Here is a 70,453-nt window from a genome sequence, read left to right as displayed (position 1 = left end):
GCGCAGGGTTTGTCGGCTCCAATCCGACGACTACTCCACCAATATCGTTCCGAGGCATAGGAGTTGCAGTAGACTGCGTGATACTGCGAAGCAGATACCAAAATCATGACGTCCAACGTGAAGAATCATCGTCCAGAAGCCTGTATCGACAGCAGACTGCTCTTGAGCTCTTGCTTGCACTATATCACCAGCCTTTACAGTCTGCGTTGGAAGCGTGCCTGCTGGCTAACCCTCCCTTTTTGGCCTTTGTGATTGCTGTGCCAATTATGTCACTCCTTGCCAGTCTGTTAGGCAATATTTCCAGTCAAGGCCGGAAGCTGGAGGAGTTCCTTGGGAATGACTCGCCTTCCCTATTTGAGACTGCCGGATGGAAGTACGACGACCAATTGCTCCCCCGCGACGCCTGGGAGGCTTGTCAGGAAATGATTCTAGACTGCCAGCAACTCATTGCCCTGCTCATGCCCAGAAAGCTGAAATTGATGTACGAAAGTATCTCAAACAACGCGGCAGTGGCTTTGGAGGTTGCTTGTGATCTCAAGATCGCAGATCAGATCGCGGACAATGGCGGAGAAATTACGCTGTCTCAATTGGCGAAGGTTTGTCAAACAGATGAGCACAAACTTGGTAATCCCAGCTTCGCCAGAAACATTTTGCTTGGTATTGACGCGGCACCTGCCAGGTTGTACTATGCGGGTACTGACTCATCGTCACATCTTCTCTGAAGTTGCACCCGACATGTTCCGCAACAATCGACACAGCATGGAATTGAGGTCTGGAAATGGGGCCAGAGAATGCTGCCTGCTCGAGTAAGTGGCTCTCACACGTCTAGGTGGCAGAACAGGCTAAAGCGATCTGAACAGAGTACAAGACGCGTACAAGGCAGGGCCCGCCTGGCTTACGGTCATGAAAGACCCGAAGAGAATGCACAGTATTGATGCAAAAGATGGCGCATTCGCCGAGGTTTTCGGCAAAGGCGTTCTCGAATACATCTTCACTCCAGAAGGGTCAAACTGCATGACAAACATGACCGTTGGGGTTCCGTGGATGTCAACAATCACTGTTGCAGCCACACGCTCTGACTTGCCATGGGACAGCTACGGGACTACCGTTTGTGATGTCGGGGCCGGGCTCGGTAGTGTGATGCTGGAGGTAAAGAAGAAATTTCCATCTTTGAACGTCATATGCCAGGAGTTGGAGCATATGATTCCAGTCATGAAAAAGGCATGTCATCCGTACCTCCGCCCTTACGCCACTGACCGCCTCGCGCAGACGTTTGAGGGTTACGAGAAGGAGATGGAAAGAGGGGAAGTTATACTTGAGGCCCACGACTATTTCACTCCCCAAAAAACAGTGGCAGATGTCTACTGGTTACGTGGCGTGATGTAAGCGATCACCCTGCTCCTTCAAGGTAGAGGACTAACACCATGCCCACAGACGAGAATATGAGGATGACGTTGCTGCCAAAGTTCTCGCTATGCTGAAGCCGGCTCTGAAGAAGAACCGCAAGGCAAGGGTCATCGTGAATGAACTATTCATCCCAAGGCTGGTCGCCTCAAAAGAAACCGCGAATCAGCCAGCATCACGAAACAACTCCAGACAGCAATCAGGCTGGCCAATGGTTACACAAATGCAACAGCTTGGAGGTCAGCAGCTATTCAGCGGAAAAGAAAGAACCTTTGAAGATATCAGAAAAATTGGTGAGATGGCAGGTCTGCGATTTGTCAAGTATCACAGGTTCAGGATGTTTACCGGAGCTGCCGAGTTTGAGTTGCCCTCGAGCCCCAGTTTATGATAGGTCTGCAGCAAAGTCGCAAGGGTAAAGCGGACAAGAGGTAGACAAAAGACCTTTGAACTGAGATAATATCACTATATCACAAAAGACCATAGCCGCATAGCTGCATTTGAGCTTCTCTTCAGTCGTAGACTACAAATTTACGGCCTGAACGATTCAACATGTCCTCCATGGTCCACGGCTTGTGTCGATATCCCTCAGGGACATTCTTTGGTACGAATTCCTGGTTTGTGTTCAGGCACTCCACCACCTCGTCGAATGCCTCGTACGCATATGCTTCAGGATCGCCTCCGAAGAGCCAGTACGGCTGCCGGAACTCCAAGATTTTGGGGTTCTTCTGGACAGCCTCCCAATCTGTTTCATGCCAGAGGTGCCGCAACTCCCAGCCCATGCGTTGTGTCAGGTTGACCCGAGTAAATCTGCAAGGCGCCAAGTCAGGATTAAAATGGAGAGCAAGAGGAAAATCAACTCACCGAAGCTTCTCGTATACGCGCAGGCCAAGAGGAATATTGGTCTTGCCCGCACGGTCGAGCACAGCACCTATCGTCGCCCCATCCTCGATGGCTTGAGCCGCACCTTGACCCGAACTTGGAAGATGGGGGTGGGCGGAATCACCAACAAGGGCAATCCGCCCTCCTCTCGAGACCCATGACGATACAGGATCCCTCCATAGCAATTTCCAGTCAATCAGCTTCTCTGGCGGTATAGATTCAAAGATAGTCCTCAATTTCTCATCCCATCCTTCAACTACCTTCAACAAGTCCTCTTTCCTTCCGGGAAAGCTCCATGACTCTTCGGCTGTGTAGTCGTCCTACCCATTAAAGGTGATCAGTATAGATGGCGCGTCTGGGAAACTCTACACCTACCCTGTGCGTGCAGAAACATGCCAACCACTGCATCTTGACATTTGTCATAACCAGAGCATGCACATCTGGCCCGATCCAAGTCCAATAGCGGTCTTCCTTTGCGTTTATAATGTCGTCCAGTAATGGAATGTCCGGCAGTGCCTTCACTGGAAACCAGCAACGATATGCCGCAAACCCACTCGACCGAGAACTCTCTGGGTTGTCGGTGATGATGGCTCTGGCCTTGCTGTGGACTCCGTCTGCTGCGATTACCGCATCAGCCGTGAATTGCTCGTCTCCGACAAAAACTCCAGCCTCGTGTTCATTTTCAAAGTATCGGGAGATCCGGGTCCCGAATTGGACCTCGACACCAATTGATTTCGCGTACTCGAACATGATCTTGTGGGCTCGACCACGGCTCGGGTACAAAATGGGATATCCGTCGTACTGCCCAGGCAAAACTTGCTTGACCAGCAGAGTCCCCTGGGAGTTTTGACATTCCAAAAACTTCGGCTGGGCTGAATCTTTTGCGATTTCTCCGAGCACGTCTCCCCATTTGCTCAAGGTCTTGGTAGCATTCGAAGGGATTTGAACGGTGTCACCTATATTAGGTCGGTTCAGTGTGCAGCGACATGTGCTCGGGCCATAGAATGATCAGACCTTGTTCAGTGAGTTCCTTGGTGGCCTCAAAAACCTTGACCGACGCGCCTTTGCGTCTCAGTTCTATGGCTGCAGTGAGACCTCCAAAGCCAGCACCCGCAACTATCACACTGACGTTGTCGAGGTTTCCCATACTTGAATCCCGTACGAGTACGTTCTCGGAAACCCTGCTACCACATGAAGCTTTTTGATATTTTCTGATTGTGTTTCATTGTGTTTGGTTTGATCCTGCGTCTTTAGGGAAGCTTATGTGGCGGATTGGTTCGATTGAGCGGATGTGGCATGTGGGATCTGTGGTGCATCGATTTGGTGGTGGGATGCCGCCTTTGTTCTCTCGAGTAAAGAGTGGACTGGTCGAATGTTTTCTACAGAGTTTTTCATCTTAGAATCTAGACGTAAGATCAATGCAAGGCAATACTTTAGGACATCAGTACAACCATTTTGAGCACCAATTTGCAGTCCTGCCATCATGACAGTGACAAACAAGATCTTCGTAATTGTTGGAGCGACCGGGACGCAGGGGGGCTCGATTGTGGACACATTTCTTGGTCAGCCAGGTTGGAGAATACGAGGAATAACAAGGTCTTTGGGATCACCATCTTCGAAGAGACTTTCTGCTTGTGGCGTTGAGATGGTGGAAGCGGACCTTAACGATTTGGAGTCGTTGTCCCGTGCTTTCCAAGGAGCTCATGTCATTTTCGGAGTCACCGACTTTTGGAAACCATTGAGCGACCCAAATCTGACCAGAACACGGAAAACGGGTCAGAAACTCAGTCAATGGGCTTACGAGTACGAGCTTCAGCAGGGCAAGAACATATTCGATGCAGCAGCTACTGTCCCGGTCCTAGAGCGGCTGGTCTTTTCCACCATTGCAGATGTGGCCGAACACAGTGAAGGGAAATACACAGGTGCCTACCACGCGGATACAAAGGCGCATGCAGAGAAGTACGGGAAAGAAAGACATCCTGAGCTCTGGAAGAAGACGAGTACAATTCAAGTCGGCGTTTACCTGTCAAATTTTGCTCAACTGGCGACAGAAATGCCTAAGAAGGTATATGCACCTCCACTATGCTGACAGGCAAGTAGGCTGAAGGATACACAGGAAGCAGACGGGTCTTTCACCTTTGTCAATCAGTTCACTGCCGATACCCCACTTCCTTTGATCGCCGCCGAGGAAGATACTGGCCCGCTTGTTCAGGCATTGCTCCAAGAGCCCCCGGGGATAAAGCTCATGGGCTATCGAGCATGGATGAAATTTGGTGACTTCGTTGAAGCGTGGAGTAAGACCCTCAACGTCAAGGCCAGAATCACCACGCTCCCAATCCACGTTATCATAGACGGTATGCCCGGTGATTTGGAGCCCGACGTGAGAGAAATGCTGGCAGAGGGCATGGCAAATATGACCGAGTTTGGATTCAAGCTGCGGGAAGATCCCGCCTTAACTCAACCTCACGCGGTAAGTTCGTCTCATTCCGCCGTCGACGACGTCGTTGCTCATTTTTACTAGCTGCGACATCCGTGTAAACTCGGCACTGTAGAAGAATGGATCCGGAAGCAAGACTGGTCGTCGTTTTTGAATGGCGATTCCCCTAGATGATTTCCCAAGATAGGTTACAGGATCATTTCCAGTGTTGCTGACAGCCAACTACACAAAACGTCCTTGAAACCTCAGGAGCGTTAGTAAGAGAATACCTTGTAGCTCGCTTAAGAAGTTGGGGCCAATAGCATCTATGTGGCTCATACGGGGTATCTTTGTGGAGAACGGCGGGATGCCGTCGTGCCCCTGCAAGCCGTAGAGTGGGGTGAACTACACATGTGGTATTAATGACAAGGTCAATCTTAATATGCATTTAGTCACAGAACAGCTGTTGACGGTGACAACGATTTCCAAGCACTCCGAAGATTTGCGAAGGCCCTCCTATTTTGTCAGTAACGATCACGATGGGTAGTTCAGAGAAGTCGCAATGGATGGACGAAGTGACAGCCTCATGGCCTTTTCTCACCGCTTACTAGCTAATTCAATCGGCAGTCAAACCTGACCACCATCAAAGCGGTACAAGAGAAGCTTGGAATGCCACCCAGCAAGGTACGTGGAGACCTCTGTCGTCCAAACACAAGACAATAGAGAGTTGATACTCACTCGGGTTTTTCTCCAGTATCACCGTCCTGAACTGGCAAACGAAGAACAAGAAATATTGGAGCACTACAGAGAATGGATCCATTTCAACCACACCGACTTTGGGAATAAGGAAAGGGCAAAATCATTCTACGACCTCCCTGAGACCATGTACTTTGATCTCATGAAAGTGATTCCTCGTGGAGGTTTCGCTCAGCACTACGACAGCATTGACGTGTACTACGACGACTCGCACCTCGCGTGCAAAGATTTGGAAATTGTGGCGACCTCCAAGGACTCGGGCTACGGCACCATGATTCAGAGATATTGGGGTACAGGGACAGATGGAAAACAGTTCTCCTTCACCTTTCGAATGACTAGTCTGTTAAGGAAGATCGACGGGAAATGGAAATGGATCCACGAGCACGTTTCTTTCCCAGTTGATCTCGTCACTGGTCAGGGTGATTTGACTTGTGGTACTGGCACTTCTGGTAAGCCAGAAAACTAAGTACAAGGAGAAGGATGTGACATTTCCACACTCTGTGAAGAAGTTTGACGAAAATGTTTCCTCCTGTTTTCTCGGACCAGAAAACTTCAGTGGAGGAATCCTCGGGTCGTACGATTCTACTAGACTTGCCTACACGATACGTTTCCGTAGTAAAGACGGTGTTGAAGTCTGCGGAGGCCGGGGATCAGGGAGAATAGGAAGATCCCACATTATTCCACTTCAAGAAATTCATGTCATAGCTTGCTCGACAATCCCCACAACATGTGTATGTGCTGGTAATGTGGGAGTATGCCTCCTGTAGTAACAGCCATTGGTTGTGGAAGAGGAAGGAAATGGAGTATATCTTTGTGGACGCGGTAAAATCCCAGACTTTAGCATCCATGACTCTGATAGCCTCGCAACTTTGGCAATGTGGTACTCTGAAATATGATAATAGACCGGGCTGCCTTCTGCAAGACACTTCTCTGTCTGTCACGACTTCTCTGCGACATTGGCACAGGACAAAGCATACCGATCCTTCGTTGTTATCGCCACGACAACCCATGGCTCTCGTACCGTCATCCCTGACGCTCGCCTTGGGCTTTTCGAACAGAATCTTGATATGGATTATGGTAATAACACTATTGCCCGTGGTCTCGGCATTGGCTCTTTACCTCTATAACACGCCTTCGAGTCTGAAGGTATGTATGCCGAGAACACCCATTTTTGTGCAGAACTAAAGCATTTGCTGGACAGGACTCCAGAAGACGCCACCTTCCGCCCGGCCCTCGTGGTCTTCCATTCGTCGGCAACCTCCTCGATCTCGCGGATACCGAGAAAGTGCGAGAAAAGGCCATCGAGTGGCACCGGAGATACGGCGAGATTTTCTACACCAAGATCGGGGGTGCCGACTACGTCTGGCTCTCGTCTCCCCGTGCGGTCCGAGAACTGATGGACAGAAAATCCGCCATCTACTCCTCCAGGGCACCGTCCCCCATGGCCGCCGACACCGTCAGCGGCGGCCAAAGACAGCTGTTCATGCCATACGGCCCGCAATGGCGACAGCTCCGCAAATACAGCCACGCGCTTCTCAACGCCGCGTCGGCCATCAAGTACCAGCCCATCCAGGATTTCGAGTCCAAGCAACTCATGACGGAGCTCCTCGACACGCCCGAGAATTTCTACATGCACAATCGAAGGTACAGCGCGTCGGTGATCGTGAAGCTGACGTACGGCTATCGGCTGCCCAGCTGGGATCACCCCCTGGTGAAGCGCATCTATCAGGTCCTCGACAACTTCACCCACGTTTCCGCCCCCGGTGCATATCTCGTGGACAGTTTCCCGTCTCTGACGAAGTTACCACAGTGCCTCTTTGGGAATTGGCGTTCCGTCGGGCGGAAAATGTTCGAGCATGACAGCCAAGTTTATCTCGATCTCTGGAACAATCTCAAACAACAGGTCGCTGACGGAACCGCCGAAGAGTGTTTCTGCAAGGATTTCCTGGTCAACGATCCACGGAAAAGTGGCATCGACGATCTACAGGCCGCGTACACCTGCGGCGGCCTCATTGAGGCGGGTTCCGAGACCACAGGCACCACACTCAACAACTTCCTCCTTTGTATGGTGCTCCATCCCGAGGTAGTCAAGCGGGCTCAGGAAGAGATTGACAAAGTGATTGGAAAGGACAGACTTCCCGCGTGGCAAGACGAAGAGAAGCTTCCCTATGTCCGGGCCCTGGTCAAAGAAGTGCTTCGCTGGCGACCCGTCAACAAATTCGGCATGCCTCACGCCACGAGCGAGGACGATTGGTATCGAGGCTACTTCATCCCCAGCGGGTCCGTCATTATGCTTAATTGGTGGTAAGTTTGGGAATGTGTGGCACGTTCAAAGATATGCACCCCAGCTAACCGGCCAGGGCAATCCACATGGACGAAAGTCTGCACAAGGATCCACGAGCCTTTGAACCGGCCAGGTATCTGGACAAGCCTCTTCCCGCAGCCGATTACATCAATATCAGTGATCCATACCAACGAGATCACTTCACCTACGGCGCCGGGCGCCGGGTGTGTCCAGGTGTCCACGTCGCCGAACGGTCCCTCTACATCAACATTGTCCGCACACTATGGGGATTCGACATACGGAAGGCCGAAGATGAACACGGTGGCGTCATCGAACCCGAGACGGAAATGGTGCCGGGATTCCTCAGCGTCCCAAAGCCATTTGCGGCCAGTATCACGCCAAGGAGCCCACAGCACGAGAAGGTCATCCGCGAGGCTTTTAGACAGGCACAGGAACATGGTATCAAGTTCGAGACATAGCTTCACAGAGAGAGTGCGCTTCATGGGTGTTGTGGGTAGGTAGATTTGACTCGACTATCATTGCCTAGTTATAGTTATCGGCAGAGTCGACATCCATCAAGTCATCAGTCAGGAGGTGTAAAATCTGAGACAACGTCCGTGATCTCCACTTCCCCATAGTCTGCATCAGATCGGCGGCGTGGAGCAGGACCCTTCTGCACGACGAGAATCCCGGGGCGTGGAAGATACCAGTAATGCTGACACCGCCGCCAGTTTCAATAAATTGGCCAACAGGGTCGTCCTTTGCGGCAGCAGCATCAACCGGTCCAGACAAAGCGCCGGGGTGGTTCGACACCCCAAGTGAGCCGACGACAGACCAGTCGACGTCGTCAAACAGCTCCAAGGTCCCGTGATTCGCGGAATGAACCGTCTCTGGCGCATTGAGGAGGTAGAAACTCAGCACCAGGGCGGATTTGAACAGCGCCGCCACCGTGTGGACGCTGACCATGTCCGATACTCGACGGTAGAAGAGCAGCTTGAAGATTTGTGCGGCATGGACAACGGCCCGTCTGGCCGTGGGCGTGCAGGCCCAGGTGGCAATGTCGCGCAGAGAAGGTGCCACCATGGCAGTCCCGCTGCACCCGGCCGCATCTTCGAAATGCCGCATGTTGGCCGTCATCAAGATACAAGAAGTGTGCCACGAGACGACACCATTGATGTCGGCGCGGCTCAGCGGTATTGCAGAAGGGAGTCCGACAATCTTATCAACGAGAACAGCGTCGCTAGGTGTTGTCTTGTACAGTCGCCACGGTTCCAGGCACCGGTGATCCTCGTTGGAGCACGTCAGTCGGTGCTTTGTCTCGTAGACTCGATGCTGGAGCAATGTCAAGAGCGCCGATATTTCCGGGGTTCGTGAGCTCAGTAGGGGAACATAGAATTCAACAATATAGGGGCCCTGATCGGCTTCGTATTTCGGCCTCAATTGGGACCAGAGCGCCGCCGTGTCGGCATGGAAGAGTTTCATGTCGGATGGTGGGAGAAGTCTGATGGTTTCGGGACGGATCATGGGACATGTCGCGAAATGGCTGGCAAACCAGATGTCGCTCTCGACGATGCCGATAATCAGCCTGTTTCCAGTGAGCGTGAGGCGCGAAGAAGGTGTGGCTGATGTTTACCTTTTGACACACTCGATCTTGGCCCAGGAATGCCATCTTCGTTCTTCGTCGTCGATGGCGTCCAACGTCGAATTCACAGTGAGATCGTCCTGGACAAAGAAAAGTCCGTGCCACTGTGCCAGCTAAGTGGAAGAGTTAGTTTGAGGCCGATCTCAAAGGCCCCATGTACGTACTGCCATTAGGTTGACATAGAGCATCTCCACCTGAGCCATGCATCGCGAGGTTTGCTGATGTCTGATCAGTTTCGCCATTCATCCCAGGGTGAGGTCACTTACGCCAGTAATGGCGGCAAGATTCAGCACTAGCAAGGCAGTGGTGAGCACCCCTAACTGTTCCATGGTGGACCCCCTTCTGGCCATATCGGATTGCAACTCGGTCTCTACCAGTTCCAGGATCATCTAGATATCCTCCAAATTAGCTCCGTAGATCGTGGGGAGGGTTGGAGAACGCACGGTGAAAGAGCTGGACACCAATTTTATGGCGCTGGGAGAGCCTAGAATGCTGGATCCGAGTAGACACAGGACAAACAGCAGAGGAAACGGTGCGTCTTTGGCCGAAAATGTCGGGGGATGAATAACTGGTAGGGTTGGGTGGAATTGATGGAAATATATCTCCAGGGCGACCTCGCATGTCTCGGTGGACGGGAGCGTAAGCCTTTCGGTCCCAGTGCTTGATGGATATCTGTCAGATTCCAGTGAACATGGAGATTCTGGTAACCAAGAGCTGCGAGCGCACGTCAAGCTGTCGAGTGTGAGTTGCATTTGTTGACGACACTCTTCGTCAAAGCCCCATCTCGAGATACGCTTCTCAGACGATTGGGAAGTGCATGTTTGTGGGATTTCGACGTTGTAGAGATTTGCTTGCTTGCTTTCCGCCAGATTGCGCCACAGGTCGGGCATGAGTCGAATTGGTCTGCTTGAGTGCGAATGCCAACGGCGTTGAATCTTCCCAAAGCGCTCTGTTGAGACCAGACTCGTAAAGCATTTGCGAGGATCGGAGTTTTCTTGTAGTCCTCGCAGAGGCGCCGACTCAGGGCTGAATATGTTCAGACGAGAAGCTTGTTGCAAGGTAGGAAGAAGTGAACTGCTCAATGGAAGGACATCGGTCGAAATATCGTGAAACAATAACAACTCTTGGAGGTCGACAGCGCCTCCTCTTGGCGGCTCTTGAACCTCTGCCGATGCCGAGGGTTGGCACTCGGTCATTTGCGGTTGCAAAGTCGTTTCAATCTGGGAAATGGAGTGGTCGGCGTCGTGTAAGGCTTCGTCTTGCCAACTTGGTGATGGAACAGGCTCAAGTCCCAGGCTTTGGGCTGGAATCGCAATATAAGAACTGGCATTTGAAGCAGCACACTGGACCATAGTTGAGTCCCACGTCAGTTCCAGTGGTTCTTCGGCAATGTAACTGTCCGCATCTGGGAGAACAGAACTATCTTGATAGGGGTCTTGTCGCTCCGACACATGGGAATTTGCTCGACGTTGTTGACTCGTGGCAGACAAGTGTACTTGTCTTGTAGAAAATGTAGGCGAAGAAGCCTCAACATCTCCCTCTGGCTCATGAGCAGCATCCTCATTTTGGGAGAAGACAACAATCGTATCCACAAGCTCTGGTAACGGCTCATTCGGCGGTGTTCGCCTGGTTGATCTGCCATCACGGCGAGTGGGGTGATTTTTCTGATGCCGGCGCAAAACGTCACTGAACTGCAGATTAGCTTGATGGTTCTTTATCTTGGAATGAGGAGCTCGGACCTCCTTGAAAAGGACTTGTCACATATGTTGCACTGGAAAGGCCGCTCCTGTGTGTCTATAATTGTCAGCAGCTTGCTATGAGGAGGGTGGCGTACAGGACTTACGAGATCGTTGATGCCGTTTCAGATGCTCGGCTTTGGAGTATTGTTTGCCACATGACAAGCACTTGAATCGAGGCATTGTAATCTTGTGTGCTGAGTGTTCTGGCAAAGAGTCTTTGGATTCCATTATGTACAGAACAAGGATTGGGGGAGCCGAATACAAGGCATCGACTCAACGCACACTCTGAGTCTAGATGTGAAGGCGGACACTGCGCTGGCCCTCTTAACCCATGGCACACACTTCTTGATAGGTTCCATTTTTTTAGCCTTGTATGTATTGTCACACGAAATTGGGGACAGCCAAATCTAGTCGTCGTCGGAGGCTCTCCGGAATAGATGAGCGCCGTTAATGCGGAGGCATGGGAGTCTGGGCACAGGAATTAAGAGAAATGACGGGTTGCGGGGCTATTTTGACTTCTGGAATTCTGTGGTTGAGTGGCTTTTCCTTGCATCCAGCATCATATTTGCTTGGTTACTGTGGTCTCTTCTGCACTATTGACAAGGATGTCTGATAATTCGCTCTCCCTCTAGCACCTAGGTTACAGCGAAGCCCTCAGCGTTGAGGGAACATCTGTGTCCTCTAAGAAACAGTCTATCATCCGGTGGTACATTGTAGGATTCTGGATGAAGGTCAGATGTCCAGCGCTCGGCATCTTGAGATAGCTCGAGTTTGGGATGAATCTGGCCATGCGATCGTGCGTCTCTGGGGGAATCCATTCGTCGTGATCGCCAGTCACGATCCACACGATCGGAGCGCCCTTGTCTTGACCCCTGATAGGCAAATGCCTGAACGACTCGACCGTCCAGATGGGCTCTCTCGTCCACATGGTCATCCAGGCACCCAAGAACTCATCCCATTTCTCCCCGGGATGTGTTTCTTCCCACTCCCGTTGCGTCCGGCTGAAGTACTCGCCCACCATCCATATTTGCATGACTTTCTCTGCATCGGCTTTGCGGTAGTCATCGAGGGCCGAGTAGCAGAACGCTCGGTCGACGCGATGGTGCTGTTGGTAAGCGAGCATCGACCAAGCCATCATCGTCCCTTCGGACCACGAGATGATGGCCACTTTGGGGACTTTGAGAACGTCGAGTACACCGGCAATATCTGCGGCCACCTTCTCGTACGAGAGCTCTCGGTCATCGAATGGAGATCTGCCGTGTCCTGGGAGATCCAGGACAATGACCGTGTAATTCGGGGACAAGTATTCGACCTGTAGCGCATTCCAATCCGAACTGCTCACCCCTCCGTGCATCAATAGAATTGGTACTCGTCCCGCTCGCAGAGTTGCTTCGAGAGGAATTCCAAAGATCGCGTGCCATAGCCTGATACCCCGTGCGGTCTTTACCAGTCCTTGCTGTCGTGCTTTGGACAGGTCCAATTTTGGTGTAGGGGGGAAAATATCCCAGGGGACCGTGGTTTCAGGCATTGTGCATGGGTAAACTGGAAACGTTGTGTTGGATCGCCACTCTCAAAACTGAGCAGATAGATCAAGAGAATTGAAACGCGTATCAAAGAGGGCACCAGGGTATCGGACATGCACCCTTACCCCGTCCACAATTGAGTTCCCTGGGGAACGTGTGTATCGGACCATCCACAGAGAGTGTAGATGGGGTTTTCGGGTGGAGGCCGACGCCGGAGTGAGCCTACAGAATCCGGGGAGGGAATCCGCCCGAGCGGAGAAATGGAGTTTACAGGCAGTCCAGCGTTGGGGATTTGGAGCCCAGTCACCTCGGCCAGACGTACATACAAAAAAGGCCGCTGGAAAGTAAAGGGGGAGAGTAAATGGCCGTCGTCGGGCGTAATTCTGGTAGAGGGTTCCTGAGCTTGTGATGCTCGACCAGGATGCTTGTGGAGTTGGGGATATGGACTATACCTGGTCTCCAAACCCTGTGACTATAGTGATGTGTCGTAACGCTAGCGGTGCTCTGAAGCCACAATTGGCTGTTTACCGTGTATGCATGTCTGAAGGCGTAAATATTCAATTGGGCAGGGTCTGTGATCTATGGAAGCGCTACGTTCCAAACCCGGTCGCAAGTTACGCACAGATGTTCCTGCATAACGACAAAGTCGCAACGTTGATCTAAATAGATACAGGGAAATGTTCCCAAAAATGGTCGTGGATACAAAATGTTCGTTGTTCAGAGTTTTGCCTGCAAAGTGGCCGTGCCGTTGAGCAACTTCCTGCCTTCTTCCTCCTTGTAATCGCTGATTCGGTGGTTCACTTCCGGCGGTGGGACATTCGTAGGCAAATAGGCTGATCCAGTTTCCATCGCGTGCGCAGCAATATCAAACTCCTCGTAAGCATAATCCTGCGGGTTGTGCGCAAACAGCCAAGCGGGATTGGGCATCGATACAGTCTCTGGGTTGGTCTTGAGCAATTCCCAGTTCGTTCGATGCCATACCTCGCGAGTTTCGACTCCCATTTTCTGGGCCAAAGATGCCCTGGAATGCCTTTGAAGAAAAGATTGTTAGACAGACTCGACCTCCAGAACAATTTAGAATCACTTACCTGAGCTTTTCGCACACCTGCAAGGCGAGTGGCACTCTGGTTTTGCCAGCCAGTTCCAAGCAAATAGCAATGGTCGCACAATCTTCAATGGCCTGACCGGCGCCTTGACCAGAAGTGGGTAGGAAAGGATGTGCTGCATCCCCTAGCACCATCATACGACTGTGTTTGGAAGTCCAGCGTGGTAATGGGTCTCGCCAGGCGAGTTTGTGGTCAAAGATCTGGCCAGGAGGCGTGTGTTTGATAACTTCGTGGATCCGGTCATCCCAATCTCTCACATAATCCAGAGCGTCTTCGATCTTCCCCGGTTGCGTCCAGGACTCATTGACATCGGTATTGTCAGTGTGGGTGATGGTCCACGTAACGAGCTTCTGCTGTGAGCAAGTCCCAATAATGGCGTGCATTTTCGGCCCGATGAAGACTTCCATCTTGTCAGCGTTGCCTTTGAACAAGAATTGGAGCTTTGGATTATCGCGTATCAGCTTCGAGTCATACCATGCACGGTATGCCGCGTAACCTGTGGGATAAGCACGGTCCTGTAAGCCTGTGATAGTACCACGAGCTCGAGAATGGACGCCGTCGCATGCAAGCACACAGTCTGCTGTCACCCTTTTGTTCGTATCAAGAATGATTCCCGCTTCGTCTTCATTGTCGAAAACGTCAATCACTCTGTGCCCAAAGAAGATGGGAATTCCTAGTCTGCGGCAATACTCCGCGAACAATTTCATCAGTAGAGGTCGAGGGGCTAGGTAACCTTCGAAGCTTGAGTAACCGGACATTGGTTGACTGTATAGGACTTCTCCCGTGTCATGCTTGTGGATATTGTTCTCAATGTATTGCCCGGCGTGTGGTATGATTTGTTCTTTGATCTTGCCCTTGTCCCATTTCGAAATGATCCTCGCCGCATTTGGTGACAGTCCGATCACATCACCTACGAAGATTAGCAAGACACCCAAAGCGTTGCAGTCGATGCACTCACCGAGAGTCGATACACCTGGGGTTTGCTCATATATGGCCACTTTATGACCTTTCCTATGGCATTCAATTGCCGCAGTGACTCCAGCATACCCAAGCCCAATGACGATGACATTGATGTTGCTGGAGCCTGGGTAGGCAATGCCATCAGGACCGCTTCCTTTTCCAATGTACTTCATTTTCAGCAATTATGAATGTTGATAGCTAGAGGTAACCAGTGAGGAAGGGCAGCTGTTTCACCCGGGGGCAGATTCAAACCACACTTGTGTAGCGTTTCGTACGATCCGAGAGTGATGAGTGTGGATGATGGGAGAGGACCAAAACTCTGTTGAAGAAGTCTGTTATCTTCGAACAGCAAAACAGTCCCAGCAACAATGGTATATGTAGATTGTGGAATACTCTAAGCTTCTGGGTCGGTGTCCACTTCCAGAAACTAAGACTATGAATTCATGGGGGCATTCCAGCCTCGAACACGTCTCCGCCGAACACAATGTAGGTAGTTGCGGGGAGCCATCCAAGTCCTCAAGCCAATGTTACGAGCACTCCTTTCGGAGAATGTGGAAAATGGTGTGGACGCCCCGAGCTTGATTCTAAATCATTTAGCGAGGGGCACGACTCGAGAGCGTTTAGGCATCAGCTGAGTCTAACCCTCCTCTTGCTGTTCGCGTACTATCCATGATGTGGCGAAAACCAGTAATGAAGGACGAAATCCTCATATCCTTCCAGTGAGGCTGGGTGTCCCGTCCAAGTGACTCGAGACAAACCATTACTGAATACCAACTGAGCTGTTCCAGCTACATATTTCCTCCACCGAACACTCCTTTCCCGTCCCAGATTCCCTGGTGTCGAGCTGTCAAAGTCGCAGCTGTTCTCAAATCGACTCGACATGATTGCTTGCCTCTAGTTGCTTGTCCTCAGCCACCTGCACCTCGATTATTTGGGCAGCCCGAGTACGTGTGCACTTGTAACTTTTGAATTTGTGTGCACTGAGCTTCTCTTCAAACATCTCGTCTATCTCTTCGAGAGAACGATCCTTGGTCTCTGGTACCAAGAAATAGACAAAAATCAGAATGATGATGTTGGAGGCAAACCAAATATAGCCGTATTTGCCGCTCTGTATCGATGTTAGCCTTGTCCAATCGCGAGTCCGAAGGGTCTCGACTCACCCAGTTCAGTTCCTCCGGATTCAGGAAATACGGCGCAGTAAATGTCGCAACCCAGTTCCACGCGAACGAAACGCCGATAGACAACCCCAAGGTGTATCCACGTAGTCGCTGGGTTGGAATCTCGCCGGCGCAGAGGTATAGGTACGGCGCAATACACATGTTGTAGAAGAAAAGGTAGATGATCGTAAACGCGACTAGCACCTTGCCACCAGTGGTACTGGTCGACAGATGCTGGAACACTGCGGCCACAATGATCATGCATATAGCTTGAGCTGCAAAACCGATCAACAAAATGGTGCGTCGTCCAATGCGAGTGATCAGCCACATTGAGAAGATGGTTGCAATGAGGCCAGCAGCTGTCATACCGACGCTCTCGGCGAAAGCATTAGTCTGGCCCGCAATAGCGAAGAAGTAGGTGCCGTAGACCAAGACGAATACAGCGCCAGAACCGGTGAGGCAGGACATCAGGGCCACCGAAAGTAGCGTTCGGCGCAGGTTCGTTTTGCGGAAGCAGTCGAATACGGCAACTTTGCCACCGAGCGACGACTGCTCAGCCTCGAAAGATAGCACCATCTCCTGCATTTCCGCTTCGAGTGACTGAGGGCTGGTGTTCTTATGGCGCAGCCGGGCTAAGGCCTTTTTGGCCTGATCCCGGCGGTTGTGCTCGACGAGCCACCTCGGAGTTTCCGGCATGAATGGTAATGCAGCCAACAAGACGCATGGCATGATGAAAAAGATGCATAACGGGATGATATACGCCCTCCTGCTCATGATCGTGGAAGTGTAATTGTCGACAATGGATCCGATGAGCAGTCCGATACTGACGAGGACATTGAAGCCGCCCAAGAGTGATCCTCGCTGCGTTGCCGGGGCACACTCATGAATGTAGAGCTGCGGAATGACGTCCAGGATTCCCACCGAGAGGCCGATAACGATTCGACCAGCATAGAGCGTGCCGACGTTTTTCGCAACTATCATCAGAATGACACCGACGTGGTTGATGCAACAACCGATGAAGAGGATCCATCTTCTGCCGAGATAGGTTCCCATCGGACCAACAAGCAGGCAGGAGACAAAACAGCCGATCAGCATCAGCGAACTTATGAGTTGCTGAACAGTGGGGTCGATGTTCCATCCGAGAGCTGAGGTGTCTGACCGATATCCGAATATCATGAGAAATCCTGGCATAGCCTGGAAGCCGGCAATGGCTCCAAGGTCGAGACCTGTCGTCGTTAGGCCAATTCTAGTGTCCACCATGGCAAACACTTACCAAGTTGAAACCCTCCAATGCAGACAAGCCCGCAGTAGAGGAAGGCACGATAATGACGGAAGAATCCGTCCTTAGGAGTGCTCGACTCAGCATTATTTCCTTCGTCAGCCATGTCGATAACAGTAAGTGTTTCGCTCTTGGACATTTTGTTGCAGAGGTAGAAGGTGATTGATGTCCGAAAACAAGACGACAAGGGTGGCGGCTATATCACTTTTCTCTTTGGAGATCTCAGGAAGTATTCCCAGCAACAAGTTTGAGTCTGGAACCCCCGTGTGAAAGCCACGCAAGCACAGAATGCTTTGGATCTCACTGAAAGAGCACTGCTCCAAGGGATCTTAGTCGCTCCACGCCTAGGCCACCCCGCTATACCCACCCCCATGGGGATCTAGACTAGCATCTCCGTAGGGACCCAATGAATTCCACCAAAAGTCCGGCAGCAAGCCGAAGATGTCCTTCGGTGACAAATATTTGACCTTATCGCCAAAGGTGCGAGCTGTGGTTGTTGAGGAAGAGGAAAATTGCAGGGAAAATTGGAGCAATCCCAAGCCAGCCGGGTGGGAAAAGAAAAACTGATGTGCACATTCGACGGGTGGAAGCCGACGTCGTCGGAGTGGGTCCCGATGGAAAGAGTTCACGTAGCGGCATGAGCAAATCGTGTGGAAGCCATCCCGAACTTGACCCAGGTCACTGGATATCGGAGCGAGGCAGGCGAGAAACACGCCTTGGACAAGCGCTAACGTATTACGAACACGCCTTGAAGAGTTTGGACAGGGAGAGGAAGAGCAAGGTCATGCAAGGCCCTTGGTCGACTGTCGGTGGTATAGGCACGTGACAAGGACTATAGGGATTAGAAGGATGGAAGGCTAGGCAGAGCAATATAGACCCGAATATAGTTATTAGTTAGCCCTTGTTATAGTCGCGTGGATGTGCAGGGCATTTTACTGCGGCATGGCTGGCAGTGGTTTTGATTCAGCGGCAGGTTAGTTCAGCTTTTGCTCCAAGCAGAGAATAGAGTGCTAGTTGTGTCCAAGGTCTCTATTTCTCCTTGGTCAATGTTCTTGAACGCTCCGGCAGACCCTCATGCTATCTATTCACACCTGTAGACGACACGCCTAGTGTTACGGGCTCGGTTGATGTGTTATTGGCTGTGTTATAGACAGTGTCACATCCAAAAATTTGTGAAGAATCGACCCAGAGGATAGGTGGATTGAGAGATAGGAGAAGATAAGGGAAGAAGTGTCAGGTATCCCTTGACAGCCAGCCGCTAAAAAAACTCGAAGCATGAGAGGGGGTTGCGTCTGTCATAGGGGCGACGTGCGTTTATCCATCTATGGGCAGGTAGTGACCATTGCAAAATCCAAAAATACCCGAGAACCTACTTCTAAGGTATGATGGTGCCGCACCCTCTTCGTGATGGTTTGAACGTGAGTTTCCGGTGGTTCTTAGACGTCAGAAAGGTGAATCCGTGGAGACCAAAGGCCTTGCCAGCATAGTATGCGTCGACATTTACTAGGAGGCAAGGCAATACAGTGCTTGTACAGTTGAAGTTGTACTACAATGAAGGGTGATATGTTTCGGACAACGACAAGGACGAACGGTTGCAGGCGGGCTCTTCAGTAAGAGTTGTAGAAGTAGACAGTTTCCAGGATAGACGACACGGGAAGAGTGCTTCTCGTCAACTCTCCACTCCTACAAGATCATCTCCAGCTGCTGGCGACCCACGCATAACCTTCCTTCTAGCTCGGGATAGTATCCTATCACCTCGCCTATCCCTGTGTATACCCTAAACGTGACAATAGAACCAACAAGTACCGCCGCTCAGCGCCCCAAAATCCAGGCTTTTAGCATCATTTAAAGGCGCACAAAAACTCTCCCAAGTATTTGGAATTAGTGAAGATGCCGCAACCAATCTCCTTCGGTGCATCAATGCAGCCACCTATAAGAGTGTCAGACTGCCAGATCTCCCTGGCATCCGTCACGTTAGCACTTATACTGTATTCGGCAGATAATTGAACTCACAGAGGCCCACCGCATCCCTCAAAATGTAGGTCGTGGAATTGGTGGAGACTGAATCTTATCCCGCACGGGTTGTCATCATTGGGCGCGATATGAACCGCTTCTGAGCAGGGGTCTTCGCCGGAGATCCAGGCCACTTGGAAAGGTGTGAAATGGTCGATTGAACTGGGCGCATGGCCGAGGACGATGTTTGCAGCGATGGTTCGGGTGGCCAGGGTGGAAAGCGCAGCAATGAGTATTGAAGATCTCATGTTGAATGTAGTTCGAAGTGGTCTTTAGCTTTCAGAGCACTAGAAAGCGATGGAATGGATCGAAGTAGTAGGACTTGTAAATGATGGGTGTACGACTTGAAGATCGAAGGGGATGATCCCTTGACTTTATAGAGATCCCGAGTAAAGTATCTCAGTACTTACCAATGCTGAAAAATGAGAGAAAGCGCTCTACAGCGTGGCGCAGCGCCAACTAGAATCTACGGTAACCAAACGACACATAAGCTACTAGACTCAGTATCAAGATCATACCCATTTCGGACGATTGAGTCACTCACTGTTGCGTTTGTGTAGCCATCGGATGACTGCGACATGAATCTGTATAAAAGTACCCATTCACCAGCGAGCCGGCCCTCTGCTAGGCACTTGGCAGGCACCTAAGATTAGTCAGTGGCCCCCCAAAACGGAAGGACCTCCTTTCCGCTCTGAGAGCGTCTCTCGATTAGTCAGTCAAGCCACATGGTACACAAATAGTCCCCAAGTATTTGTGTCCAGCTGGGTGCTGGAGGAATAAACAGTGGATCAGGCTCGAAAGGGGGCGCGGTAATTAATATGCGGCGCCCAGCGTTCAAGTGGGTTTGACTCGAGGGGGGGCGCTCTTGCAAGGCTACACAGTTTGGAGCATGAAGTAAGTGCCGGCCCGGCTGGTGGGAAGTTCTAACGGTACGGGTTACTTCGCTTCGGCATGGTGGCCAGTCAGCCGACGATCTAGCACAACGTCAACGTGGGACGTATTGGTCGTATTTGCTCGAAGTCAGAAAGGTCCTTGGACATATTAATCTGCATGACCGAGTGTGGACGAGATATTGTTAGACATCACATTTGCCCATTGACCACACAAGAACTATGGGGAAATTGAAATGTCCTGACTTTGTGATTATATACATAGCGAGATGAGAAGAAAGACTTCCGCATTATTAGTTACCACCCCCGCAGCCGAGACTCGGCTTTGTACCCGTAAGAAGGGTGGGGGTGTGGGCAGTGTCAGCCCAGCTCCAAGTACGAGGCTGCAGAACTGGTCTACGACTTCATCAGTTCTCCCCTTCCGTGGCATTGAGATTACGGCCACATACATAACCATCCAGTATACATGAATCTAGGTAATTCACCTGCGCTTGGCGATGGCGGCGCTTTCGAGCCATGCCCGGAAATTTCTCCTCCTTCCGCCAGACAAGAATCGGGTCAGCATGAGGTATTATCGCAGCCGCCAAAACGTCGCAAGGTCTTCCTGGCCTGTGACCCCTGCCGAAAAAGGAAGAAGCGATGTGATGGTATTTGGCCGTCCTGTACGCCGTGCAGAAAGAGAACTGGTGCCTGGAAGTGCCAGTACCCCGAAAAAACAGCGACAGGAAAACCGTACGAAAACGCTCTCGATCACTATGTGGAACTAACACCTTGAAGGATCAGCTCTACGGGCCTCCTCCAATTCCCTCGACCTGACTTTGAAGCTGCTGCTCGAACACATCCCGAGCCTATACCAGCCGAGCCATTTACGACAAAGGTTAGCCCTAGTGAACTATTCGACAGGATATCATGCCACTCAGTCTCCAAAGCTTCATGTCACACTGATCACAGTTGCAGAAACCCTCGAAGCGTCTTAGGCTAGAAGTTGAGCCCATTCAATTAGACGGACCTGGACCTGTGCCAATTGACTTGACAGCTCAGTCGAAGGGTAGGTATAACCGTCTATCGCTTCTGGTTCCGAGACGGAACCGTCTCGGAACACAGTCTCACTAACCATATCCAGGCCTCTCAGCATCGAACATGCCTGTGAGCCGTCCGTTGGCCGAAGGCAGACCCCAAATCTCTCGTGGGCCCCTACTCCGCCTTTCATGTGTCCGGTCTCCCTCTACAGGATCCCTCTCAGACATGGGGAGCGTTTACAGCACAGATGCTATGGCGGTAATTTCCACGGCAAGGTTGGATGGCAGTGGGTTCTATGGCAGTTCCTCAACGGTCGCATTCGTTGACAGCGTCATTCAAACAGCGGAGCAAAGCGATCAGAACGGCGTCGAAGTGAACTTGATCCAGCAACCCGATTCGCTTTCCAATTGTAGACCAACCAAGGTTTTCCGCACCACTAATGATGGTACCATAGGACTCAATGAAGGAGGACTCGTCCTACCCGGGAAGAGACTAGCCAACAGTCTCATAGAGTGCTTTTGGGACGTGGTTCATCCACTTTTCCCTGTCCTGCACAAAAGCTCCTTCCTCGAAGCCTATGACGCGCTCTGGGTAAGACACACTACACCGGCGAACAGCGAAGGCGGCCAAGAAGATGAAGACTCAAATTCGTATTGCATGGTGAACATCGTCATGGCCCTAGGAGCGCAATTCAACAAGGATTTTTCTCCTGTCCAGAGAGCGCGGGCATCTGATGATTTCTTTCAAAGAGCCAGACGCCTACTGGCACTGGATGCCCTGGATGCGAGTTCCTTTGCCGCCGTCCAGACACTTGTGTTGACCGGTATCTACCTGCAATCCACAAATCATGCCGCTCAATGCTGGAATGTCGTCGGCTTGGCTATTCGGGCTGCTCAGGGCCTGGGATTACATTTGAATGAGGGACCATCTTCGACGCCAACCCAAGACTGGGCCGGAGCTGACGTGGGCCGCCAGATGAGATTGCGAGTTTGGGGCTGCTGCCTGACTTTAGATCGGTATGGGACGAAAATGCCATCTGCGTGATCGAGAATGACTTTTTTGAAATTTACAGGCTCGTGTCAATGACCTTAGGTCGGCCTTTCATGATTCCAAGCCACTCGCCCATCACCATGCCGGCTCTGTCGGACGAAGAAGATGATGTGGAATATGGTCGAGACCTCGGTATCGATTGCGTCCCTCCCTACGGCTGTTTTGTATACTCGTTACATCTTTTCAGAATCCTCGAGGATATCCTATCGGGCCTATACGCAGGAGTCACCGCGCCAGTGCGTGTACGGGAACACAATGGCACTCCAACGAATGTACCTGATCTCACCAAGGTGGTTGAACTGGATGTGCGTCTCAGCGATTTCCAACGAGATCTGCCCTTATTTTTGAACCCGAGCCAGCGGTTTCCTCTCACTACCGACTCGGCTACATTGCAAGCCAACGTGCTCCATGTTCGGTACGTCCGTTCAGTCAAGCTTTTGGTCTCTCACGAACATCTCTCTGGAGTGGACTTCTAACCACATCAGATTCTTACATGCACGAATTCTCCTACTACGTCCAGTTCTGCTGTGTCTTATGCGGACGGAGTTCGGTCGAGTGGAGGATGGTCAGACCATTTTCCGTACGGCTTTATTGCAAGATATGGGCGTACAGATGTCCAAGGCATGCGTAGCCACGGCTCACGAGATGATTGAATTTCTCCACCAGAGATTAAACACGGTTTATCGATCTGCTTGCTGGTATATGGTCTACTGTATGATGTGTCCCCATGGCATTTGCTTCTGTCCACCCCTCATTTCATTATTCGAGGTTGCTGAGACGGAAAACCAGTCACATTAACATCGACAACCGTCTTGATTGCCGCAAAGCTGTGTACCTCTTTGCACGGGGCAAGCAACTCGTCCAGGTTTGAGGAATCATGGACCAAAAGCCAGGCCATTCTGGAGTACCATAGATCTCAGAGTCAATCTGCTACAAGAGGACAACAACTTCTCCGTACTTTAGACGACAGGGTCTCGTCTCTGCTGACGCGAAGTAAGTTATTCTGATCTCGTGCTTTACAGTGTTCGCCGTTCACAGTACTAACCAACCACTCACAGCGACCATGGCGCCTGTGGCAGCCAACCCATATAGCGTTGATGTTGAACTTCTCAATCAGTCCGGGTCGGTAGCCGGGAGCTTCTCCGAAGGTATCGCGCAGGACAAGTCTCGCGGGAACTCCTTTTCTGCAGACTGGTTGTTGAACGACTTCGCGACTAACTTGGATTTTCTTGACCTTTGAAAGTATATATATTCCGTTTCCAGTGCAACATGTTTACGGCTGTTCTGGACGAGCGATTACTCGCTGATTTGCACAGATCACTGGTTTTCGACGCATCAAGCTCGCCCAGTGCGGTCAGTTCGCATTTCACCGTCGACGAGTGAGTACGAGTCCCAGCCGTTTATGTTCCGGCATCATTGGCTCTGAGATGTTCCGGTTACAGGAGTTTGAGATGCGGAATTCGAACACCGTAGTGGTCTTGGGACAGCCCAAGGAGTGACGAAATTCTGTCGTGGGCGGTTTCTTTGAGGAATGGGATCCTGCGTGTGCACGATGCCTGCGGCGAAGCCGTATAGTAATCGTCTGATGGGTATATTTGAGGCAGACCACCCGTGTCCCTCACACCCAAGAGTGCTCTATGCATGGTAGAAGTGCGGAAGAGAGAACCGCAACTTAGCACGCTATCCATCCAGCCGCCAACCTGGTCTCGACCGCTAGTGCGGCTAACCCTTGATGCTGGTATTCGGCGAACATATTGAACAGTTGGTATCGGCCATTGCACCATACATTTCCCCTCATTCCCTATCCAATCACCTCAACGCCCGATGGTACCGACCTATTGAATAGACTCGCACGATCATCAGCCTTGCCCGCTTCCGCTTCCGCCTTTGCTCCCGCCTCCGCCACAGTCAGCCTCTTCCGAACCCCCGCATTTTGGGAGCCATCCTAGATCCCGACAGGACAATCCCGACTGGATTGATGCATAATCCAAGTTCAAGAAAACCTGGACTGTGCAGAGTATATTTGCAAGTGTCTGCGAGTTGCCAATAAATTAAGAGGGAATGAATGGTACTACCATGCGCAAAACCCTCTGATCACGACCGTCACCATGGCACTAGGCGATGCGCCAACCATATCCCAACCAGGGTCCTCGAGACGGCTGTGGCTGCTGTTTCTTGGCCTCTCTGCGTGTTCTGCACTCTACGTCCTTGCGACTATTACCTACAACCTGTTTTTCCATCCTCTTCGTCGATATCCCGGCCCTTTTCTTGCTCGCATTTCCCGGGTATGGAGTCGGATTGGCAATTTCCACGGATGCAAGTCTGAGCGTATTCATGCCGCTCACGAACGATACGGTAGTACCGGCCCCTCGTCTTGCGGACTGATTCCTGCCGGGTAAGGAATATCCAGAGGGCTGACCATGGACGGCAGGACCTATCGTGCGAGTTGGACCAAATGAACTCTCCTTTGCAAATCCAGCGGCTGTCCGAGACATCTACACCTCGAAGAGTTTTGTGAAAGAGGAGACTTTCTACGTGAGCACACCCACATCACCGGCCTGCGACCACCACCAGAGGATCTGAATTGTCAAGTACTGATCATCTGGTCACCATAGCGAGCCAAGAGAATTTTTCATGAGAATCATCTATTCAGCTTCCGGTAATGCCTTTGCCCTCCCATCTCTCACTCCCTCTTTTATCATATGTGTGACGATACACGATGGTCCAGCGTTGACTCTCAAAGGAATGCTGAGGCCCATAATCAACGTCGGAAGCTATTGGCCCGTGGCTTCTCCCAGGCCGCGATCAATCAATTCGAGCCCAACCTCGCCTCCAAGATCCAAACGCTCTTGGATCAGTGGGAACGGCTGAGTCGCACAACTGACAAACCCATAAATGTGTACCCATGGACGCATTGGCTGGGTTTCGACACTGTGTGTGAGTGCTCCCAAGCAAGGATCGGAACCCGGCAAGGAGATCTCAGGCTCACCAGAAGACATCTCCCGCAGACCATCTGATGTTCGACGAAGATCCCGCCTCAGTCAAAAAGGGCAAAGCCGATCCTATCATGAAGTACATACGCGCATGGCGTCCGACATTTATCTACGTAAGTCATTTTCCCAGATGCCTGGAGGAGAGCAAACGAGATATAGAGAAGAGAGTAACGAGTCCGTCTGCTGATGGTTCGCCAGAAAGAATTTATGCCCCAGCTAGAACTGTGGGGACCATATGTGCCGGGGCGAGTAGGCGGATATTTTCGAGATGTGCAGACGTGGAAAGAGGTTCGTCATTTCCCTCCAGCCCTCGCAAAGCTACTCTGCTCGTACATATCTACCTTCTCCGCGGACGGCGTGTGACCAACATCATCCGATTACAGATTGCTATGAATGTCGTTGGCCAAGTTCGCGTCAACGGTACGAAGACCACGTTTCTCAGCAACGTCCTCAGCAACGAGGACGCCTACTTAGGACGACCCTTGAACGACTCGGAACTGGCGGAGGAGTGTATGGGCGGCATGTGAGAAAGATTCTTCTAATTCCAGGCATCATGAGAGAAAGTCTGCTCAGTGCTGATTGATACGACCCAATGGCAGGTTTGGAGGCAGCGGCACCACGGCCAACACCTTTGTCTACCTTCTTTGGGGCAGTCTCCGCGACCCAGACGTCGTCCACAAGCTGAAACAGGAATTGAGGGATGCATTCCCTGATCGATCTGCAGTCCCTGACAATGTGGTATGTACTGGTGATTCCCGGTTCAAGTCGTACAATACATTGGATGCACTAATCGCTGCTTTACCATCGCTTCAAACAACAGACATGCAGCAATCTTCCCTACCTCCAGGCCGTGATCAAGGAAACACTCCGCCGTTACCCGACTATCATCGCTACGCTTCCGCGCACAGCGGTCGAGGACGTCGTAATAGCAGGCCATGCTCTACCAAAAGGGGTAGGTTCTCTTGGCGCGTCTTTTCTCCCGTGACTGGTTTCCCCGTTTGACAAGCACTGACTATTCTACCAGACAATTGTTGGCACTCAGAACTACACCATCCACCGCTGGGCCTCGGCATTTCCGGACGCCGAAAAGTTCGATCCAGACCGATGGCTGTCCAAAGAAGATGACGAGGAACGCAGGCTGGCGTTCACCCCCTTCTCTGTTGGACCGAGGCGGTGTATCGGAATGAAGTGAGTCCGTGTCTCTCCCCACGACGACACAATTAGAATGATTGGATCTTCGCTAACTAAATTGTGTTTTATATCACTAGTCTGGCGGAGATGGAGCTGAACTTGCTGACGGCTTCCTTTTTCCTGCGTTTTGATGCCACGATCGATCCTTCCATGACGGACGAGGATATGCGGCTGTACGATACTTTCAATGCTGGCCCGGCCGGGGCGAAACTGCTGCTGCATTTGGAGGCCGTCGGCCCTGCGGATGGTTGAAGCTGAGACGGATCCAGAGAAGGACAAACGGACAAACCCTGTCGAACTGAGTATGGGATTAGAATACATATTATACACTGAGGAGAACTGTTCAACAAATGGTTCGGAAATCAAATATATGGTATGGAATGCAGTATCATAACTACCAGTCACATTTCGAAGTGTACTTAGGTCAGGACCGTCAAACATCGACACCCGTGGCGCACCTTTTTGACTTTCCGGGGGATCTGGAGAACTTGAAGCTAGCCGGAAGCTTGCCAGCACACCTATCCCGGCACGACACAGTTCCACTTTGCAGAACTGGACAATGCCGAGGCAAATCTTGTGCTTCTCAGAAGAGTTACTGCACGGGCGGTATCCCTCAGTTCGGTCATTTCGCTGGTTGGCTTGCGTCCATCAGTGATCTATGTATCAACTACTAGCAACCGAGCCTCCGCTATGGTCGACATGCGAGAGTGCCGCATACAAGGGAGGATTCTGGACGGATTTCTTTGGACTAATTTGAATTGCTGCGGCCTGTGGCGAAGGCTACGGCATGCTAAGCGAACATGCTCAGTTTCATCATCAGACAGGGCGTCTTCTCTACAAGCGCTTGGTTCGAAGATCATAGTTTTGCCTGACCTTTTGACCGGGCTGTCTTGTGTCAGCTTGATATCACATGGAACGTGGGGCCGAGATGCAAGAACTTACAACTCAGTTGAGCATTCTTCTGCTCGAATCTCTTCACCGATGCGCCATCCAGGGTTTTCTCCGCCAAAGCATCAACCGAGTCATAGACAGCCAGCATTCTTTCCCTCCGCAGCGGCAAATTCTGCAGTCTTTTGGTCTCCATCATGCTCTTTCCATCGTTTTCCTCCAATTGCTTCTCCAGGTACGCGAGGACAGAGCCGTGGAAGTTTTCTTTTGGGAACACCCGGTTGACCAGCCCCCAGGTTTCAAGCTCTTCGACCGTGGCCCGCCGACCGAACATGAGGAATTCATTGGCTCGACGGACGCCAATGTGGTGACTGAAGAGAGTGGTCGACCCGTTTTCCGGGACGAGTCCCAGTGAGTTGAACGGGACTTGCAACCAGCTGCCTTCGGCGGCAAGGAACAAATCGGCGGCTCCTTCGAACCATGCGGCACCCCCACCCACAGCCGGACCGTTGAGGGCCAGCACAAGGACCTTCTGGTGATCGATCAAAGAGCGAAGCATTTCCAACGCTGTAGCAAGATGGCCGATTAGCTTCGTGCCCCGCACGCCGCGGCCTTTGCGCCTCAAAAATGAGCAACAGCTTACCCGGGACGAGGCCTGTCATGGAGGCAATCTTCCTCTCGGCAAGGCTGGAAGACTTGACCGGAGGCCTTGAGGCAACCGCTACACATCGCAAGAATTAGCGCGAAATAGTTCGTTGAGATGCGAAATCCTCGTCCAAATTCATCGCGACGGGAATGACCGAGAGCGGCTCATCGCTTCGACTTACCTTTGACGTCGACCCCGGAGGAGAAAAATCGGCCCTCGCCGGTGAGCACCGTGAAGACGGTCGCAGGGTGTTCGTTGAGCTCTCTCAGAGCCGTGATCACATCCAGCATCATCGTGGTGCTAAAAGCATTGAGAGCTTTTGGCCTGTTCAGCTTGACCGCCAACTGTCAGCCCAACTGTCGCTCTTGACGACGGTGAGGAATAGCGTTACTTTGATTATGCCGATGCGGCCCTTGACCTCCACAAGGGCGTCCGTATACTTGTAGTCGGACGCAGACATGCTGGTGAATATCGTGAATGTCCAGAAAACCGACCGACTGATCGAATCTGCAACTAACTTGAGACTTTCCAGATACTAGTAGTAGTTTCAAAGGGGTTGGGAGGAATAAATAATGAATGTATGCTACAGGGTTACTACTAAGTACATATAAGGGCCAGTGTGGTTTACAGCCTAGACAACCAAAAACGAAATAGGCCATGGGCAAAATCTCTACCCCGCATCGTTGACCCTCGGCGCGGTAATCCAAGCTTCACGTGACTCCCTTTTGACAGTCCTGGGAGCGTGCCTCGGGTCTACTCTTCTGCGGATTTTCCGTAGCTACATAGTATGTATCCTATGTAAACAAACGTACCTCCACATCACCGTCTGGGTATAGTTTCCCAGTCACGATTTCCATGATGGCGATACATATGCTCCGCCTCTCATATGTATAACTACCTAGTACCTAGTACATATGGCTTCCCGCTTAGCCCTGAACAAATTGGTCCTGATCTCAGAAGTACACGCCGTAGGATTTCTCTGCAATGAAGGAGATCATCCTTGTGACCGGGGCTTACTCAGGCTTCGGCGAACTCATCAGATGGTACAACGATTTGCTGCCAAGGCTAAGGTTGTCATCGTAGACATTCAAGTTCCTTTTCTCCCAAAGGAACTTGGAACGGGTGAAGAGCGCAATTTGGCCGAGGACATAGTACTCTTTGTATTTATGTACTTACTTGAAACATCTGTGGACACGGTGGAAAGGATGCTTCCCGTCAATTTACTCTGCCACTGGCAGACGGTACAAGAGTTTGTACCCGGCATGCTTGCCAATATGGAGGAAGGGCCACGTTGTTACGACTACTACTAGCATGGCAAGTTTCATTTCCATGGCAGGGTTTATCGACTATTGGCTCTAGCAAGGCTGGTGTGCTCGCTTTTCACGAGGTTATGCCATAAAATAGTACGTACTATCGGTAGTTTCATTGCCGTGTGCTTGCTGGAACTCATGTTAATTGTGTAATCCCCAGGTCAGTCCTATGAGTGCCGCTACCTGTATGAAAAAATAGTAATTGATTATTGTAAACCACATTCGTTGTTGCGGATGCGGTCGTAAACCAGGTGCCGTGTGTCCAAAGGGCGATCTGCCATACACATTCTTCTACTAAGAGTTCAGTGCCGTGTCCTTTAGAGGATACTTCTCGTTGGAAGGGAAGAGCATACTGGTCTTTCGCAGTAAGATGTGGCGTGCATGCTGTTGGGAAACGCGACACGAAAATATACAAATCAGGTTTAGCTGGTTTCTGCTTTCCTAATCTAGAAATATAACATGAATGAATCACGCTTAATTAATTACATAGATACCTGACTCGAGACCCATGTCATTCCGTCCATGTCGACTCTTCCTGGTGCCAACAAAGTAGTAGCTAACCTGGACGGACATTATCCCTAACCGCCTTGCCGATACGGTGTTCTGAACACTCGGTATCGATTCTGGAAACACCGCATCACATTACATTACTAAGTACTCATTATCGTATGACCGAACACCCTTTGAAAACTCCATGACGTATGACTCCATCCAGCCGTCCCCAAAGCCGAGACATAGGCTGGAAATCCTCGGAAAAGGATCTTTACCCCAGAACAAGGTTCCTCACGTTACCAGTTTCATCAAATACCTTCCGGTGAGGCCAGGGAAAGGATTTCCAGCGTCGAAACTCTGATTCAAATTGATCATTTTGCTCCACTATCACTCGCTTAAGAACGATCACGGTGAGAAAACGGTGGGCTGATAAGCAGTCACTGAATACGTATCTCGACATGCTAGTATTGTCAGACATCCCCACGCTCTGCAGTCTCGCCCCCCAGTAGAGCTGCGGATCAGACTCTCCGGTACAGAGTACTTATTCTTCGTAAGTGACCCTCTAGAACAGTTGAGGATTTTGGGTCTACATGGCACACATTGGTTCGGTTCCTGGCTACATTTTGTCTCATTATCCTATTAGTTCGTCGTTCGTCCCATTGACTTGGCGGCTTCTTCCTTGACCCTCCCAAAACCAAAACATTCTTGGGCCTGTTTGCACACACTCTCACTCACTATGGCTGCCATTACAACCTCTCGGGCCTTTATCAAGGTGGTGCCTAAGAGTGCTGCTTCACCAACTTGTTCCCTTCGTGCGGTCACTCGTCCCGCAAGCAGGAGCCTTGCGAGGCCGGTCTTCCAAAGATGCTCCCGACGCCATTTTTCATCGCAGCCTCCGCGCCGATCCAGCAATAGTGCCACCATAGGACTGGTTGCCGCGATCGCTCTTCTTGCGTGTGGTGGTTACTACTTCAATACTCGGGTTGCTGATACACACACCAAACCAAAAGCTGGAGTCCAGACCACCAGTAACTTCAAGCCGTCTGCCAAAGACTACCAGAATGTGTACAATGCCATCGCAAAAGCGATCTGGGACAACGACGAGTATGATGACGGGTCGTACGGGCCAGTTCTTCTTCGGCTATCGTGGCACACATCTGGATCTTACGATTCCGCCACTGGCACTGGAGGCAGCAATGGTGCAACTATGCGATTTGCTCCAGAAAGCCAATACGTGCCCAACAGAGGCCTGGAAAATGCGCGCAATTTCCTGGAACCCATCAAGGCGCAGTTTCCGTGGATCACCTACTCAGACCTCTGGACTCTTGCTGGTGTCTGCGCCGTGCAGGAAATGCAAGGTCCTACTGTCCCGTGGCGACCTGGTCGACAAGACCGAGATGTCTCTTATTGTTCACCTGAAGGCCGTCTCCCAGACGGGGACAAGGACCAGCATCACGTCCGCGCTGTATTTAGCAGAATGGGCTTCAACGACCAGGAGACGGTGGCTCTCATCGGCGCCCACGCCGTCGGACGCTGCCACCCTGACAGATCCGGCTTCGACGGGCCCTGGACTTTCTCCCCGACTGTATTTACTAACGAGTACTTCCGGCTCCTTATGGAGGAGAAATGGGGCTGGCGCAAGTGGAACGGACCCAACCAGTACCAGGACCAGACCAGCAAGAGCCTCATGATGCTGCCCACCGACATGTCGCTTAAACACGACCCCAAGTTCAGGAAATACGTTGAGATCTACGCCAAAGACAGCGCCAGGTTCTTTAATGACTTCTCAGCCGCCTATTGCAAGTTACTCGAGTTGGGCGTGCCATTCAACAGCCGGCCCGAGGACAGAATCAACTTCAAACCGACTATCGAATGATAACCATCCTCTGGTATGTAGTAAGATAATATAATGAGATGGCGTCTGACGATAGATTTACAATGGAATGCGGCGAGCTTGCAAGGTCCTTATGAGATGAGTCGGATATCGGGCCAGTCTTAGGCGTTTTGAGTGTCACTACGATTGGGAATCTCGGGCAAGCGGAAGGCGCGGAATAGGGGCTAAACCATAATGGCAAAATCCATGTCTGAATTTCGTATCATGCCACCCAATCTGCGTCCGGTACAGCTCCGGACTCCAGTCGACTGGGAGAATAGATTGCTCAGATTCTGTTGTGTCACACCATAATAAAGGCTCAGGAAAATCCGATATCTCATCATGATCTTCCTTCGAAGGCCAGTCACTTCCCAGTAACATTGTTATATTTGAACAGCCCGTCAACAAGTTTTGGACATTGGCCGAAATAACTTTGCAGCCTGTAGAGAGGTAAGATGGCACAAACAACTTTCAGAGGCACGGGATTTATTGTAACTTCGTGTTCGCAGTTTGGCGACATGGCAGACCAACAGACGCAAGCTTCGCACCACCACGGGAAGTGTGCGCATGAGAACGACCCTGTGCATGCAGAGCACCACAAAACCTGCCAGGGACATGGCGAGCACGCAAAAGAGGGACATGTGCACGAGGGCCACAGTCATGAGGGCCACAGTCATGAGGGCCACAGTCATGAGGGCCACACCGAACACAGCCAAGGTGGCCACGGCCAGCATGGCCACGAGGGACACCCCCAGCACAAACATCATTAAAATGCCCATTGAGGATTTGGCGACGAACAAATACAGTGGCTTGACGCACGTAATCTAGGCTGAGGTGCAATCCAGCATTCTTGCCATTTTTGTTCGAGAGGGTCCAGGAACCCCGTCGGTCGTAGAGAAGCTTTTGATGCACAAGCCCAAGGAAAGTGAGGGCAGGGTTTTTTTTTTCGCCTTGGTTTTGGCGAACCATGCCTCTGCCCGGTGTTTATGAGTCGATGAAATTCCTAGTCGGCGGTGATGACTATGTGCTTGTTGACACAAGGCAGACAGGTATAGTACTAGTACTAATAGTATCTTAGCACTCGACTATTGAAATAGTACTAGTACAACCGGCACCGTTTACACACTTCGTACATTGACAACAGTACTCGCCAAATAGCGTGCCACCAGTATCAGCCAAGCAAGCCCAGTCTCATCCCCACGAATCACTGTGCGGCCTGCTACCGGGGACTCTAGGAATTACGGTAGGTATTGTTGTGATCGATAGCCTTACCAGGCTAGCGACCCTGTAGCCGGGCACATGCTGGGCTATTTGCTAGTAATGCCGACTAAACAGCCCTAGGAAGGCTAGTGGATGGCGTCGACTGCGTTAACTCTAAGCCCTCGTATGTATAAAGCACGTTCAAACACAGCTGGTGGTCGAACTGCGTATGCACACGAGACGGCAATGAAGCGGCGTCAATCCGAAAGAGGAAAGTGTAGGCAAAGATTGTACTAGCGCGGTGCTAGTGCGGAGAAGGTCGCGCGGGGCTCCAGACTTTTCTCTTTTCTACTTCTCCGTCCCACTTCATCTCTTGCGGTACCGATTTCTCCATTCGTTCGTTCATGTCGCCATTCCTGTGCACGTCCTCGCGGGCATGGTGGAGGACTCTGGAGAATCAGCACCACGTCGAAGAGTGCGGACTGGCTGCTTGACCTGTCGAGGAAGAAGGCGCAAGTGTAGGTAAAACCCGGGTTTGGGACAAATACTCTCTCCGGGCTCAGATGCTAACACGGCTTAGGTGATGAAGGGAAGCCGCAGTGTCAGAATTGTCGCACCAAGAACCTTCACTGTCGGTATGGGCTCAACATCACTTTCGTCGGCTCCAAAAAGAAAGCAGGCGATGAAACAGAAAAGCACGGCGGCTTTCCGAACACTCGCATCCATTCGAGTGACACACCCACCGACGACCTGCAGGTTACACAGGCTGCAGCAAGCTCGCTGGAATTGAATCCTCGAGGCGAGCGATCCTTTTTAGATGAGAGCGTTGTCGAAGAGCCTTCCCAGAATGCATCTCAAAGCCAGCTCCTCTCGACGAGCCTTGGTGATGCGAGCAACCTCGTCCAGGATCACCGCGTCCCAAAAAACCCCTCTGTACAACTGTTTTCCGGCAGCACCTTCGAGCCTTTCCGTCAGGATATTGATTCTTCCCTCGCCTCACCTCCCAGTGCCGCTGTGTCTCGATCGTGGGACAACTTTGCGCGTCCAGAACCTGGCTCGGCAGATGCGCTCGTCCTCCCATCAAGGCCCAGTGTCCTGGACATCTTGACTTACTATCGATACAACACCGCTGTCCAGATAGACCTTGGCGTCGGGGAAGAGTACTTTGGCGTCCGGGTTCTACGTCGAGCAGCTCATTGCCTGAGAATCCAAAGAAGCATCCTTGCCCTTGCAAGTTATCAGCGGGCGTTAAGTGGCTCTTTTCGCCGTCCAGACGACGAAATCGCCAGCTTTGAATATGCTACAGCAGCAGAGGCGATCTGTGAAGATGCAGACGAGCAGGAAGATATCCTGGTTTCTCAGACTCTCCTGACATTACGTAGCATGATCATGAATGCGCCTCATCAGTGGGAGAATGATGCTCAGGGTATTTGCGGTTCTCTTGCTTCCCTTCCGACTGGCGAGCTCGAGGAACTCTGGCACCTTATCGCACGTCTTTGCCTCGCGGCCAGGCTGATGGCAAAGCACCCGTCGCCAATAGCTGGCTTGTCCTTTCTGTCTCGGAGCACTGTCCCGATCTTTGCCGGGCAGCAGCTATCAAAGAAGCAGCAACTCGGACAGATTCTGTCCGTCCTCGAACGCACTCTGCTTCTGTCCTCGTCCCAGAACCGGCCCCAACTGGCGAGAAATATTCCTGTGGCTGCAGAGTGGCAGTCCTGCTGGAGCAATTCCCAACTGTGGTGCGCAGCACGGAGCGATGACATGCAACAAATTCTTGCGCTCGAAAGCTCTCCTGGATCCCACGACGATGTTGGCTGGTCAATTCTGGGGTTTCCGACCCTGATATTCAGCAACGCCTGTGCCCTAGTAGCGAACGTGGTCTATCATTTGACGTCTCTTCTCCTTCTCCAGCACAAGCCCCGACTTGTGAAAGCCATGGCGGACAGCGGCTCGTCGACTTCTGCACAATGGCACGCACTCAGGGTCATTGGCATCGTGGCATCGTCCGACAGTAGCTCCGTGTGGAACCCGTTGGTGGCCGCTGCTGTAATCCGTGCCGCAAAGAGTCTCAGTCACCCTTCCCAACTTCGCGCAGTTGCAGACCTTTTGCGTGGCGCTGTCGAATCCAGTGGGATGAATTTACAAGACGAAATCCAAAGGCTAGAAGGCGTGGAATACTCATTTTGATTTCTTACGACGTGTTCATATATATATAACGTGGGTGCATAGCGAGCGACGCAGTATAGCGAGCGACGCACTTTCCGCCCTATTTATCACCTTTATCTTCTTCCCACTACTACTCTACCATAAAATATGAAATCTACTTAGAAAGAAGTAAGAGTACTCCTTACTCTTTAAGCTCTTAAACGTAATCTAAAATAGAGTAACGTGGGTGCATAGCGAGCGACGCAGCATAGCGAGCGACGCACTTTCCCACTACCGTACGACAATCTAATTTAATTACACCACTAACCTAAGATAAATTCACTTAATCTACTCAGAACTAGATACATTAAACATTTCTTTATCCTCTTAATACGTACGTACATTATACCTAGGCTTTCCATAGGTACTACATCGTCGTTAAGTTAGCTCACCCCCTCTCGTACGACCACTACTTACACGCTTTTCTTACTCTACCTACTTATCCATATCCCTCTAGTCGATCATATCCTACGCGTCTCGTATAGTAAGTGATCCTCCTTATCGGATCCGTGTCCTTTTCTCTCTGCGACACTTACTTAGCGTACGATTTGCCTCTTTAAGCTCTTAGATACGATCCTTTATTAATACCATTTGATGCATTATAGTAGTCATACCTTTCACTATCTGGTCTATCGCCTTATAAATCACTATTAGAGAGCTATCTTAATGTCGAGCGACTTTCCCCTTAATAAAATCAGACTATGAAGTTACCTCGTACGTAGTCTATGGCGTCTTAGAGACCTAAGGGGTGGTTATTAGCGAGGGGAGTGTTAGTAGTGTTAGCGTCTAAAGCTTTATATCTAGCTTCGAAAGGACCGTATCTAGATTAAAAGGGATAAGCCCTACCCCTCGGAAACCTCCTCGTACGTTATCTTTGCCGAAGGAAGTAAAAAAAGCGTTCTTAAACGCGGTAAAGAACTCGACCTTAGTGATATAGGTTACGTATGTCCGAATTAGGTTCTCGATTTCTTTACCGTACGATCGCTTTAAGGGACTAAAATACCTAACGTTAAGTAGTTAAAGTAGATACGATAAATGTATAGGTATATAGAGTATAATAATGTTATTCTCCTTATAGTAGCCCTTAAAATCCACTAAGTGATGACTTTTATAGCCGTCTAGGATTAATAGACGAAACGTACCCTTTATACGACTACGACTGTGTTTATTAAAGTGTTTGACCTAATTAAGACTAATCTCGTTCGTTATCTATCTATTATCGCTAAGTGCGATAACCTAGTCGGACGGAAGGGGACTATCTCGGTACTATAATACGAGGTGATGCTTACTAGCGACTACAATAAAAGGCGGTATAGCCTAGCCGTACGAATTAACACTCTAGATTACTATAGCCTATTCTCGATTACTAGGCTATACCATCTTAACCTTTCCATACCCTTCAGAACTCGTTATAACCATTACGGACGAGATTAGGCCTATTATAAACTTAGTCTCGTTAAAGTTCTAAGTGTTATCTTCGTAGATCCTATACTTAGCTACTACGTTCCGTACGAGGTTAAACTAGGCTTAAATGATTACTAGATCTTCGCATTGGGCTCTCTAGTAGTCGTATCTACGTGTAAATCGCGTTCGTAGCTCTTAATGTCGTTTAATAAAGTTCGATGCCTAGCGCGGTCCGACGCGTGACGCGCTACGCGTCGTACGTAGTTTATTAGCCATATCTCCTACATTACTGAGTCGGGGAGGAAATCCTCGCGAATATAGGTTAAGGACCTCTCGTATAAGGACTGATTCTTTAAGGTCGGTTAAATTTCGAGAATTCGCTAGTTAGTTACGTCGGGAAGGTCGACCTTAGCTTTAGTAGCGGAGGGTTACTTTAGGGATATTATAGGCTTTAGTAATAGATCGTACGCTCTGTTCTGAATCGCGTTTAAGAGCTTAAAGGGTAAGGAGTATTCTTACTTCTTTCTGAGTAGATTCTATGTTTTGTAGTGGAGTAGTAGCGGGAAGAAGATGAAGGTGATAAATAGGGCGGAAAGTGCGTCGCTCGCTATGCTGCGTCGCTCGCTATGCACCCACGTTATACAATCTATTACTAAAGTCTATAATATCCCTAAAGTAACCCTCCGCTACTAAAGTAAAGGTCAACCTTCCTAACGCGACTAACTAGCGAATTCTCGAAATTTAACCGACCTTAAAGAATTAGTCCTCGTACGAGAAGTCCTTAACCTATATTCGCGAGGACTTCCTCCCTAATTTAGTAGTGTAGGAGATATAGCCGATAAACTACGTATAATATATAACGCGCTATACGTTAGAATACGCTAGGTATCGAACTTTATTAAATAATATTAAGAGCTATAAACGCGATTTATATGGAGTAATAACTACTAGAGAGTCTAATACGAAGATCTAGTAATTATTTAAGTCTAGTTTAACTTCGTACGAAACGTAGTAGCTAAGTATAGGATCTATAAAGATAACACTTAGAACTTTAATAAGACTAGGTTTATAATAGACTTAATCTTATCTATAATAGTTATAACGAGTTCTAAAGAGTATAGAAAGGTTAACATAATATAGCCTAGTAATTAGGAATAGGCTATAGTAATCTAGAGTATTAATTCGTATAGCTAGGCTATATTCCTTTTATTATAGTCGCTAATAAGTATTACCTTATATTATAGTACTAAGATAGTCCCCTTCCGTCCTACTAGGTTATTATACTTAGTGATAATAGATAGATAACGAACGAGATTAGTCTTAATTAGATTAAGTACTTTAATAAATATAGTTATAGTTATATAAAGGGTATATTTCATCTATTAATCCTAGATAACTGTAAAAGTCATTACTTAGTGGATTTTAAGGGCTAATATAAGGAGAATAATATTATTACACTCTATATACCTATATATTTATCGTATCTACTGAACTGGGGCGAGGCTTCTAGCCATAGGCGCCAACTCGTACGGCGGGAGGTAACAGGCGCGTTCACATCTTGTAAAGTAGTCGATTGATTGTGTTGTTTCTCCCTATCTGCCCAGACGAATAACAAAAGAAAAGACTACTAAGCTAAAGTGGTACCCTCGAACTGACTAATTAGAGAGTGGTAACGTTTACCTATATATTGTACAGCCAAAAGTCGACCAATCACCTTACTTATCCGCCTTGCACCTCAGGTCCTCCTCAAACCCTTCCCATTACAATATCTAATTCCGACACTACTAATCCTACTATCTTACCGAGAGACTACTTCGACGCTCTATTCTCTTCAGCCCACCTACGGCTGACTAAGGCAACTACTTCCGTCGACTCCTGTAGCGGCCTATATCTAGACCTACTAATCGACCTAAGTCTTTCCGATCTAGAGTAGACGAGTCTCGCGTCGCCGACGGGCCTTAGGACCTCCTACCCCTCCTCCGAACGTAAGGATAGTTCTATGTTACGAGCTGCTACAAGACACGCGAGGTGTCCACAGGCAAACCCGAGGTGGTTTACTTGGTGATATAGTAGTGGGACGGTGTAGCTGAGACTGGAAACCAAGTGTATAGTATGCAGACCTATACGTATAGCAGATAATCGTGAGGAACTCGATTCTGTGTAACTGTTATTGACTACGAGGATAGCTGTGAGGGGTGTGAAGACATCTATATAGTTGTTGGTTGCTCAGTGTGCTCAGTTGTGCTCAGCTAGTCAGCGCACCGAGCACACTGATCATTACTGAGCGGCTGCTCAGTGTTGCTCAGTCACTCATGCGCTAACTGCCCTGATCACCTCTGAGCGTTTCCCTGTTACGTGGCCTCGCCTTAGTTGCCCCTCTTCTTGCCCATGGGGTTGGCCTTTTTCCTGGCCGCAGGCCCTGTTCGTAACATTCTACCGGTAATAGCTTATCGGAGTCGGAGCCCCGTACGCCAGATATAATAGAGGCGCTATAGCCCGTTAAGCTACCGATCCTACTAAGCTAGGGGGTTGTAGATATAACGGCCTTAACCCCCTCGTCGGCAGGATCCTAATAAAGGATTCGTATTACGGTTAGTAAGACGGCAGATATTACTATAATATAAACACTCCTAGAGCCTCGGTCTATAATAGACTAGTAGCTAGATCGTAGGGCGAGAAATCTTCCGCCTATTAGAGTAAATAAAGGAGACGATCGGATAGCGGAGGATGCTCTAGCGTTCACCGGCGATAGCGATAAATATATTAACCTCGACTATAATTTATTCCTATCCCATTATATAACGCCTAATAACGCGATCGATTCCCCTAGGCTAGGAGAGGTCGATAACGACGCTATCTTCGGTTAGTATTTATACTCGCCTTCACCCTCGCCCTCGCCTATACTTACTCTTTTACTAGACGATACTACTAGCGAATTAAGTAGAGTAACGTTATTTAATACTAGATACGATCCGTCCTGTAGTTACCCGGAGTTATACGCGGAGATATCGAGGAGTTCGACTCTAGAAATTTCGCTATCGAGTGAGAAAGCTCGAGATAAAGATTACCCTTACCACTCCGCGAATAGGACTTATATCTATCTACGAGTTAGCTAGCCGAAAATCACGCTCCGCCTTAAACTCTAGGATAGAGGGCGCTAATCTAGAAAGAAAAAAGGAATAGGGTCGATTAGGGAAAGTGGGAACCTAGGAACTTAGAGAGAAGGGAGGAAATGGAAAGGAAGGTAAACCGAGATACATCTGTTGAAGGTAGCGGTCTATTTCTAGACTTAAATGGGTAACTTCTTAAAATTAGGTAGTTAGTTGAGAATAGCCTTTCCTATAACTATAATTCTCGCTCGAACTCTTTGAGAATCAACGGAGATTCTTCTATAACTTTACCACAACTACACTTATACGCCCATTGAGGAGTCTCGGCATCAAGATCACAGCAATGGTTCTAGCATCCAACCAATTTTACAACCATAATGAGTCACCACAGGTGCCTCATGCGCCGAAATACATTTTCTTCTACAGCCATCATACTCCAGCCAAGGGCGGTGAGACCCCAATTTCGTCCTCCCTTGAACTTTTCGCCCGTGCGCAAGAGGAGATTCCCGAGTTCATATCTGAACTTGGTCGGAAGGGAGTTCTCAGTAAAGTCACCTACAAGGCCAACAAGCAGTATGAAGGAGGCTCTACACTTCGACAAGCATTCGGCAAGGAGATCAAGGACAGCGACGATGCTGGCACGAGGAGGGTCAAGATCGAGGCTCAAATAGCCCGCTATGGACGAGGCAAAAACACAACTTCGGAATGGATCGACGACGACACATTGGTGTTAACACACCGCTTGCCTGCTATACGCACTCAACCAGAAACTAAGCTTCCAACACTCTTCACTGGGTTGGCAGCGTACTATAAGAACGCCCAGGTCAACCAAGGCTCTAGAAAGAATATCGTCACCCAGCTTTTCGGTGATGGCACGCTAATTCCAGAGAAATACCTTGCGCACCTTGCCAAGATAACGGATGAGCTGAGGGTCCTCCACAAATGGCAGCGAGGCGATGTGCTTGTGTACGATAACATCATTGCGCAACATGGCCGACAACCATGGGAAGGAGAGCAAGAGGATCGTGTTGTTTTGGCTAGTCTCTTTGACGGGCACGTTCCTGGAGCATATATAGATGAAGACTGGGCACAGGTTGTACAAGCCCTGGACGGATGATGCTATTTAGGGCTGTATACCAGGCTCTAGCTTTCTAGACATAATCCCACGCTTCAGAACCCTTGCTGGTTGCTACTAGTTTCTTCTATTGACATATGTCTACAGTACAATTCGACCAAATATTGTGTGCAGGGTTCATTTCCTGATTTGATTATTTATTGTAATGAATCCAGTGAAGCGATCTTTGTCTGATCACGCTATTATACTCTGGTCATACCTTCCGTCGTTCAGCCATGCCTAGCTCGACCCTTCTGCTGTGGCCTGGTCTCCTTTACGACAGAAAGTGTCTATAACTACGCCTTCGATGTTGGCCTACATTGCTGGCTTGTGGCGACGAATTTTGCTATCTGCTGGCAATAGTGGAAGTAAGTACATACGGGGTCAACAATAATCATGAGGATCCCGTTGATCGGGTATCAACTAATCGGTTCCCGCGTTTAAGTTGTGACTTTCTCAGAGCAAGGACGCCCCACGATTGCTCTAGAGGGAGAACACTTGTATCAAATGGAAGAAACCGTCTCCTGAACCTCATCCAAAACATCACCGGAACCGCTCCCTTTCACCTCCTTTCACCTCCTTTCACCACCCGAAACTCTCCTCCATCAAAGAAGCATTCACACCCTGCCCGATCACCACCCGAGTTGCTGCACGCACCTCGTCCGCGAGTCCTCCCGACCCACAAACACTGATCCCCAAGCACCCAACTCTATCGTCAGCCGCTTGCTGCACGATCCTCATTACATTCGGTCGACCTCGCACCATCCTGACCTTAGAGCTGGGACTCCTGATGTCCTGAGTCAAGTTTGCCCGAGTGACATGGAGCAAGACGGTGAGAACATCGCGGCGGTTCTCCATGCGTAGGATTTCCTGCATCCATACACACACCCAGTCCAGACACTCGCGATCGGGCACGACCCACACGAGGGTGATGTGTTGGGTGGCGACCGTTCCCTCGGTAAAGCCCTGCACCAGAGACCGAACATACAGCATGTGATGGGTAATGCCGACCCCAGTGGCGAAAAGGACCAAGGTCCCGAAACTGGCGAGGCTGGTTTCGTGGCCGTAGGGACCTTCCACGTAGGCGGGGAGAACGAGTCTGCCGCCGCCTTGTTGAGCTCGAGTCAACAGGGTGGAAGTGAATCCGGCTTTCTGCTTGATGATGAGTTCAAGAGTGCGGCTAGGCGGCTCTGGACCTCCTTCGCCAACGGCGCGGACGGAACCCACGAGCCCTGTCTTGTCTGAATACTCTGAATACTTGCTCTTCATGCTATGGGCGCTGTCCAGGTCTGTGCACATACCGGATTCGGCCCATGCAACTGAGAACGGATGCAGAGTCAACCAGCCAATGGATGGAATGCTCAGGTACAGTGTCTGGCCGGGCCGGACCTTCCATGGTCGGGTACAGGTGATTGAAACTCTCACGGCTCCACGTTGGAGTGGCTCGATGGCGGCATAGGAACCACCACGTCCGCAACTGCGGTAGAGCAAAGTGCAGAGTCTCCACAGTCGGGATCCAATCCAGATGATGATGGCCGCGAGAAGGAACATCTGTTGAGGCAGATCCACCAGGTGAATCCACAATCCGCCGAAAGTCATGGCCACGAGGAGGATATGGCTATGTAAGAAGAACTCATATGCCAGGGATCTGAAGACCTTGGGAGAATGAAGTCCCAATGCAACGAAGCCGACAGTGGCAATCAGACCGGTGTAGATGAATGAAGAGTGTGTCAAGGACTTTTGGACGGCACTCCAACCCCCCTTCTGGACCTTTGCAACCATCCAGCACAGCGTGTGGGCCACACCTTCCAGAATGCTCAAGCGACCTAGCCACCGATGCACAAGGTTGAAAGAGTCGTATGAGATATCCAGGGCATTGATCAGGGGGTTCTTGATTGTTGCAAGCACGCAAATAGGGATGAGATTGACCGTGGCAAGGGATCCCGTCCCTAGTCCGCCGGGTCAGCATGAAGCGGTACTAAGGGGCCGGATGTGACGAGGGACTTACTGTTTCTCAAGATGGGAAGCACCTCAAGCTGAGAAGAGGACCATGGAATGTTCCAGACGCAGGCAAAGACATTGTACACGACGATGCTGATGATGAAGAGTGCCTGGAAGCGAGTTGGTACTGTGCCCAAGATCACAAGAGGGCCACATTTGATCTCCTGAGCCCGTCTGTGATACAAAAGGGGTGCATAGACAAAGTGGTCTTTGAACCATGTGACGGTCGGGCTCGCGAAGGAGAAGTATCGTTGAGATCTGGTGTTGCCTCCCAAGGAGACAAGATGGCGGGCATGCCTGTGAAGGCGGAGGACGCTGTGGTACACGAATACAATGACGACGAGGGCGACCAGCGCATACAGGTAATTTGTGGAGAGCGAATGGTTGAGGTAGTTCAAGTACCTCTCCGTCTCGGAATTCTGTTCCTGATGGGAGGAGGAGGAACCAGCCATTGTTGCTGTGGCTGCTGTTGAGAATTGAAGACGAAAGAACACAACAGTTCGTGTCCCTTGACGGTGGGATATCTGAGTCAAGGAATGAATCTCTCTTTCACCACCGGCCAAACCAGTTGAACCTGGGCAGGCGAAGAGAACGAGGCAAGACAGGAAGAAAACTTGAAGGACACGAATCGAAAAGAAACCAACCGACAGAGTAAAGTAAGGATGGCATGGGTTCATCACTGGAGCTGGACTTTGAATATGTACTGTACAGTTCTGTACTCCCGGAACGAGTGCGTCAGTGTCCCATCAAGTTGGTCCCTCTGGTGCAGGTCCTCTCATGCAAGTCCTCAGGTGAAATCCTCTCCTTCGTGTGTACACGCGTCGCCATATCATCCCTCAACAAGCACAGTTATCTTCTTTATCTCCTCCACCGCGACCGAACCCCTTCCCTTGCTTTACCATGAAACGAGAGTGCGAGGCTACCTCATGGTCCAGATTCGTTGTCTGCAGTACTGTTCGCCGCCAAAGACAGTGGTTTGGCCCTGAATGATTGGGTATTCGCGGTCGAAGCATCCATTCCAAGACGCTCTTGATGCATAATACAATCCCGCAACCTGATCTGCCCACTTAACAAGCGAGCAAAGGAAAGCTCGACTGGCGCTCCGACCGGAGACGACACGTAGACTTTGTCAACCTTGGCGAACTCTTAAATGATGGTACTCCGTACATTGTTTGAGGTGTCGACGTTCGAGAAACTTTAACTGATAGACTCCAGCATCTGAAACTTGATGGGGCCTGCAGCACGCTGAATGAACAGAATGGTGGTCCAGATGAGTCAGTCAATAAAGACAAATGGATGGAGTGATCGGGCGCATGTACATACATACAGTATGTAAGGTGGATGCAAAAGTGGATCGCAAGGGGCGTCGATGCGAAACAAGCTACCAGATGGCAGAGACCCATACGAGGCTGCCAAGCGAGATATGTACGCAATCACGTCTCCATTGTCTGTATGTACAGTACATTTAGTATGTAGAGAGTACCTTGAGAAATGACGTGCTTGTTTGCTTGGCAGTGCTTCAGAACCTCATACAGTTACCGACCCATTATTGCCCTGATCGAGGCGGGTCCAGAGCCCCCACGTGACAGCAACACGGCCTTTTGGAAACCTGGTATACGTAGTGGCCCGTTCTTGGCTGCTGAAGGGCGGGGACCTGGACTTGACCTGGGGGTGATGAATGACACCTTTTGACCCAGGGGGTAGGGGGTAGCATAGGAACGGCACCGTCGAGGATGGGCATGTGCGACTGTCATGGGTGACGGAAACGAGGAGGAAAAGGCCACAATGGCCGGGAACTAGCTTCAATAGCTATGAAAAGTCCATTGGTGGGCTGTGTGCTGTCCGATCTATCTGAGCAGAGAGAAGAGAAGGAAAAGAGGACAGAGAGCGAAAACAACAGGGGTAGTCGATCAGTCGGCAGGATTCATCCTTGGCGAAGAGTCACCTTTCCCTTTCCTGTAAGTGACGTGTTGGTCACATGCTTCCATCATGTGACAGCGACATTGTGTCAAAGGGTAGTGCAATGCCAGACGAGACGAGGGAGTGGAGGTGGAAGTGGAAGAGTAAAAAAGGGAGACTGTGGCAACGGACGGTAAGAAAACTAGAATATAGTCGAGATGTACGGAGTGTACGGAGCACACATTGCGTTTCTCACGGGCATGATCACCGATTATACCCCTATCCATGAACCTGAGTTAGAACTCCGAATGGTCATGCCGTATTTTACAATACTTGATAGCCCAGCCCACTTTCATTCAACTCAATTTCATGTCGTGTTTCCGACTCCTTGTCGATCCCATGCACGATGGGTTTTCATATCTAAGTCTGCTCATTAACACACCATCCTTCTCCTCCTCCATCACGACCGCCGCCTCCAATCTGTCCGCTACCAGCAAGGGCTTGTCCCGGCCATCGTGGTCTGTAACTTCTCAACCTCCCTTCTCCTCTCCTGCCCCCCCCCAACGGTCGTACGGGAGATTGCTCGCCGACTCACTGGGAGTGATGGACTCGCGGTTCTGCGGGACGAAGATGCTGCGTATCGAGCTGATTGTTGATGGTGGAGCACCCGGCTGAGAGCCATGGCGGATCGAGGAGATGGCAGGAGAGGATGCAGTGGTTTGATCGGCATAAATGTCGGATTGTGCTGGGAAGAGGAGGTGGACATGTGGAGGTTCAGGTGCAGTCAGAGACACCGGTGGCGGGGAGAAGTTGTGAGATTGAGGATGAGCTGGAAGAGCTGGAGAGAATTGCGGACGCGGCGGAGGGTGCCGCTGCCTACTCGGCTCAAGAACAGGCACCTCGACGCTGGTGAACTGGCTCGTTCTCGCGCTCTCAATAAATGGATCGACCTGCTCTCTGAACAGGTGCACAGGTTTCTCATCCTGGGATACCTCGTTTCCGGGAATGATCGGGTGGAAGAGTGGGTCGTACGCCATGGCCTGATTGTAAGATGGGATTTGAGTCGCACTGTTCCCCGTGGTAGATGACGACTGGACAGAGAAACGTTTTGGGTCTATAGGTGCTGGTAGGGGAACATGAACTTGGGCCACGGCCATGGCCAGGGGTGAGGCGTGGTCTGTGATTCGGATTTGGTCCCCTACCCCATGTCCATCTCCCATCTGGGAGGTTTGTTTCTGACGTCGACGACGGCAGCAGAACATCCGGAAGAAATAGAGCACGGCTATGAGGCACGCGGAGGCGCCGATGATCGAGCCTACACTGATCGCCGCAATGCTCATGGTGGAGAGGGAGGAGGACGATTCGGACTGAACACCAGTCAGCGGGACTGCTGCAGAAGCCGAGGCCGTGGTGGGTTTGGAAGAGGCTGAATTGACCGCCGTATCGAGCGTCGCAGTTGGCGACGTTATTCCTGTCATTGACATCTTGACAATCCCAGTTTGGCTTGCAGATGCTTGGACCGATGAGGTTGCAGAAGCGAGACGTGATAGAGTCCGACTTTGCGTCGGTTCCTGCGGTGGAACTTCAGTGGGTTGTGGAGCGGGTAATTCTTCTTCATCCTCGCTTTCTCCAGAGTCGTCTTCATCTTCAGAGTCTGACTCTTCTTCTTCTACCGGGGAAGAGGATGTGGCTGCCAGCGGAGGTGGTGTTGATGCGGTCTCTTCAGAAAGCTGTCGGCGGACTTTGCTCCATCGCTTGGAATGATCGATCATTCTTCGCTTGATCTCCATGATGGAACGTCTTTGAATTTAAAGATGTACTCGCATCGATAAATAATCGAGGGTGGTAATGAATTATGTGAGAGTTGAAAGAAGATGTATGTGCAAAGTCCTGTGGCACAAGGAGGTCCAGTTGGTATATTCTGCCACCTCCTGGCCATAGAGCTCCACGAGGAGCAGAGCCGCCAGTGGACGTTTCAGTGGACGGGCTAACCCACTGACAGGCGAGGGGCTGAGCGCGAATAACAGATCTACCAAGTCGACTTCGAAAATGGTGTGACAACTTCCCTCGTTTCATCCCTGCATACTCTGTATCAGCGGGGTACGCGCCGATCGATTTCAAGCACCGCAACTCTTGGCTCGAAGACCACTCCGTACTGCCTCGATCCGTGAGTAAAGTGCTTCATGCCAAGCAACGCTGACGAGTACATCAGGTGGATGTGACAGTGTGCAACAAGCGGTCCTCTGCCTATAGCCGGCCAGGTCTCAGACTTCCGAAGAGGCCATGCGCGTCGTCAGCCTCATTATCTGTGTCTCTAGGATGGTCGGATAGAGTATAGGACAGCTCCTCGAGATAGAATAGCTGACCAGATTTGAAGATGCTGTTAACCAGCTTTTTTGTGTCGGGATTTAGTGGCTACGGATTGGACGCCTTGGCTCAGAGCTCGGACATGCGACTTCGTTCCTCATGTTACCGCATCATGGCTTTTGGCGAGGCTTACTCTTTCCTATACCCCTGTCCTTACTGCAGATGCAATACGGCTGTCAGAGCAAGCCCTGGCCACCAAGGCATAAGCCACGCTGCCTCGTTGGCAAGGCTGGATGACGGACTGCGGCCGTGATTACAGTGCACCGTAGTCCACTGTTTAGGACAAATCTAAACAGACATCGCGTGTTCTCTTTATAACTCCCCAAACCTAGTTAACTTCATCCACGATTATATCCCTATGTTGAATGTTTCTTTAATTAAAAAATATATTAAAAACCTTTAAATACGTGTTATAAATCGCTCGAAGAGAGTCGCGATTTAATGTAGATTCTTTAGTAAGTATAAGTATAAGTAGGGCATCTGTAAGGGCGAGAAGTTCTCGAGCGAGACTGATCTGATTACTTAAGAACGTATGGGTATGATTAAGAACGAAGATGACTACGAAGTAATTATATAGAGTGATCGTGTATATATAAACGTGTACTGAACTGTAGTAGACTGTAGACTATAAGAACAGTCCACCGCAGTCCACAGTCTAGTTACGTATTAGTCGAAGGATAGTCGATGTTTAAGTATCGGTTAGTGTTATCCTCGCCTGCACCCACAACCAGGCAGTCAAGTATCACCTCCATCCAGCAAACGGTATTTACACAAGGCAGCCTAAAATGGAAGCCCCAGCTCAAATCCAGGGTTGAAAACAGATGTCACGACAGAACAGGGAAGTCAAAACCTGTCATAGGTGAAGGATGGAAAGGAAAGGCCGCAATGGCCAGGAAGTAGCTGTACTAGCTATCAAGAGTCCATTGATGGGCTGTGTGTGTTGTCTAATCTATCTGTGTAGAAGACGAAGAAGAAGAAGAAGAAGAAGAAGAAGAAGAAGAAGAAGAAGAAGAAGAGAGAGAGAGGCCAACAACAATAAGAGGGGTGGTCAACCAGTAGTAGGAGCTATCCTTAGCGAAGGGTCACGTGTTGGTTACATAACGAAATATGTAACAATCTACCCGGCCTCGAAAAAAATATAGCCCTTAAAAAAAGAAATTCTTTAGTCTATACTCTATTTTATACGCTTATTTCTATGCTTCGTTTACGCCTTTTATACTTCGCTTACGCCTTTTATACTTCGCTTACGCCTTTCTATATTTCGCTTATATCTTTTCTATACCTCGTTTACGCTTTTCTATACTTCGTTTACTCTTTTCTATATTTCGTTTCGTACTCTTCTATATTACGTTCGCACCTTTTTTATACTTTAATTAATGTATTTAATCGCTATTCGTATATTATATTTCACTATATTCCCGTAGAGGTCATTATAGCTAACGCATTATTATTCTAATCGTCTTAAGTGGGAATCGAGGCTTTCGAGGCTATCGGCTTTCGAGTAGTTTCCTTTCGAACGGTATATTATTTATTTATTTAGTCCCGTTTAACGTCACTCGAGTCACATCTAAGGTCTCACGTAGACGCCAGCCCACGCTAGAAATAACTTACCTTACCTCCTCTTTCCTACTCCCGGCGAATCAAATTCTATAGACTTAGTCTATTAAAGCTTAATCGCCTTGACTATCGTCGCTATATCTACCTAGCCTCCGGTGGTCTCGGCTAGCTATTACCTAGTTACTATATCACTATTATCCTTAAGCGTAAATCCGCACCTTATCCTTACTATTAGGGTTAGGTACCTATAACTCCTACTAGCTCTCTTTAATAGTATAGGCATTATACTACCCTAGTAGTCTAGTACGTTATACTATTCTTATTGCCGTACGGTAGCCTCTCTTAGTCCCTAGGAGCGCCTTAAGTAAGGGCGATACGCCCTTCTTTAGACCGTCTTTAAGGTATTCGTCTCTTAGCTCCACCTATACTAAGTATCGTAGAAGTACGTACTAGACGATTTCCAGCTCTTAGCTAGTGTAAGTAAGGTATTACGATATATTAATATTTAGAACTTTCCTATTAAATAGTGAACTGGGGCGAGGCTTCTAGCCTTAGGCGTCAACTCGTACGGCGGTAGGTAACAGGCGCGTTCACATCTTGTCAAGCAGTTGATTGATTATGTTGTTATTTTTCTATCTACCTAGGCGAATAATAAAAGAAAAGACTACTAAGCTAAAGTAGTACCCTCGAACTGACTAATCAGAGAGTAGTAACGTTTACCTATACAATATACAGCCAAAAGTTGACCAATCACCTTACTCGCTCACCTTATATCTTAGGTCCTCTCTAAACCTTTCCCATTATATCCCTCCCATTATCGCTCGCTTTCTTAACGACCTCGCTTAAGTCTCCTAACTAGCTTCACTAGCCCTCCCGGAATTATCAATTCTTCTTTATGCCCTTTAAAGCCTCCGTAAAATTATCCAGTTATCTCGAATCTAATTCCTTCGAGCTCATGTTCGCGAGAGCTAACGCCTACCCACTTTGCTTTAGGTAGCGCTTAACTATCTAGTAGATCTTTAAAGAGATTAGGAAGCGATCTTCGATATCGACCTAAACGGTAGATAACGTAGCCTATAAACGCACCTTCTTATAGGTGTCAGCGTTGATAACCGTAAGAGCGTTCTTGACCATCTAAAGCCTATAGCTGCTTTTGTCTTATTAGTAGTTGGATATTAACTCGATATTTCGCGGCAGGATGCTGAAAATACGCTCCTTTAACTACCGAACGAAAATATCTAACGCTAGCTTACTACCGCTTAACTGACCGAATTAAGAGTCGATGATAGAGTACGACTATATTATCCCATCCGCTATGAAGATAAGCTAGTAGTTTCCAGCGCCTACTAAGTCGTCGTTGACGATGATGAGTCGCCTAGAGAGATCATTAACGTCTCCCTAAGCCTTAAAATCCACTAGGTCGTTTACTTATCGGCATTAATTAATCTAAAAAAGAAACGCTAAACTCGAGATAATAGAGTACTTTACATAAGATTCTTTTCGAGAGGCGGCGATCCCGGTATCGATAAAGGAACTACTAACCTATCCATTACGGCTAGGACTCTAGAGCGCACTCCAAAGAGCTCTATTCGAGACGTTAGCGATCTTATAGTTAGGATGCCTAGGTAAGATCTAGTGTAATGGGAAAGGTTTAGAGAGGACCTGAGATGCAAGGTGGGCGAGTAAGGTGATTAGTCAACTTTTGGCTGTACATTGTACAGGTAAACGTTACCACTCTCTGATTAGTCAGTTCGAGGGTACCACTTTAGCTTAGTAGTCTTTTCTTTTGTTATTCGCCTAGGCAGACAGAGAAACAATAAGACAATCAATCAACTGCTTGACAAGATGTGAACGCGCCTATTACCTACCGCCGTACGAGTTAGCGCCTATGGCTAGAAGCCTCGCCCCAGTTCATTAGTACCTCCGATAAGAACCTAATGCTCAATGGGAAAAATACTTACGTATAGGCGTCTCTTTACGAGCGGTAGGAGAAGATCAAAACTAAAGAAGAAGAAACGATAACATAACCACAATGAACGACTAGACTAACGGAACTGAAGAATTACTTACTTACCTACCTACCTAACTAAATCTGGAGAACGCTGACTATATATACAGAACCGCTACGTAGGGTATACCTTAGGGATTACTAACTGAGTAAGTCTGTCCCGCTATACAGGACGGGTTACGTTAGCTATTTATGGAGACCGCTGCTTAGGGTGCCCTTTAGAACTACTAGCTATATATGTTTACTACCACTATATAGGGTGGAAAACTAACGACTTTATGACTATTTGGATTACATAGAAGAACTAAGGAAGAGATACATCCCTCGAGGGATAGGGAAAGCGTTTGACCCTAAAAACCCCTAACTAAGGAGCTCAGAGGAAGCTAATAAAACGTAGAACTGTTTAAGGAATAGCGACAACGGATGGGAAGGCTAAGCTCGCGGAGGCGGGTAAAGTCAGAGCGCTATCGCCGGGAAGTGGAGCTATAGTATCGATAGAAATTACTAGTGGAGATAAGGAACGAGAAGGGTAAGGGACTTAACGAAGGAGAGGAGAGAAGTTACGAAGATATAACTAATAAAACCGATAAAAACACTAAAAAACGTATATAAAAACATAAAAATAACGAAATATCATCCGCGGGAGGCTCGAACGGTAAAGGAAAGCTAGGACTACCGATAATGTCAAGCGTTAGCTCATAAGATCTATTAACGCCGGATTCTATAGTGTAGCCGCTATACGTCCCTCCTTCTATAATATCGATAAGATAAATGCCCTAGAGTTTAGATAGAAGTAATAATCTTCTATATTTTAATGGAAAGAACATAACTTCTTTCTTCGAGGAGTTTGAAGAGCTATGCGAATATAACTAAGTGATAGTAAGCGGAGAACGTATCCGTAGATCTATTCGCTTTATATTAAAGGTAGAGAAGGAGCATTATAAAGAGCTCGCCGAGTTTAATATAATGGATTAGGAGAAGTTTAAAGAGAAGGTCTTAGATGAATATAAAGACCGGGATGAAACGTAGTGAATATTAAGTATTTAATACCTTTAGGCACTCGCGAAGTACCGGCGAGAAAAGTCCTAGAGTCTGGAACTATATCTCCGTCAATTCCGTAAGGCTATAACTCACTTAATTCGGACTGAGGCTGAGATAAATTATGCGTATTATCGGCTCCTTCTATCCGGATTACTAAAGGCCTATATAGATAAGATTCGGAAGAAATAAAACTTAATAGACCGAAAACTAGAGAATTCGAACTTCCAGAAATGCTAGGAATAAGTAAAGGAGCTATAGGACACTAATAATAAGACGAAGAAATTCACATAAGGGGTACTTAACGAGGAATTCTAAGAGCTAGTATACGAGAGGGAGACTTAACCTTTAACCGCTCGAAAGGAAGACTCTAGGGAGTAATGCCACTAGGATAACTATATAGACATAATAAAGATAGATAGGAATGCTTCGTTATCTTTAGTAAATCAACTACCTACCCCGAAAAATAGTGATTAATTAGTGGAAGAATTAACTCGTCTAATGGGAGCGTTAACACTACTAGTCTAGGCATAAGACGCTATTACTCTAGAATTCATAAGTCGGCTGATTGAAGTACTGAAAGGGGTGCCTTAAGAAGTAATCTAGCCCTCGCGCGGTTAGTTAGCTCAAGATCGTTCAGTTCAGTTCGGAGAGAAACCGTAGTATTACGGCGGGTAGTTAAGTAGGCGAAGCTTGAACTTAAGTAACTCTAGAGCTAACTACTTCCTTTATAGATAGCCGGGATATATATTACGAGAAGACTCTTAGTAGGTGTATTAGAAAGCTACTAGAGCGTTATACCTTAATCCTAACTATAAAATCGCCCTTAGGAAGTTTAGAGGCTAAGACCGTCCTTCGCCCGCTCTATCGATCCCTATTAAAGAGATAAAGGTCGAAAGGCTAGAATAGATTATAAGGGAAATTGATCTGAATTCCGGTATCGCATCCGGATAGTCGTACGGTACGAGAGACGCCGACCTAGCACCGCTAGGCGTAAGGATGAACGCCGTCCGCGTGGCTAGATCGAAACCTAATTATACTACCCTAGACGACTCTGAGGATGATTCCTAAGCCCTAAATGCGGTAGGCTTAAAGGGGATTCGCATTGATTAGCCTTAGAGCGAAGCCTATATTAATACTCTAAGAAAGCGCCTAGCCCCTTAATAAGGCGGATATACGTAGGTAAAACACCCTCAGATTAGAGCTTATAAACCGCCTATAGAGGGACCGAGACGATATATAACGCGGAGAGCGAGACTAACCGGGGAGATCGTATATGACGGGATCGTAGATGATTCGCCAGGACTAATTAACTTGACTAATTAGAGGCTAGGAATTTCCCTATATAATGTATAGGATAACCAATTACGTAACCTACTCTCCTAGGATACCGTAATAGAAGATCTATTAGAGCCTTCCTAGCCTCGCTAGGTATTATTACGCCCTCAGGCTATAAAAGAGGTTACGTACGGACCGCCCGGACCTAGACCTCTCCGAAAGGCTTTATTATAAGATCTAAACGGCGTTAGTAGAATTATAAACTACCTACTGAACTAAGAAGTCTCTATTTAAATGGGAGATTTACTATCGATAAAGGAAGTTCGAGACGAGTAGTTCTCTCGTAAATATTAGTATTATAACGAAAATAAGTAGGAGCCGATCTATTAAGGTTATGCCTTAAGAGGTATTGGCGTACGGCCTACGTAGGCGGAAGGCGAGCCCATCACTAGGATCGGGACCGTATAAATAAATCCATTAGTAGACCGTCTAATTTGACTACGATTATATCACAGTAGATATCCCTACCTACCGGTCAAAATAAGAGAGAGATACGAAGATTCCTTACTAGATACCGGAGCAGAGATTAACCTAATGACCCTTACCCTAGTGGAAGAGATAAGTCTATCTCGGTATCTACGGAAGGCTAAGTTCATCCATAACGCCGTAGGGTTTAATAGAGACTAAGAAAAGTTCGTGAGTATAATTGAAGACTTCGTTATTAGTATTACCGGAGTTAAGGTCCTAACAAACGTCTACGTAATAAATACTATAGATCTAACTTACCGTTTTATCTTAGGGAGACTATTCTAGAAGGTAGCGTAAGGGTCGGTCTGGGAAAAGGATAAAGACACTTATATCGTTAGGTTAACAGATAGCTACGTTAGTAAGAGGGTATAGATAGTTACTTAGACTACTCCTAACCTCGCTAAAGATCGAGATATATCCACGATATTCGAACTCGTATACTTAATATCTTTAAAAGGCTAGGCGAGTATAGAACGATAAAGAAGCCTATACTCGCATCCGTAAGGGCTCGGAGGAAACCTAGGACTCTAGCTATCGACTTCTAAGTAGGCCAAAATAACGAACTAATCTCCGTAGGCGAGCCTTTCGAATTAGATAACGAAGATCTCTAGGACTTATAATTCAAGGCTAGGCCTTTCGATATATAAGATAACGGCTAGTTCATGAGGTCGTTAAGGCTAGTGGATACTAAGGCGTTAAGATAGGATCTGGAGAATAAGTAACGTTATGAACGTTATCGAGCGGAAAGACCTTTCGAGGCTCGAATTAATACCCTCTATAAGAAAAAGGTAGATAAAGTGAAGCCTATAGATATAGACTAGTAAGATAGTTTAACGCCTAATAGTCTTTCAGACTGGAGAGCACAGGCGATCTTAAGGGAATAAGCTACCTCCGATAGACGACTATATCTATTTTCGTAATAGATAAAGCCGAGACTCGTATCTTTCCCCCGTAGAGAACGTTTAACGTTAGAACGTCTAGAAAAGCTAGTGATTAGGCCCGATTTGACACCCTCTAAGAAGGAAGTCCTTCTAGAAATCCTATATAATTAAGAAGGAGTATTAGCATAGGAAGTTAATGAAATCAGTTAAGTCCGATACGAAGTTACACTATCGTAGGTTATTCGGACCGTTTCTTACACCCCGTAGTAGGCGAAGAGTTTTCCAGTTCCTAAGGTACTTAAACCGGTTATAATTAAACTAATTAAGGATAAGATCTAGTAGCGTCTCTTCGAGTTCAGCTACGGTTCATATAGAAACCCGTTCTTCCTAGTTAAGAAGAAGAAGCTAGGGGAGTATCGGCTAGTTATCGCCGCTCAAAACATTAACTAAGTTACTATAAGGGATACGAATCTACCCCCTTCATTAGACGACTTTACGGAAGAGTTCTCGGGGATATATATAACTTCTCTACTAGATTAGCTCTCCGGTTATGACTAAATAGAACTCGTAAAGGAGAGTCGCGACCTTACGACTATCTAGACTCCGATTAGGTTAGTTTAATACGTAACCTTACCTCAAGAGGCTACGAATTCAGTAGCATAGTTCGTAAGGATCACGAACTACATTCTATAGGAATAAATCCCAAAGCGTACTCGTCCGTTTCTAGACGATATTACAGTAAAGGGCCTAAAGATAGATTATCAACAATAGGAAGTAGCGCTAGGAATACGTCTCTTCGTATTAGAGCACTTAATTAACCTCGATAAGGTAATGCTTAATCTTAAAAGAGCTAAAGCTACAGTTATAGGCTAGAAATTATAGCTCTATATGAATGAAATAGAGGTAGTTAGGTACGTCTATAATAGAGACGGACGATATCCTTAAGAATCGAAGACTTATAAAATCCTAACCTAGTCGGTCCTAACTAATCAGTCGGAACTCCGTAGGTTCCTTAGGATTTATATCTATTACCGTATCTAGATTCTATACTTTATAATACTAGCTAAGCCCCTATACGTATTACTTAGGAAAAACGTGCCCTAGAAATAGACTAAGGTTTAAGACTAGGGTATAAAAGCCCTTAAACTTACGCTATCTTCTCCTCTAGCCTTAGTAAGCCTTAACTATAGGGAATAGGCTAGTCTTATCATCCTAGCGGTTAACGCTAGTAGACGTAGATAGGGCGTAGTGATTATGTAGATCGATCTAGCGACATAAAAACGGAGAGCTACTCAGTATAAGAGCGGTATCTAGGTTAAAGCTGAACTAGAATACGATACCCTAAAACGAGAAGCTTAAGGGCTTCTAAAGGCCTTAAAGAAGTTTAAACGGTAGTTATACGCTATCTACTTCGTGATAGAGACGGACGTAATGACTCTCGTAGCGTAGCTTAACTAGTAGTCTATAGATCTCCTAGGGGTAGTGGTGAATCAGTAGTTAGCATAGATCCGAAAATTTGACTTTGAAGTGCGACATATGCCTAGTAATAAGAATGTAGTCGCTAACGCACTATCCTAACGTCCTCTAACTAAAGAAGATCTAAAGGAAGCTAAGGAGGAGGAGGATATTGACGATTAGATCGAAGCCCGAATGCTTTTTATACGTAGGAGCCTTCGGCCTATTAAATAGACTACTACTAGAAGAGACTTCGTAATGGTAAGGCCGGTAGTGATTCGCGCGAGAGATTGGACTATAGACCTATAAGAACCGCGCGTAGTCTGACTCTTTAAAGACGAATACTTAGAACGTTCGAAGTAGCTTACGAAATACCTCTAGGATTAGTAATGTCCATAGGGGATAAGTAATGAAGAGTTTAAACGCTTATAGAAGAATTCTATATACTTTTTCGTCCGAGGAGGTTATCTATTCAGAAAACCGATAGTAAATAAGCTAAGTTAACGAGTCATCGATAGTAGTACCGAAAGGAAGAGGATCCTTAAGTCGATATATAATAACTCTAGATACTTTAGGCGTAAGGTGATATATTAGAGGATATCTAATCGCTATTTCTAAGAAGGTTAGTATCGAGATGTCTAGGTATTCGTAAAGACTTACCCTAAATATTAGTTCTGGGAAAGTAGGAGGCTACATAATGAGATGTTTCCTATGTTAGTCGATATGCGATAGGAATAAATTAGCGTTAACTATACCCCGATACTATTATCGTAAGGAAAAAGGTACCTTATGGAAGCCCGGAGTAATATAAGCGGCTAGGTTAAGTCTAGAGGTATTACCTCCGCTAATAGCGCAATAGTGGCGAAGTTCCTATATAAAGAGATTATCTATCGCTATAGACTATTTAGGAAATTAGTATACGATGGTGGGCTAGAAAATAAGGGATAGGTGAAAGAACTCACTGAAAGATACGGGATTAAATACGTTATTACCTCTATCTACTACTCTTAGGCTAATAGGTAAGTGGAGGTAAGATATAAAGGTATCATAAATGCCCTTTTAAAAATGTGTTAAACTAACGGAGGAGATATATAGATAAATTACCTTTATACCGTCCTTTAGGCGGACCGGATAACCGTCAAAGCTAGAACTAGGATAATACTATACGAGATTGAATTCTTAGACTAACTAATTTTACCGATTAAACTTAAGATTACAACTTAGAATATCATAAACTAAGATAAAGTTATTAATACTACGGATTTGATTACTATAAGGGCCTAAGCCCTCGAAAGGCGGAATAAAGACTTAGAAGAGGTAGTAACTCACCTAAATAGGATGCGAAGACTTAGGAAGGAATAGTTCGATAAACGATATAGCTTATAGCCTAAACTATTTGAGGTGAGTATACTTATACTTAGCTACAATACCGTAGAGTTAATGGATATATCTATAGAAAAGAAGTTAGCCTTTCGATAGTTTAGACCGTTCAGAATTATAGAAGCTAATTAAGAGAAGAGTACGTATACGTTAGCGGAACTTGACGGTACTCATCTAACAGGTACCTACGCTACTAATCACTTAAAGAGATTCTATTCTAGGCCGGTAGACTTCCTAACTAGGGAAGATTCAGCGCTAGGAGAGGTTACTGATAACGAAAACTCGTAAAGAACCGCGATATAAGATCCGCTATACCTTACGGAGATAGGAGATACTATAGACTAGGACTCTCACCCCCTAGACCTAGATAAGACTTACCCCCGCCATAGCTATAGACTCCAAAACAGAATAATAATACTACTACCCTTAACGATAGTAGTTGAAATTCCTCTAGTAACCGAATAAATGCGGAGGGAATATAGTAGTCTAACTATCTTCGGAGAATCTCTTGAAATATAAACTACTTAGGTTTCTTTACTATCTCTATACTTAGCTATCGCGAAGTGGTAGGGGAGGTAACGCTCCGACGTGAAAGCCGCTAAGTCTAGACTTCTTAGAAATACCTTTTCCTCTCTAATGAACTCCTAAAAGAGGGCGAACTATAATACTCTTAGCTCTATAATCTCGATAGCTACGGAACTCCGCTATTAAAAAGAAGGAGGGAGGGAATAGCGTAGTTCGCTAGACTAAGAAAGAACTGAAAGATAAAGATAAAAGGCACACTAGAGAAGAAAGTTTAAGGTTAACGCTAAGGAAATTAGCGCGGACTCTTATTAGTCAGAATTTACCTATATACTATATAGGGAAAAAGGAAGTACGCTGATTAGTTAAAGCCTAGGACGGTAAAAATGGCTATCTACGCCTAGTACTATTAACGGTAAGGCTAATGCGAGACTCTAAAGAATATCTTGACGGACTAAGTGAATACGCCGAAGATTCACACGCGGAGGAAAGGAGAAAGACTAGTTATAGATATAATAACTTGACGGTCTTAAGCGTCACCGCTAGGCGATAGTAAGGTCGTTATATACTAGTGACAGTACTAACGATAACTATGTTATTAGGAGTCAGAGCCTAGTATAGGATTAGTTCGAAGGGTGACAATCTGAAACGTAAAATAGGAAGGTTCTACCGTAGAAACGCCGGGGAGTATATGCGCCTAAACAGTTAGGTATAAGTATCTATCTCTCACCTTTTAACTGACCTTCCTTCCTACTATAGTCTTACGACCTAATCTCCTATCTCCTACGCCCTCGTAAGTTATTTAGGGTTCTCTCGTCTTAACCTACTCTTAATATTATCTTTTAAGTAAAACCCTAGAAGACGTAGATTAGGGATCTTAATATAAGTTTACCTTTAAGTTCACCGTTTAGATAACTTAACGCGCTCTCGACTTAACGTTTCCATTAGAACCTTCCTTCTAAACTCCTCTCTCTATACGTCTATAAGCTCACTAGTAAGATGTCTAGGAATCTAAGGGCACTACTACTAAAACCTCTAATAATCCATCTAAACTCTACTTTAATGTCTACGGTCGGTAAGAGCGCTTAATACTAAGTACCTAATGCCGGAACCGTTAATAATTAGCCTATTCTCACCGTTAAACATCCCGATAACCTCTAAGAAGTCTCCCTTAAAGACGTAATAGCCGCCGTAAACTAAGACGACATTAATCGAGTTAGGGACTTTTACGGCTCTCTCAAAGTGAAATATCGATAGATAGGAGATATTCGCGACTTTATAGCCTAACGTATCTTCGACCTCACTAAAGACCTTCCTAATGCCCATAAAGCCTTTAAGAAGTACGCTAACCTATCGAAAGGAAAGAAGGAGTTTGATATAAGGTGTAATTGTTAGATAGAGGTGTATAATAAACTACTTTCGGAATACGGTAGGGTAAATAATATAAGTCTCTTTAATCATAAATATAAAGAGAAGGGTATCCCTACACTAAAGGGCGGATTCTTAAAGCTCCCTACGTAGACCTCTAAAGCCTTCTTCGATAAGTTAATCATTCCCTACGGGGGAGATATAACGACCCTTTTGGATTAATATTAATTCGCCCGGAAATACCCTATATAGTACGATATACTACCCCTTCTTCTATTATAAAACGCGTTATATAAGATAATCGCCTATCTTACTAGAATTCGGGAGGGGAGACACTTTAACGCTACGGCCTACCTAATTACGGGTGACATCTAAACTCTCCTTGACGGAAACCTACCTAATCTGGACATCCGGAGTGCGGAACGTGACCTCCTAGTATAGAGGGAGACACTTACCTAATATAGTTTTATAGAAAGGAATAACTTATACTAGATAGGAGTTCTTCTAGCGAACTATGCTAACCTCCTTACGTCGGAAGGGAAGCTAGGATCTATAGCCCCTCTCGATACGTAAGTATAGAATACTAGAAACACTTCGACACCGATAATCTACTAACTAGTTACCTATTCTAAAACCGGGAACCTACTATAGCCATAGATTAAAAGTCTCGTAGGACTTATAGGCCCCTCCAATACTTCCTTAAGACGCTAGAATATACGCATTACTTAATAAGATTAAACTCCCCCTCCGGTCCTCCTAGCCACTCCTCCACTAGTCGTCTCCGTTCCTATACGGCCTTAGTAAGGATCTCTTCTAATATAGTCTAGCTCGGTAGATATAATACGAGGAAGTTTAATATAACTTACAAAACTAGGAGAAGAACGCCCTATTATTAGGAGTATAGAATAAGTAGACTAAATAAAAGCTAACCTAATCGATATCTTAGGCGTAGCGAAGCGGCTACGGCCGCAGACGATAACCCCTAAACCTAAGTCACTAACTTTAACGATCTCTCTTAACCTAAGTATAAAGAAGCTAAAGATTTCAGGACTTTTCTACGGGATTAAGGTAGGATAGTAGCTTACGAGTTAGGGAATGCGTATTACTAGCCCTTCTAGTACCGTCCCTCTACTAAAATCTCTTAGAAGCGATACGCCTAAGAACTTATCGAATCTAATTCTGAACCCTAGAAGTCCTATTATATTTATATAGGAGCTGATTCAAAAATATATTAAGTAAACGAATTACGGTCAGAATGAGCTATTAGTTAATCGCGAAGACGTTCAGAAATACTATAAATACGGCGTTAAAAAGATAGTTAATGCGTTAAGTCTTCTCGCTAGGTATATGCCCGGGAGGTACGCGTCCGCCTATCTATATATAGCTGAAAAAGGAGTTACTATACACCTAGAGGGACTGGAAAGAATCGCGGCCCAATACGAGGATCTAATGAAGAGCCTAATATAACTGATCAAGCGATAGGAGGAAGAACTTAAGACTTAGAGCTACTAGATCTTACCTAGGCATCCTAACTACAAGACCGCTAACGTCTCGAATAGAGCTCTTCAGAGTGCGCTCCAGAGTCCTAGCCGTAACGGATAGGTTAGTAGTTCCTTTATCGATACCGGGATCGCTACCTCTCGAAAAGAATCTCATATAAAGTACTCTATTATCTCGAGTTTAGCGTTTCTTTTTTGGATTAATTAATGCCGATAAGTAAACGACCTAGTGGATTTCAAGGCTTAGGGAGACGTCAATGATCTCTCTAGGCGACTCATCATCGTCAACGACGACTTAGTAGGCGCTAGAAACTACTAGCTTATCTTCATAGCGGATGGGATAACACAGTCGTACTCTATCATCGACTCTCGATTCGGTTAGTCGAGCGGTAGTAAGCTAGCGTTAGATATTTTCGTTCGGTGATTAAAGGAGCGTATTTTCAGCATCCCGCCGCGAAATATCGAGTTAATATCTAACTACTAATAAGACAAAAGCAGCTGTAGGCTTTAGGTGGTCAAGAACGCTCTTACGGTTATTAACGCTGACACCTACGAGAAGGTGCGTTTATAGGCTGCGTTATCTACCGTTTAGGTCGATATCGAAGATCGCTTCCTAATCTCTTTAAAGATCTACTAGATAGTCAAGCGCTACTCAAAGTAAAGTGGGTAGGCGTTGGCTCTCATGAACATAAGCTCGAAGGAATTAGATTCGAGATAGCTGGATAATTTTGCGGAGGCTTTGAAGGGCATAAAGAAGAATTGATGATTCCGGGAGGGCTAGTGAAGCTAGTTAGGAGACTTAAGCGAGGTCGTTAAGAAAGCGAGCGACAATAGGAGGGATATAATGGGAAAGGTTTAGAGAGGACCTGAGATATAAGGTGGGCGAGTAAGGTAATTAGTTAACTTTTGGCTATACATTATATAGGTAAACGTTACCACTCTCTGATTAGTCAGTTTGAGGGTACTACTTTAGCTTAGTAGTCTTTTCTTTTATTATTCGCCTAGGCAGATAGAGAAATAATAAGACAATCAATCAACTACTTGACAAGATGTGAACGCGCCTATTACCTACCGCCGTACGAGTTGGCGCCTATGGCTAGAAGCCTCGCCCCAGTTCACTAGTAGCTCTAAGTCTTAAGTTCTTCCTCCTATCGCTTGATTAGTTATGTTAGGCTCTTTATCGGATCCTCGTATTAGGCCGCGATTCTTTCCAGTCCCTCTAGGTGCATAGCGACTCCTTTTTTAGCTATATATAGATAGGCGGATACGTACCTCCTAGGTATATACCTAGCGAGAAGACTTAACGTATTAACTATCTTTTTAACGCCGTATTTATGGTATTTCTGAACGTCTTCGCGATTAACTAATAGCTTATTCTAGCTATAATTTATTTACTTGATATATTTTTGAATTAGCTCCTATATAAATATAATAGGACTTCTAGGGTTTAGAATCGGATTTAGTAAGTTCTTAGGCGTATCGCTTCTGAGAGATTTTAGTAGAGGGATAGCACTAGAAGGGCTAATAATATACATTCCCTAACTCATAAGCTACTATCCTACCTTAATCCTATAGAAAAGTCCCGAAATCTTTAGCTTCTTTATACTTAGGTTAAGAGAGATTATCAAAGTTAGTGACTTAGGTCTAGGGGTCGTTATCTACGGCCGTAGCTACTTCGCTACGCCTAAGATATCGATTAGGTTAGCTTTTATTTAGTCTACCTATTCTATACTCCTAATAATAGGGCGTTCTTCTCCTAGTTTTATAAGTTATATTAAACTTCCTTATATTATATCTACTAAGCTAGACTATATTAGAAGAGATCCTTACTAAGGCTATATAGGAATAGAGGCGACTAGTAGAGGAGTGACTAGGAGGACTAGAGGGGGAGTTTAATCTTATTAAGTAATGCGTATATTCTAGCGTCTCGAGGAAGTACTAGAGAGGCCTACGAGTCCTACGAGACTTTTAATCTATAGCTATAGTAGGTTCCCGGTTTTAGAACGGGTGACTAGTTAGTGAGTTACCGATATTAAAGTATTTCTAGTATTCTATACTTACGTATCGAGAGAGGCTATAGGTCCTAGCTTCCCTTCTAACGTAAGGAGGTTAGCATAGTTCGCTAGAAGAACTCCTATCTAGTATAAGTTATTCCTTTCTATAAAACTATATTAAGTAAGTATCTCCCTCTACACTAGGAGGTTACGTTCTGCGCTCTAGGTGTCTAGATTAGGTAGGTTTCCGTTAAGGAGAGTTTAGATATCACCTATAATTAAGTAAGCTATAGCGTTAAAGTGTCTCCCCTCCTAAATTCTAGTAAGATAGGCGATTATCTCGTATAACGCGTTTTATAATAGAAGAAGGAGTAGTACATCGTACTATATAGGGTATTTCTAGGCGAATTAATATTAATCTAAAAGGGTCGTTATATCTCCCCTATAGGGAATAATTAACTTATTAAAGAAGGCTTTAGAGGTCTACGTAGGGAGCTTTAAGAATTCACCCTTTAGTATAGGGATACCCTTCTCTTTATATTTATGATTAAAGAGACTTATATTATTTACCCTACCGTATTCTAAAAGTAGTTTATTACGTACCTCTATCTAACGATTACGCCTTATGTCAAACTCCTTCTTTCCTTTCGATAGACTAGCGTACTTCTTAAAGGCTTCGCGGACGTTAGGAAGGTCTTTAGTGAGGTCGAAGATACGTTAGGCTATAAAGTCGCGAATATCTCCTATCTATCGATATTTCACTTCGAGAGAGCCGTAAAAGTCCCTAACTTAATTAATGTCGTCCTAATTTATAGCGGCTATTACGTCTTTAAGGGAGACTTCTTAGAGGTTATTAGGATATTTAACGGTGAGAATAGGCTGATTATTAACGGTTCCGGCATTAGGTGCTTAGTATTAAGCGCTCTTACCGACCATAGATATTAAAGTAGGGTTCGGATAGATTATTAGAGGTTTTAGTAGTAGTGCCCTTAGATTCCTAGATATCTTATTAGTAAGCTTATAGACGCGTAGAGAGAGGAGTTTAGAAGGAAGGTTCTAATGGAAACGTTAAGTTAAGAGCGCGTTAAGTTATCTAAACGGTAAACTTAAAGATAAACTTATATTAAGATCCCTAACCTATATCTTCTAGGGTTTTACTTAAAAGATAATATTAAGAGTAGATTAAGATAAGAGAACCCTAAATAACTCGCGAGGGCGTAGGAGATAGGAGATTAGGTCGTAAGACTATAGTAGGAAGGAAGGTTAGTTAAAAGGTAAGAGATAGATACTTATACCTAACCGTTTAGGCGTACGTACTCCCCGGCGTTTCTACGGTAGAACCTTCCTATTTTACGTTTCAGATTATCACCCTTCGAACTAATCCTATATTAGGCTCTAACTCCTAGTAATAGAGTTATTATCAGTACTATTACTAGTATATGATAATCTCGCTATTACCTAGTAGTAACGCTTAAGACCGTTAAGTTATTACATCTATAACTAGTCTTTCTCCTTTCCTCCGCGTATAAATCTTCGGTATATTCACCTAGTCCGTTAAGGTATTCTTTAGAGTCTCGTATTAGCCTTACTATTAATAGTACTAGGCGCGGATAGCTATTTTTACTGTCCTAGGCTTCGACTAATTAGCGTACTTCCTTTTTCCCTATATAGTATATAGGTAAATTCTAACTAATAAGAGTCTACGCTAATTTCCTTAGTATTAACCTTAAACTTTCTTCTCTAGTATACCTTTTATCTTTATCTTTTAGTTCTTTCTTAGTCTAGCGAACTATACTATTCCCTCCCTCCTTCTTTTTAATAGTGGAGTTCTATAGCTATCGAGATTATAGAGCTAAGAGTATCGTAGTTCGCCCTCTTTTAGGAGTCTATTAGAGAGGAAAAGGTATTTCTAAGAAGTCTAGACTTAGTGGCTTTTACGTTAGAGCGTTACCTCCCCTACCGCTTCGCGATAGTTAAGTATAGGGATAGTAAAGAAACCTAAGTAGTTTATATTTTAAGAGATTCTCCGAAGATAGTTAGACCGCTATATTCCCTCCATATTTATTTAGTTACTAGAGGAATTTCAACTACTATCGTTAAGGGTAGCGGTATTATTATTCTATTTTGGAGTCTATAGCTATAGTAGGGGTAAGTCTCGTCTAGGTCTAGGGGGTAAGAGTCCTAGTCTATAGTATCTCCTATCCCTATAAGGTATGGCGGATCTTATATCGCGGTTCTTTATAAGTTTTCGTCGTTAGTAACCTCTCCTAGCGCTAAATCTTCCCTAGTTAGGAAGTCTACCGGCCTGAAATAGAATCTCTTTAAGCGATTAGTAGCGTAGGTACCCGTTAGACGAGTACCGTTAAGTTCCACTAACGTATATATACTCTTCTCTTAATTAGCTTCTATAATTCTAAACGGTCTAAACTATTAAAAGGCTAACTTCTTTTCTATAGATATATCTATTAACTCTATAGTATTATAGCTAAGTATAAGTATATCTATCTCAAATAGTTTAGGATATAAGCTATATCGTTTATCGAACTATTCCTTCTTAAGTCTTCGCATCCTATTTAGGTGAGCTACCGCCTCTTCTAAGTCTTTATTCTACCTTTCGAGGGCTTAGGCCCTTATAGTAATCAAATCTATAGTATTAATAACTTTATCTTAGTTTATAATATTCTAAGTTATGATCTTAAGTTTAATTAGTAAAATTAGTCAGTCTAAGAATTCAATCTCGTATAGTATTATCCTAGTTCTAGCTTTAATAGTTATCTAGTCCGCCTAAAGGACAGTATGAAGGTGATTTATCTATATACCTCCTCCGTTAGTTTAATACATTTTTGAAAGGGTATTTATAATACCTTTATATCCTATCTCTACTTACCTATTAGCCTAAGGGTAGTAGGTAGAGGTAATAACGCGTTTAATCCCGTATCTTTCGGTAAGTTCTTTCACCTATCCCTTATTTTCTGGCCTACCGTTATATACTAATTTCCTAAATAGTCTATAGTAATAGATAATCTCTTTATATAGGAACTTCACTACTATTACGCTATTAGCGGAGGTAATACCTCTAGACTTAACCTAGCTACTTATGTTACTCTAGGCTTCCATAAGGTACCTTTTTCCTTACGATAATAGTATCGGGGTATAGTTAACGCTAATTTATTCCTATCGTATATTAACTAACGTAGGAAATATCTCATTATATAGCCTCCTACTTTCCCGGAACTAGTATTTAGGGTAAGTCTTTATAAATACCTAGATATCTCGATACTAACCTTCTTAGAAATAGCGATTAGATACCCTCTAATATATTACCTTACGCCTAAAGTGTCTAGAGTCATTATATATTAACTTAAGGATCCTCTTCCTTTTAGTACTACTATTAACGACTCGTTAACTCGGCTTATTTACTATTAGTTTTCTAAATAGATAACCTCCTTAGACGAAAAAGTGTATAGAATTCTTCTATAAGCGTTTGAACTCTTCATTACTTATCCCCTATAGATATTACTAATCCTAGAGGTATTTCATAAGCTACTTCGAACGTTCTAAGTATTCATCTTTAAAGAGCTAGACTACGCGTAGTTCTTATAGGTCTATAGTCCGATCTCTCGCGCGAATCACTACCGGCCTTACTATTACGAAGTCTCTTCTAGTAGTAGTCTATTTAATAGGCCGAAGGCTCCTATGTATAAAAAGTATTTAGGCTTCGATCTAATTATCAATATCCTCCTCCTCCTCAGCTTCCTTTAGGTCTTCTTCAGTCAGAGGACGTTAGGATAGTGCGTTAGCGACTATATTCTTATTACTAGGCATATATCGCACTTTAAAGTCGAATTTTCGGATCTATACTAACTACTGATTCACTACTACCCCTAGGAGATCTATAGACTACTAGTTAAGCTACGCTACGAGAGTCATTACGTCCGTCTCTATCACGAAGTAGATAGCGTATAACTACCGTTTAAACTTCTTTAAGGCCTTTAGAAGCCCTTAAGCTTCTCGTTTTAGGGCATTATATTCTAGTTCAGCTTTAACCTAGATACCGCTCTCGTACCGAGTAGCTCTCCGTTTTTACGTCGCCAGATCGATCTATATAATTACCGCGCCCTATCCACGTCCACTAGCGTTAACCGCTAGGATGATAAGACTAGCCTATTCCCTATAGTTAAGGCTTACTAAGGCTAGAGGAGAAGATAGCGTAAGTTTAAGGGCTTTCATACTCTAGTCTTAAACCTTAGTCTATTTCTAGGGTACGTTTTTCCTAAGTAATACGTATAGGGGCTCAGCTAGTATTATAAAGTATAGAATCTAGATACGGTAATAGATATAAATCCTAAGGAACCTATAGAGTTCCGGCTGATTAGTTAGGACTAGTTAGGTTAGGATTTTATAAGTCTTCGATTCTTAAGGATATCGTCTGTCTCTATTATAGATATACCTAACTACCTCTATTCTATTTATATAGAGCTATAATTTCTAACCTATAACCGTAGCTCCGGCTCTTTTAAGATCGAGCATTACCTCGTTAAGGTTGATCAAGTGCTCTAATACGAAGAGACGTATTCCTAACGCTACTTCCTATTATTAATAATCTATCTTTAGGCCCTTTACCGTAATATCATCCAGAAACGGATAAGTACGCTTTAGGATTTATTCCTATAGAATATAGTTCGTAATCCTTACGAACTATACTACTAAATTCATAGCCCCTTAAGGTAAGGTTACGCATTAAACTAACCTAATCGGAGTCTAGATAGCCATAAGGTCGTAACTCTCCTTTACGAGTTCTATTTAGTCATAACTAGAGAGCTAATCTAGTAGAGAAGTTATATATATCCTTAAGAACTCTTCCGCGAAGTTATCTAATAAAGGAGGTAGATTTATATCCCTTATAGTAACTTAGTTAATATTTTAAGCGGCGATAACTAGCCGATACTCCCCTAGCTTCTTCTTCTTAACTAGGAAGAATAGGTTTCTATATAAACTATAGCTAAACTTAAAGAGACGCTACTAGATCTTATCCTTAACTAGTTTAATTATAACCGGTTCGAGTACCTTAGGAACTAGAAAACTCTTCGCTTACTATAGGGTATAAGGAACGGTCCGAATAACCTACGGTAGTATAACTTCGTATTAAACTTAACTAATTTCATTAACTTCCTATACTAATACTCCTTCTTAATTATATAGGATTTCTAGAAGGACTTCCTTCTCAGAGGGTGTTAAATCAGGCCTAATCACTAGCTTTTCTAGACGTTCTAATATTAAATATTCTCTACGGGGGAAAGATACGAGTCTTAGCTTTATCCATTACGAAAATAGATATAGCCGTCCATTAGAGATAGCTTATTCCCTTAAGATCACCTATACTCTCTAGTCTGAAAGACTACTAGGCGTTAAACTATCTTACTAGTCTATATCTATAGGCTTCACTTTATCTATCTTTTTCTTATAGAGGGTATTAATTCAAGCCTCGAAAGGTCTTTCCACTTAATAACGTTCATAACGTTACTCATTCTCTAGATCTTATCTTAACGCCTTAGTATCTACTAGCCTTAATAACCTCACGAACTAGCCGTCATCTTATATATCGAAAGGTCTAGTCTTGAATTATAAGTCCTAGAGATCTTCGTCGTCTAATTCGAAAGGCTTACCTACGGAGATTAGTTCGTTATTTTAGTCTACTTAGAAGTTAATAGCTAGGGTCCTAGGTTTCCTCTAAGCCCTTACGGATACGAGTATAGGCTTCTTTATTATTCTATACTCACCTAGCCTTTTAAAGATATTAAGTATACGAGTTCGAATATTATGGATATATCTCAATCTTTAGTAAGGTTAGGAGTAGTCTAGGTAACTATCTACACCCTCTTACTAACGTAACTATCCGTTAACCTAACGATATAAGTATCTTTATCCTTTTCCTAGACTAACTCTTATACTACCTTCTAGAATAGTCTCCCTAAGATAAAATAGTAGGTTAGATCTATAGTATTCGTCACGTAGACGTTTATTAGGACCTTAACTCTAGCGATATTAATAACGAAGTCTTTAATTATACCTACGAACTTTTCTCAGTCTTCATTAAACCCTACGGTATTATAGATAAACTTAGCCTTCCGTAGATACCGAGATAGACCTATCTCTTCTACTAGAGTAAGGGTCATTAGGTTGATCTCTACTCTAGTATCTAGTAAGGAATCTTCGTATCTCCCTCTTATTTTGACCGGTAGGTAGGGATATCTACTATAATATAATCACGGTTAAATTAGACGGTCTACTAATGGATTTATTTATACAGTCCTAATCCTAGTGATAGGCTTACCTTCCGCCTACGTAGGCCGTACGCTGATACCTCTTAAGGCATAACCTTAATAGATTAACTCCTACTTATTTTCGTTATAATACTAATATTTACGAGAGAACTACTCGTCTCGAACTTCCTTTATTAACAGTAAATTCCCCATTTAAATAGAGACTTCTTAGTTTAGTAAGTAGTTTATAATTCTACTAACACCGTTTAGATCTTATAATAAAGCCTTTTGGAGAGGTCTAGGTCCGGGCAGTCTATACGTAACCTCTTTTATAGCCTAAGGGCGTAATAATACCTAACGAGGCTAGGAAGGCTCTAATAGATCTTCCATTACAGTATCCTAGGAGAGTAGGTCACGTAATTAGTTATCCTATACATTATATAGGGAAATTCCTAGCCTCTAATTAGTTAAGTTAATTAGTCCTAGTGAATCATCTATAATCCCGTTATATACGATCTCCTCGGTTAGTCTCGCTCTCTACGTTATATATTATCTCGGTCCCTCTATAGGCGATTTATAAGCTCTAATCTAAGGGTGTTTTACCTATACGTATCCACCTTATTAAGGGGCTAGGCGCTTTCCTAGGGTATTAATATAGGCTTCACTCTAAGGCTGATCGATGTGAATCCCCTTTAAGCCTATCGCATTTAGGGCTCGGGAATCATCCTTAGAGTCGTCTAGGGTAGTATAATTAGGTTTCAATCTGGCTACGCGGATAGTGTTCATCCTTACGCCTAACGGTACTAGGTCGGCATCTCTTATACTGTACGGCTATCCGGACGTAACACTAGAATTCAGATTAATTTCCCTTATAATCTATTCTAGCCTTTTAACCTTTATCTCTTTAATAGAGATCGATAGAGTGGGCGAAGGACGGTCTTAGCCTCTAAACTTCCTAAGGGCGATTTTATAGTCAGGATTAAGGTGTAACGCTCTAGTAGCTTTCTAATATACTTACTAAGAGTCTTCTCGCAATATATATCCCGGCTACCTATAAAGGAAGTAGTTAGCTCTAGAGTTACTTAAGTTTAAGCTTCGCCTACTTAACTACCCACCATAATACTACGGTTTCTCTCTGAACCGAACTGAACGATCTTAAGCTAACTAATTACGTAAGGGCTAGATTACTTCTTAAGGCACCCCTTTTAGTACTTTAATTAGCTAACTTATGAATTCTAGAGTAATAGCGTCTCGTACCTAGACTAGTAGTATTAACGCTCCTATTAGACGAGTTAATTCTTCTACTGATTAGTCACTATTTTTCGGAGTAGGTAGTCGATTTACTAAAGATAATAAAGCATTCCTATCTATCTTTATTATATCTATATAGTTATCCCGGCGGCGTTACTCCTTAGGGTCTTCCTTTTAAGCGGTTAAAGGTTAAGTCTCCCTCTTATATACTAGCTCTTAGAATTCCTCGTTAAGCACCCCTTATATAAATTTCTTCGTCTTATTATCAGTATCCTATAGCTCCTTTACTTATTCCTAGTATTTCTAGAAGTTCGAATTCTCTAGTTTTCGATCTATTAAGTTTTATTTCTTCCGAATCTTATCTATATAGGCCTTTAGTAATCTAGATAGAAGGAGCTAATAGTACGCATAATTTATCTTAGCTCTAGTCTAAATTAAGTGAGTTATAGCCTTATAGAATTAACGAAGATATAGTTCTAGACTCTAGGACTTTTCTCGCTAGTACTTCGCGAGTACCTAAAGGTATTAAACACTTAATATCCGTTACGTTTCATCCCGGTCTTTATATTTATCTAAGACCTTCTCTTTAAACTTCTCCTAATCTATTATATTAAACTCGG

At 46.5% G+C, this 70,453-nt stretch overlaps 10 protein-coding genes across 10 annotated transcripts; 6 read left to right on the top strand and 4 right to left on the bottom strand.

The window, feature by feature from the left end:
* Positions 1–3,766: 3,766 nt before the first annotated feature.
* On the top strand, positions 3,767–5,921 carry PV07_01240 (uncharacterized protein; the record flags this gene model as incomplete). Its single annotated transcript, XM_016387750.1, has 4 exons — positions 3,767–4,348; positions 4,400–4,753; positions 5,327–5,383; positions 5,454–5,921. The coding sequence occupies 4 exons, from the start codon at positions 3,767–3,769 to the stop codon at positions 5,919–5,921; spliced, it is 1,461 nt and encodes a 486-aa protein (XP_016254678.1).
* A 2,361-nt stretch (positions 5,922–8,282) lies between these two features.
* Positions 8,283–12,648, bottom strand: PV07_01239 (uncharacterized protein; the record flags this gene model as incomplete). Its single annotated transcript, XM_016387749.1, has 7 exons — positions 8,283–9,324; positions 9,373–9,494; positions 9,546–9,599; positions 9,648–9,770; positions 9,825–10,053; positions 10,108–11,067; positions 11,831–12,648. 7 exons carry the CDS (start codon positions 12,646–12,648, stop codon positions 8,283–8,285), a joined length of 3,348 nt encoding a protein of 1,115 aa, XP_016254677.1.
* A 6,059-nt stretch (positions 12,649–18,707) lies between these two features.
* Positions 18,708–19,480, bottom strand: PV07_01238 (uncharacterized protein). The gene is made up of 2 exons (XM_016387748.1): positions 19,159–19,480; positions 18,708–19,104 (listed from the first exon to the last, which is right to left on the bottom strand). The coding sequence occupies exons 1-2, from the start codon at positions 19,404–19,406 to the stop codon at positions 18,987–18,989; spliced, it is 366 nt and encodes a 121-aa protein (XP_016254676.1). The 5' UTR covers positions 19,407–19,480; the 3' UTR covers positions 18,708–18,986.
* A 7,629-nt stretch (positions 19,481–27,109) lies between these two features.
* PV07_01237 (uncharacterized protein) lies at positions 27,110–28,296 on the bottom strand (the record flags this gene model as incomplete). The annotated part of the gene is made up of 5 exons (XM_016387747.1): positions 27,110–27,187; positions 27,245–27,757; positions 27,834–27,911; positions 28,018–28,180; positions 28,228–28,296. 5 exons carry the CDS (start codon positions 28,294–28,296, stop codon positions 27,159–27,161), a joined length of 852 nt encoding a protein of 283 aa, XP_016254675.1. The 3' UTR covers positions 27,110–27,158.
* Positions 28,297–30,143: 1,847 nt separating this feature from the next.
* PV07_01236 (uncharacterized protein) lies at positions 30,144–31,845 on the top strand. Its single transcript, XM_016387746.1, has one exon. The coding sequence runs from the start codon at positions 30,375–30,377 to the stop codon at positions 31,512–31,514; it is 1,140 nt and encodes a 379-aa protein (XP_016254674.1). The 5' UTR covers positions 30,144–30,374; the 3' UTR covers positions 31,515–31,845.
* On the top strand, positions 31,834–32,639 carry PV07_01235 (uncharacterized protein). Its single transcript, XM_016387745.1, has 2 exons — positions 31,834–31,961; positions 32,021–32,639. Exon 2 carries the CDS (start codon positions 32,079–32,081, stop codon positions 32,337–32,339), a length of 261 nt encoding a protein of 86 aa, XP_016254673.1. The 5' UTR covers positions 31,834–31,961; positions 32,021–32,078; the 3' UTR covers positions 32,340–32,639.
* A 508-nt stretch (positions 32,640–33,147) lies between these two features.
* PV07_01234 (uncharacterized protein) lies at positions 33,148–34,898 on the top strand (the record flags this gene model as incomplete). The annotated part of the gene is made up of 2 exons (XM_016387744.1): positions 33,148–33,229; positions 33,292–34,898. The coding sequence occupies 2 exons, from the start codon at positions 33,148–33,150 to the stop codon at positions 34,896–34,898; spliced, it is 1,689 nt and encodes a 562-aa protein (XP_016254672.1).
* A 4,875-nt stretch (positions 34,899–39,773) lies between these two features.
* PV07_01233 (uncharacterized protein) lies at positions 39,774–40,547 on the top strand (the record flags this gene model as incomplete). The annotated part of the gene is made up of 1 exon (XM_016387743.1): positions 39,774–40,547. One exon carries the CDS (start codon positions 39,774–39,776, stop codon positions 40,545–40,547), a length of 774 nt encoding a protein of 257 aa, XP_016254671.1.
* Positions 40,548–44,673: 4,126 nt separating this feature from the next.
* Positions 44,674–45,391, top strand: PV07_01232 (uncharacterized protein). Its single transcript, XM_016387742.1, has one exon. The coding sequence runs from the start codon at positions 44,814–44,816 to the stop codon at positions 45,117–45,119; it is 306 nt and encodes a 101-aa protein (XP_016254670.1). The 5' UTR covers positions 44,674–44,813; the 3' UTR covers positions 45,120–45,391.
* On the bottom strand, positions 44,768–46,234 carry PV07_01231 (uncharacterized protein; the record flags this gene model as incomplete). The annotated part of the gene is made up of 1 exon (XM_016387741.1): positions 44,768–46,234. One exon carries the CDS (start codon positions 46,232–46,234, stop codon positions 44,975–44,977), a length of 1,260 nt encoding a protein of 419 aa, XP_016254669.1. The 3' UTR covers positions 44,768–44,974.
* Positions 46,235–70,453: the final 24,219 nt, after the last annotated feature.

Source organism: Cladophialophora immunda (assembly GCF_000835495.1).
Source record: "Cladophialophora immunda strain CBS 83496 unplaced genomic scaffold supercont1.1, whole genome shotgun sequence".
Taxonomy (NCBI): domain Eukaryota; kingdom Fungi; phylum Ascomycota; class Eurotiomycetes; order Chaetothyriales; family Herpotrichiellaceae; genus Cladophialophora; species Cladophialophora immunda.
Note: the sequence above shows the minus strand (reverse complement) of the source record. Positions and strands in the feature narration are given on the sequence as shown.

Excerpts from the sequence above, each read along its gene's own strand:
- PV07_01238 (XM_016387748.1), bottom strand. The coding sequence starts at position 19,406 with ATGAGATCTTCAATACTCATTGCTGCGCTTTCCACCCTGGCCACCCGA. Across the intron at positions 19,105-19,158 it reads GAGGGATGCGGTGGGCCTCT|GGAGATCTGGCAGTCTGACA; the intron begins GTGAGTTCAATT and ends GACGGATGCCAG.
- PV07_01236 (XM_016387746.1), top strand. The coding sequence starts at position 30,375 with ATGGCTGCCATTACAACCTCTCGGGCCTTTATCAAGGTGGTGCCTAAG.
- PV07_01235 (XM_016387745.1), top strand. The coding sequence starts at position 32,079 with ATGAGAACGACCCTGTGCATGCAGAGCACCACAAAACCTGCCAGGGAC.
- PV07_01232 (XM_016387742.1), top strand. The coding sequence starts at position 44,814 with ATGTCGTGTTTCCGACTCCTTGTCGATCCCATGCACGATGGGTTTTCA.